The sequence below is a fragment of the Nicotiana sylvestris genome, chromosome 7 (assembly GCF_000393655.2).
Source record: "Nicotiana sylvestris chromosome 7, ASM39365v2, whole genome shotgun sequence".
In the NCBI taxonomy this organism is placed as follows: Eukaryota; Viridiplantae; Streptophyta; class Magnoliopsida; order Solanales; family Solanaceae; genus Nicotiana; species Nicotiana sylvestris.
In genome coordinates this window covers 143968107-144040195 of record NC_091063.1, presented here as the reverse complement: position 1 = coordinate 144040195, position 72089 = coordinate 143968107, and the positions used below count along the sequence as shown (strand labels likewise).

Sequence of the window (72089 nt, the reverse complement as noted above, 5' to 3'; positions counted from 1 at the left end):
TTTGGTGTCGATCCGAGTAGTATAAGTACATTTCGGCACGTTGGAAGTAAATTGAAGAAATTGAAGTTCATAAGTTTGAATCAATTGGTTTTAGGGTGTGATTCCTAGTTTTAATATTGTTTCCGGTGTTCCGAGGGGTCGAGCGAGTCCATTTTATCATTTCAAACTTGTCGGTATATTCGGGCGGGGCCTTGGGGGCCCCGAGCACCACTCGGACGAGGCTTGAGTGGAGTTAGAAAATTTTAAAAGGAGCTGAAGCTCCAGTTCTGTCATAACCACTCCTGTGGTTGGCCAGCCGTAGGTGCGAGACCGCAGAAGCGGCCTATCCATCGCAGGTGCGGCCCAAGGGGAGGAGCCCAGGAATTGCATATGCGGCCCCTCTTCCGCAGAAGCAGTCCCCAGATCGCAGAAGCGGCCCCAGCTAACCCGGCCTAGTTCCGCAGATGCGGACTTCCCCTCGTCGAAGCGAGACCGCAGATGCGGTCCCCTAACTGCAGGTGCAATAATCGGTAAAGGCAGTGCCTTCATTTAATACGGGAAATGTGTTATTTTTGACACATTTCATTCATTTCTTGGGCGATTTGGGAGCTTTCAAGGAGGGGATTTCAACCTAGCTTTGTGAGGTAAGTTACTTCTACTTAATGTGGAGTTTAATACTTAGTTTTTGGATAGATTAACACATAGAGATTAGTAAAAATTATAGGATTAGAGTAAAACCTAGGGTTTTAATAAAAATAAGATCTAACCACGAAAGTTGTTATGGAATGGAGTAAAAATCATATATTTTTTATCCTTAGGTTATGGGTAACAACTTTTTTCAAAAATTTCTAGAATCCGGGCACGTGGGCCCGGGGATGAATTTTAGGAACCTTGCATTTAGGGTTGGAAAAGTAGTTTAATTTTTAGAATATGAACTCTTTAGCATGTATTGACTAGTTCTTACCCCATTTGAATAGTTTTTGGATCGTTCGTGTAATGACCCGACCAGTCGTTTTGAGCTCTGGCATGTCGTTCAGCAGTCTGAGGCCATGAGCAGCTTCATTACAAGTATTATGACTTGTACGCGTGGTCGGAATTGAATTTTGGGAAGTTCGAAGTTGATTTGGAAAGAGAATTCTCATTTCGAAAGCTTTAAGTTGAAAGAATTAACTAGGATCGGAATTTGGAGTAAACGACCTCGGAATTTGGATTCGAAGGTTCCAACAGGTTCGTATGAAGATTTTGGACTTGGGCGTATGCCCGGACCGGGTTTTCAAAAACTTCCCGAACTACATTGACCTGATTCCTGTTTAGCCCAGGATATGTAGGAAACCTTTGAAGCAAAGGTTCGGTCAAATCTTTTTCAAAAAATGCTTCACACGGAGTACTCGGATGGGCAAAAATCGCTCGCTTTATCTTTGCACGAAAACCCTTCGTGTCTTCGGGCAAAGAGGGGCAGCTGTAAGCACGTGATTTTTGCCCTATATGAGAATTACTCCCAAAAAATTCAAAAATAAAATGATTTTTCTTTGGTGTGCAATTTTGTGATATTTTGTGATATTTTGAATAATTATTTGTATTTGTCTGTGCGTGTTTATTTGCTAAATTAATAAAAAATACAAAAATATGTCGCATTTTGCATGTAGGATTTAATTCTACAATTGTTAGTAATTAAATTTGTTTTACAAAAATTAAAAATTACAAAAATAGGCATCGTTTGCATTTTTAGCATTTAATGTCCAAATATACAATTTTATGCTTAATTAATACTTAATTGTGCGTTAATTGTTATTGGGAATTAATTTGCGCTTTTATAACTTAATTTAGTTCTTAATAATAGTTTAAGTATTTTTATAATTTAGTTTTAAAAAAATAAAAGAAGAAAAGAGAGCGAAAATATAAAGAAAGTCGGAATTAGGCCTCTTCTTCAACTTCAAGCCACATGCCCAAAAAATGGCCCAATTTTCCCTACGACCCAGTCCATTTCGAACTGGGTCGACCCAGTCCATAACCCAAAAGACCCAATACCCCTATCTTGCATTTCAAAGACACAAAACAAAACAAAAAATAAAAGAAAAGCCCTAAAAAAAGAGCTAAGCATCCGCCCCCCCCATTTCTCCTTCTTCTTCCTCAAAACTCCAAAGCACAACCATGGCTGCCCTCACCAACATCGACCACCCTCCACCATGAACACCCCGTCACACTCACACACACACGCACATCACCCTCACGACCCCGGCTCGACTAAACGACCCCAGCCCTATTCGCCATTAATGAAGCTCGTCGAGCTCAAGTTTGAGCTAAGATTGCCATGGCTGCCTGCTTCTCCACCATGCTGCTGTTGCGACTGTTTCTTCCAAGCTTCGTCGACACTGCTATCGCGGCTGTTCTGCCAGTCTCGTCGAGTTGCCCGTCGTTGCTGCATCCTCGTCATTACTGCTGCGTTCGGCTCCCAGCTGCTACTGCTTCATGCAGTTTCTTCTTCCTCCGTCGCGCTGCTGCCAGGGCGTCTACTTCTGCTGCTTCTCGACGGACTGCTGCTCGTCGCAGCAGTTGCTATTGTTTCATTGTTGCTTCGTCTTCTTCGATTTGTCAAAGGTCGAGGGTTTTTCGTTGAGTCGAAGCCCGGACGGATTTGTTTACAATCGTTGTTCGTCGTTTCATTTCCGGTTAGTTGATTTTTGAATCTCATTTATCGTCCATATTTTTGTTTGGTATTTTCCAGATCCAAAATCGTTAAAGAATTCAATTCTTGTTTTGTTCGTTGTTCATCGTTAAAATCATTTTTCTAGTTTGTTCATGTTCATGTGCTTTGTTAAAATTAATTTTCAGATTTCAAAATAGAAGTTTAATTAATTGTTTTCATATTCATTTCATGTTTGTATTATTGTTTAAGTGAATATTTGTTAGTTTGATGTTTGTTAGATTCAAATTGAAATTTAATCAACTATTTCTTCAATTTGTTTCATGTGTTTATGTATTGTTAGAAATTGTTAATATTGTTAAGTTCAAGTTTAAGTTCATAATTGTTTCTTCGTCGATCTTGTTATTTGTTTAAAGAATTTAGTTGTATTAAAGGAATATATTGTTTTAATCGTTTAATCCGTCATGTTTGTTGTCTTAAAATAGATTCATTCATGTTCATACTTTGTTTGGATGATCTTGAATCCGAATTTTGTATAGTTTGATTTCTTGTTTACCATTTATGATTATTGCTTGAATTGTTCTCATAATCTTGTTTTAAGTTTAATATAAGAATTGTTTGTTGTAATGTTGTTAGAGTTGATTTTTAAGTTCAATATGATTGAATTTAGAAATCTTCATATTTTGTTTGTTGTTGTTTGTTGAATCCGAAAATAGGATTGTTTGTTGCTAAATATTGTTCAATCAAATTTTAGTTGTTCTTGGTTGTTCAATTTGTGTTCATGTGATTTGTTGTTGAAATGTTGTTAAAATCATGTTCATGTGATATTGTTGTTATGATGTTCATCCGTGTTCATATTGTTGTTTGAACATTGTTAGAAATTGATCATATTGTCTATATTTTGGTTAAGTTTGATTAATTGATGTGTTATAGCTGATGGGTAGTTTGGTAAATTTGTAATACGTTCAGGGGTAGTTTGGTAATTTCAGTAAGGTCGGAAGGGGTAGTTTAGGAATTGTACATTTTGAAATTGTTTATTTGAAGCATGGGGGACAAAATGAAATGGGGTGGGTTGTGATATGATTATTTAATATAAAGGGGGGACAAGATTTAAATTAAAGGGGAATCTTGCATTATTTTAAATAAAGCATGGGGGACAAAATATAATGGGGTGGTGTGATATGTTTATTTAATGTAATGGGGATGAGTGGAAAGATAATGGGTTGGGTAGAGAAAAAGTATTGATTTAATTGATTAAAGGGTGGGGATTATATATAGAGGTCTGAAAAATGATAGAAGAGAAATAGACAGACAGAAAAAAAAAACGGGAGAGAGAAACAAATCTAAAAATAAGAGAGAAAATGGCTGAACATTTAAGAGATAGAAAATTCCGAAAAATATTTAAGCTTTCAAATATAAAAAAAAACTAAAAAAAATATTCTGTTTTCTTTTGTTGTTTGAAATCAGAATTAATTGTTGTTTCATAAAAGCTGGAAGCTTTTGTTTTTTTTGGATTACTACTCCACCGGTCTGTTACTGGGTTGTTACTGTTGCTGGGCTATTGTTGCTGTGTTGTACTGATTTTACTGCTGTTGCTGATTCTCATATTCATTTTCTTTTGCTTCCAATATCAGGTACACAACTGAAAAGCTGTTTATTGTAATCCGAAATATGAAGCGTGAATACATATGAAGAATGAAAATTTGAAGTTTTAATTTCGTTTTTATTTCTTTGTTCCTTTTGTTGATTGTATTTAAGCTATTTCATGAATTACTAAATAATAACTGGAATAAGAAAATAATATCATAAGTTAGTCTGTAATAAATCAGTTCGGCAAAATAGGTTAATTCACTAGTTATGAAGGCTTCAAGATTATAGGTTGATCATGAACAAGTAGCTAAATTTAGCTAAGACACGAATTTAAATTAAACATCGTAAATTAGGCATTAAGGCATGACTTGAGCTTAAGCAAGATTAAGAGAACGTTTAAGTCTAATAAACTTTCTAATAAGCTTTAGTAATTATGGTTAAATCTAGTTTCAAATGATTGTGAATAATTAATCTCAATAATTTTTTTTTAAAAAAAAATAACAATGCTGAGTTTTAATCTAGCTATATTTGTTTATTTTGAATATTAGTTGTTGAATTTTTATTTTATTTATAATTTCGAAATTAAGAGTGAAATTCCTTTTTCATCAATATTTGTATTAATCAAGCAATTAGCATGTCATGTCTTCTTAAAATAATAAAAGCTAGTAATAAATTAGGATTTTCTTTCTTTATTTTAGAGACTCATTTTTATAGAAAAATGTAGTCGTTTTAAGATTTGTCCAAATAAATGAGATGAGCCTCGCTTAATGAAATGTATAGATTGCGGGGCCCTCAATAAATGTACATTTAATCGCTTAGAATTAGGGAGGAGCCGTTTTAGCAAATTTCACGGCCCTACCCAAAATAATGATACGCTAGACTCTTTAGGCGCGATTTAATTAATTTTACCTTCTTAAACTCGGATGCGCATTTCATGCGACCCAAATCTAAATCCTAAAACATTGAATAAAAATGTGTTCCGGATTGCGGGTGCATTTCATGTGACGTAATCCAAAGACATGTTTTAAACGATGTTCACAATTTTTTTTAAAAAAATAATAATAATAATAAAGTGGTAAAGAGTTAAAATTGGCACATCGGTTCATAATTGTATTAAAATCAGATAAATAAGCCAAATATGACAATTGAGCGACCGTGCTAGAACCACGGAACTCGGGAATGCCTAACACCTTCTCCCGGGTTAACAGAATTCCTTATCCGGATTTCTGGTTCGCGGACTGTAATATGGAGTCATTCTTTTCCTCGATTCGGGATTAAACTGGTGACTTGGGACACCCTAAATCTCCCAAGTGGCGACTCTGAAATAAATAAACAAATCCCGTTTCGACTGTCCTTTAATTGGAAAAAACTCCTTGTACCCTCGCGGGGGCGGAAAAAGGAGGTGTGACAGCTCTGGCGACTCTGCTGGGGACTTAACCCAGAACCAGTGGTTCAGGGTTAGAAATTCGAGCTCATATAAATTGTTATATTTGGTTTTATCTGATTTTTACATGTTTGAGCCTAATGTGCTAAATGCTGCTTTTACCGCTTTGATATTACGTGAACTGTGTATAAACTGTGCCGAAACCCATCTCCTCTCTGAGTCTTCTAAATCATGAAGAAGGGTGTACTTCGTACGACTTCTTTTCTGTATAGTGTAAAATCCCAATTTAGAACGAGGTTCGGACAAGTTGCTAAGCCGGTGAAGCTTCTGTATTCCCGGTACGCTACCCCCCCTCGGCTCGAGCTGTCCGCTCGGGTAAGCCAGGTCTAGAACAAACACCCAGGTTCTGAACCTAGTATAACAAAGCCACATGCCGGATCCCTAGTAGGAACGTTTGTTTGCATCACGTGCATCTGACTTTGGAGGCTCAACACAGGGGTTGGGTCTGTCTAGGACAGGTGCACCAAAAATGAAAATGACCATCCTGATGCATCTTACTTGTTACTACTTGCGCATTAATTTGATACGGACTTGTGTGTTGACTGACTTGTGAATATCAGGAATAATATTTTGAAAAAAAAAAGAAATAGCGGTTAGGGAATTGATTGTTTATTTTGAAAAGAAAACAAATGCCCAAATACTGTCAAAACTCTGCCGAAATTTTGAGAAAATGAAAAAAAAATGTCTTATTAGTTTGTTTTATTAAAAGCTAAGAAAAGAAAAAAAAAGAGTCGTTGTTCTGTTTTGTTTTTCAAAAAATAAAAATAGAAAAAATATATAGTTTGTCTTGCCATGAAAATGAAAATGAAAAAGAGTCTTATTTTTAAAATGGTTTTTATATTATTTATTTGCTTATGAAAATGCAAAAAAATAAAAAAAAATAAAAAAAATTAAAAAATCTTTCATTATTTGTCGCAAATATATATATAAATCTGAAAAGTTTTTTTTTATTTCCAAAAAATATATATATCTTTATTTGTTGCAAAGAGTATTTGTCTTGCCAAGAAAATTCAAAGTAAAATTCCAAAAAAGATATGTCTTGCAAAAAATAATATAAATATCTTTATTTTCCATTGTTGATAAAACAAAAATAATAAAAATGTTTTTTTTTAAAAAAAAAACCGAAAATATTTTGATACTTCTTTCAAAATTGAAAAGAAAATTCAAAATTCAAAAAATATTTTTTAGAAGCATTTCTTTTATCAAAAGTAAAATTCCAAAAATATTTTCTTTTTTTTTCTTTAGAATAAGAAAAAAAAACAAATGGAAATTCAAAAAAAAAAACTTCCTTTTACTTTTGAAATTCTCAAAGTTCAAATCAAAAGAAAAGGAATTTTTACAAGTTTTTCTTTCAAAAAGAAATCAATCAAAAAAAATATATATACTTCCTTTGAGCAGTTCTTTCACAGTTCCAATAAAAAAAAATATATTAGTTCATTTACTTATTCACGAGGCCCGAACTACGCGGGTTTGATTCTCACCGGATGTGAGATACGTAGGCAACCCTCATCGGGTCCAACCCCCTTTTTGCTAAAATAGTCAAAAACCAAAAAAATAAATAAAAAACGTGTCAAAATTTTTTATTTTGTCATAAATAAGTCTAGTGGTGTCCAACCTTCCCTTTTGCTAAAATAGCCAAAAAAAAAAAAAACATGTCAAAATTTTAATTTTGTCATAGAGAAGTCGGGTGACGCTGTTTTATGAAGACATAGCCGAATGTTCCCGAAAGGGACGCCGGGAGGCTGACTTTGCATAAACAGCCACCTTTGGGTCATTTTTAAGATTTTGACCAGTTGACCCACACAGCCTTAAAAATCTTCGTCCCCGAGGCGTTGAAAGGCCGTGTTTGCAATATTGACTTTTCTAATTCGAAAAATGATAAAAAGAGTCATAAATAAGTCGGGTGATGCTGTTTTGTCAAAAATAGCCGAATGTTCCCGAGAGGGACGCCGGAAGGCTGACTTTGCATAAACAGCCACTTTTTTTGGGTCCTGTTTAGGATTTTGGTCTAGTTGACCCACACAGCCCTATAAATCTTCGTCCCCGAGGCGCTGAAGGGCCGTGTTTGCAACATCAGGTTTTTATTGTAATTTGAAAAAAAAAAGAGTCAGCGGTCAGGTGAATACCGTTTGGATTTTTTTTTAGTCAAAATAACCCGAGCCAACTTCGGCCGCGTCTTGAACCGTTCTTGCCGAAATAACCTTAGAGTATCTGTCAGTTGTCGAAAGGTTATTTTCGTAAAAGAATGGACAAGTGTGTAAAGTGTCATAAAATAATCCTCCCCGGCCTCAAATTCATGTGAAAGTTGGAAGGGGCCACATTTGCAAAAATAACCGTTTGGTTGCATTTGTCAAACGGGGAAAGAAATTGGCCATTTGTAAATCTTTTAATTAGAATATGTGGGTTGTTTGATTTTCCAGCTTGTAGGTCATCTTCAAACCTTTGAAACTCAGTTTGTTTTAACATGAAAATTGAAAAAAAAATGTTTAGCATTGTTTATCTTTTATTGGGTCCGAACTACGCTCGGTCTGATTCATGCGGGGTCATGATACGTAGGCAATCTCCATAAGATTCGACCACCACTAAAATAAAAAAAATATAATAATAAATAAATAAAAGAGAGTGTGGAAGATTTTCAGGGGGCACAATTGTCTAACTGCTTAGGTACATTGTATCTCTGATACATGATTGTCTGTCCAATGCCCTAACACTAACGTGATGGCTTCCCTTTGATGTGTCCATGTATAGAAAGTGGTTGGTTGTGGTAACTCCTCCCTGCAAAGCAAAATCAAAGGACAATGGCTCAGAACCGCAGAACCGAGTGGATCGGTACTAATGACCGACAACAATTGGTCGAACAGAACAACAGGTTGGTAGAAGAAGTGAAAATGCTGAGACAGCATGTGGCAGACATGTATCAGGCATGGATAACGGGAAAAGCACCACCCCCTCCACCGCCAAGCCTCTTGAACTCGGTCATTTCCCAAGCACCCAACACCATAATGGAAGATTCTCCATACTCTCCATCCCAACCCATTTATGGCAGCTTTCCCAGCTATCCGAGTAGCTCCATCACTCTTCAATGTTTCTCCGCTCCCCAACACCACTTCTTTCCCCGTGACCTCAAAAGCCATACCTCACTTCCCAGGTACCCGACTCCACGAAATGCTTACCCACCCATACAAGCCTACCAAAAGCCATCTGGATCAGGTTTCCGGCCCTGTCAACATGCAAGAATGAAGAGGTTGCTGAAACGAGAAAAGGCTCTCACCCCTATCGGGGTATCTTATGCCAGTCTGTTTGAAAGGCTAAGGCATGCTGGCTCGATTGAACCACTCCCCGCATGTACTCCAAATCCACTTGCAAGGAGCTTTGATCCGGCAGCGCGATGCGCCTACCACTCCAATGTCATAGGGCACAACATTGAGAGCTGTCATAGTTGGAGAAGGGAAGTAGAGAAAATGATCCGAGAAGGGCGGGTTGTGATTAATAACAGTGACATGGAGCACTCGAACCCCCTCGAGAACTTGCCGACGGAGGTTGATGAGATTGAAGCTGGTAATGGTCTCGGCAGTATTGATGCAAAGCTCAGTGGCTAAAATGCCAATTTTGATAAAGTGGGAGGACGTTTCGTTCCTTGGTCAGCAAGAGAGAAGCTTGTGGTGGCTCATTTTGTTGTCATTTCTGTTGTTCGGATTATTAGGGTTATAAGTCGGATGTTGTCTTGTCCAGTTTGTTTTAGGATTTTGTTCTGGATTGTTTTGTTTGTTTTGTTATTTAAACCATTTCACCGGTAGTCTAATACAAAATCCGGTCTTTTATTATTTCCAGTCATCTTTTTGTTTAGTCCTTTTATCATTTTTGTTCAATGCCGATTCTAGGGACATGACATGCGCACCCAGTTTGGGCCTAGTCTTAAAAGTTAATCATAAAACCCTGAGAAGGTGATCAAAGCATTTAAAGGAAATAAGAACGGTTTGAGATTATTTGGAGCCCGAGTCATGTGGAACTGGGGCAAACACAAAGAAAACCGTTAAATAAAGATTCGCCTAAATTGGCATGAGGGTCGTTCATAATAAAAGAGAATGAGAGTGTCGCCCAACGGTGCTTTAGAAGTGACAAATGAACAAACATATGTTTAACATAATTGTCAAGCCCAGCACCGTCGGAAGAGACTATAAATCTATTGTTTGTTGTGTTGTTTGCATTTGGCATGTTTTGAAGACTGGAATGACGAAGGCATTTTGTTCTGCTACCTAAACACTTTATCCTTCGTTACCCCTTTTTGAGCCTTACTTATTTTTCTTTCATACCCCTCGTTCGGAATCAGTAAAAACGACTAGAAAACGCGAGCATGGCATGAAAACATGAAAAAAAAAAAGACAAATGAAAAAAGAGGAATTGGGAACTACGTTTGACCTGATTCCTCAAAGAGGATACGTAGGCGCTTCACGGCTCGGTCATAGTTTTGAAAAAAATATAAATCAATCAAGTAAAATATCCCCAAGCAAGAAACTGGGGCAAAAGTTGCGTTTGTGGTAAATAAATCTAGTTCCGAAAGTTGTAACTAATAACCCAGAATTAATGCATTTTTGAGCCTTTAATACCCTTTTTTTTTCTAGCCCTATCCAAAACCCACATTACGGTCCAAAGAAAGACCTTCTGACCAGTCTTCAAAAGATGCCAAGTCAGACAAATGAGAGTCTTACCGGCGAACATAACATTCTGTTCCACAGCAGAAAGGACTCTAATCTCCAGCAGAGAGAGTCATACCGGCAACACTCCAAATCCCCAGCTGGAAAGTGATACAAATGAGAGAGTCATATCGGTGAAAACCTTCACAGGCACCATAAGGCGATGAAAGCTGAGAGAAGAACAAAAAATGAGAGAGACTTGATAGTGAAAACCCTTTGGGCACTACAAGTCGAATAAGATTAAGAATCCAATGGGGAATCGCCAATTGAAGATCTTGAAAGATGATTGACGGTAGAGGATAGGCCACATACGCATGTCATGGCCATTAGAGTCGGTATCTGCGTTTGATAGGTTTTTATTTATAGTTTCTTTTGTAAAAGAGTCATCATTTCCTTTGTCTTTTGTTTTGTATCTTTTATCTTTCTCCTTTCATAAAAAATTTTCCCCAATAGAGTCTGTCCGGTCAGAACAAGTATGAAATGACTTCAAAATATGTCATCAGCTTCCCAATTATACAAAATGAGATCTGACTAGTGCATCCAAATGGTGTAGTCAGCGAGGAACAAGCGCGAGGCCAGTGTCAAGAAAATATCCCCAGCAAAAGGGAATTGACAAAAGGATTGACGAGTGTCAAAAGGGATATCCTTGCCAAAACCAAAGTTATAAACCTCAAGGCCAAAGCCCGTGGGCAAATCAAGGAGAGCAATGAGCATGATTTGGGAAATTCATACTAGGACTAAAAGGTCGGGGAAATGCCAGCTTCCGAGCTATGTCACAAAAGAAGACGGATATCCCCAGCAGGAAGGGATTATCCCCAGCACATAATATCATCCCCAACAAGCTGTGGAACGCAGAGCAAGGAAGGAGAAAGGGAAAAGCCATCCCAGTAGGGGTATCACAACCAACCACCATGTTTTAAACTAACAAATTTTGTTTGATTTGAAACAGGTAAAGGAAATGGCATTGATGCCAGAAATGCATGCCGCAAGGGATATTATCAAACTGGGGCAGAAAATTTTCCTTCCGCTTAGAAAATTTTCTGGAAGTCAGGTACCCATGCGGGAAAGAATAAAGATAACGCCAGTCTCAAGGGAAGTGGTCTTAGAACCAGTGTTGCCCCCAACATAATAAGTTCTATGGAGGAAGTTGTTCCCCAGCAAAGGGATGAAACTTGAGCTCAGTGAAGCACTAGTTCTGAAAGAATCAGAATCCCCCAACAGTGTTATCCTCGACAGCGTTATCCCCAGCTGATAACATTTTACCCCCCCAACAGGTAAGTAAATAATTCCCCAACAGTGTTATCCCCAACAAGTATTCGAGGTAAGACATTTTCAAGTCTTAAGGATATTTTGGGTTCATCCGCCCTCAAATAGGATATTTTGGGTTCATCCGCCCTCGAATAGGATATTTTGGGTTCATCCGCCCTCGAATAGGATTTTATTTTCAAAGTTGTTGTTGAAGCCAGACGCCCACCTGAATAACGAGAGGAATACTTTTCTTGTTTGTCCATTGCATATTTTAGGCGCTCACCTGTATAACAAGGGATTTTAGGCGCCCACCTGTATAACAAGGGAATACATTCCACGCCTTTACCCATAGGAGACGCATTTCCTCCTAAGTTTAGTTTACCCATAGGAGACGCATTTCCTCCTAAGTTTAGTTTACCCATAGGAGACGCATTTCCTCCTAAGTTTAGTTTACCCATAGGAGACGCATTTCCTCCTAAGTTTACTTTTACCCATAGGAGACGCATTTCCTCCTAAGTTAGCATTGAAGTTGGGAGCCCGCCCATATAATAGAGGCATACATTTCTGTCCTTTTACTTTATGTTCTAGGTCGCCCACCAGTAGAATGCGGGAATACATTTCAGTTCTAGGTCGCCCACCAGTAGAATGCGGGAATACATTTCAGTTCTAGGTCGCCCACCAGTATAATGCGGGAATACATTTCAGTTCTAGGTCGCCCACCAGTAAAATGCGGGAATACATTTCAGTTCTAGGTCGCCCACCAGTAAAATGCGGGAATACTTTCTGTTCTAGGTCGCCCACCAGTAAAATGCGGGAATACTTTCTGTTCTAGGTCGCCCACCAGTAAAATGCGGGAATACATTTCAGTTCTAGGTCGCCCACCAGTAAAATGCGGGAATACATTTCAGTTCTAGGTCGCCCACCAGTAGAATGCGGGAATACTTTTAAGTTCTAGGTCGCCCACCAGTATAATGCGGGAATACATTTCAGTTCTAGGTCGCCCACCAGTAAAATGCGGGAATACTTTCTGTTCTAGGTCGCCCACCAGTAAAATGCGGGAATACATTTCAGTTCTAGGTCGCCCACCAGTAAAATGCGGGAATACTTTCTGTTCTAGGTCGCCCACCAGTAAAATGCGGGAATACATTTCAGTTCTAGGTCGCCCACCAGTAGAATGCGGGAATACTTTCTGTTCTAGGTCGCCCACCAGTAAAATGCGGGAATACATTTCAGTTCTAGGTCGCCCACTAGTAAAATGCGGGAATACTTTCTGTTCTAGGTCGCCCACCAGTAAAATGCAGGAATACATTTCAGTTCTAGGTCGCCCACCAGTAAAATGCGGGAATACATTCATGTTCTAGGTCGCCCACCAGTAAAATGCGGGAATACTTTCAGCTCTAGGTCGCCCACCAGTATAATGCAGGCATACATTTCATAATTTTGCATTGAAGCAACTTTTTAGTCTTGTATTACAGATTTTGGAATCAGTAACCCCACCAGAAGGCGGAAGGTTACAACAGCAATCCCCAGCAATAAACAATAAAATCCCCAGCACCGGGAAGCGGAAGGTTGCAACAAGAGGTCCCAGCATAAACTCAAGTCCATGTGTCAAAAGGAAGAAAAGCATTGGGAGAAAAGCACCGAAAGAAATTCAAGCAGACAAGGAAGCAAGGCAACAAAAACAAATTGTACTCTAGCCTAGCTTCTTGTTTTTTTAAGCACGGTGTAACAAGGAGATCGGTAAGCAATAATAATAGCATGCAACAACAGTAACATTGCAGTCCAACGGTAGTCCCAGCTACCAAAATTTCTCGAACTACATTGACCTGATTCCTGTTTAGCCCAGGATATGTAGGAAACCTTTGAAGCAAAGGTTCGGTCAAATCTTTTTCAAAAAATGCTTCAACGGAGTACTCGGATGGGCAAAAATCGCTCGCTTTATCTTTGCACGAAAACCCTTCGTGTCTTCGGGCAAAGAGGGGCAGCTGTAAGCACGTGATTTTTGCCCTATATGAGAATTACTCCCAAAAAATTCAAAAATAAAATGATTTTTCTTTGGTGTGCAATTTTGTGATATTTTGTGATATTTTGAATAATTATTTGTATTTGTCTGTGCGTGTTTATTTGCTAAATTAATAAAAAATACAAAAATATGTCGCATTTTGCATGTAGGATTTAATTCTACAATTGTTAGTAATTAAATTTGTTTTACAAAAATTAAAAATTACAAAAATAGGCATCGTTTGCATTTTTAGCATTTAATGTCCAAATATACAATTTTATGCTTAATTAATACTTAATTGTGCGTTAATTGTTATTGGGAATTAATTTGCGCTTTTATAACTTAATTTAGTTCTTAATAATAGTTTAAGTATTTTTATAATTTAGTTTTAAAAAAAATAAAAGAAGAAAAGAGAGCGAAAATATAAAGAAAGTCGGAATTAGGCCTCTTCTTCAACTTCAAGCCACAGGCCCAAAAAATGGCCCAATTTTCCCTACGACCCAGTCCATTTCGAACTGGGTCGACCCAGTCCATAACCCAAAAGACCCAATACCCCTATCTTGCATTTCAAAGACACAAAACAAAACAAAAAATAAAAGAAAAACCCTAAAAAAAGAGCTAAGCATCCGCCCCCCCCATTTCTCCTTCTTCTTCCTCAAAACTCCAAAGCACAACCATGGCTGCCCTCACCAACATCGACCACCCTCCACCATGAACACCCCGTCACACTCACACACACACGCACATCACCCTCACGACCCCGGCTCGACTAAACGACCCCAGCCCTATTCGCCATTAATGAAGCTCGTCGAGCTCAAGTTTGAGCTAAGATTGCCATGGCTGCCTGCTTCTCCACCATGCTGCTGTTGCGACTGTTTCTTCCAAGCTTCGTCGACACTGCTATCGCGGCTGTTCTGCCAGTCTCGTCGAGTTGCCCGTCGTTGCTGCATCCTCGTCATTACTGCTGCGTTCGGCTCCCAGCTGCTACTGCTTCATGCAGTTTCTTCTTCCTCCGTCGCGCTGCTGCCAGGGCGTCTGCTTCTGCTGCTTCTCGACGGACTGCTGCTCTCGCAGCAGTTGCTATTGTTTCATTGTTGCTTCGTCTTCTTCGATTTGTCAAAGGTCGAGGGTTTTTCGTTGAGTCGAAGCCCGGACGGATTTGTTTACAATCGTTGTTCGTCGTTTCATTTCCGGTTAGTTGATTTTTGAATCTCATTTATCGTCCATATTTTTGTTTGGTATTTTCCAGATCCAAAATCGTTAAAGAATTCAATTCTTGTTTTGTTCGTTGTTCATCGTTAAAATCATTTTTCTAGTTTGTTCATGTTCATGTGCTTTGTTAAAATTAATTTTCAGATTTCAAAATAGAAGTTTAATTAATTGTTTTTCATATTCATTTCATGTTTGTATTATTGTTTAAGTGAATATTTGTTAGTTTGATGTTTGTTAGATTCAAATTGAAATTTAATTAAATATTTCTTCAATTTGTTTCATGTGTTTATGTATTGTTAGAAATTGTTAATATTGTTAAGTTCAAGTTTAAGTTCATAATTGTTTCTTCGTCGATCTTGTTATTTGTTTAAAGAATTTAGTTGTATTAAAGGAATATATTGTTTTAATCGTTTAATCCGTCATGTTTGTTGTCTTAAAATAGATTCATTCATGTTCATACTTTGTTTGGATGATCTTGAATCCGAATTTTGTATAGTTTGATTTCTTGTTTACCATTTATGATTATTGCTTGAATTGTTCTCATAATCTTGTTTTAAGTTTAATATAAGAATTGTTTGTTGTAATGTTGTTAGAGTTGATTTTTAAGTTCAATATGATTGAATTTAGAAATCTTCATATTTTGTTTGTTGTTGTTTGTTGAATCCGAAAATAGGATTGTTTGTTGCTAAATATTGTTCAATCAAATTTTAGTTGTTCTTGGTTGTTCAATTTGTGTTCATGTGATTTGTTGTTGAAATGTTGTTAAAATCATGTTCATGTGATATTGTTGTTATGATGTTCATCCGTGTTCATATTGTTGTTTGAACATTGTTAGAAATTGATCATATTGTCTATATTTTGGTTAAGTTTGATTAATTGATGTGTTATAGCTGATGGGTAGTTTGGTAAATTTGTAATACGTTCAGGGGTAGTTTGGTAATTTCAGTAAGGTCGGAAGGGGTAGTTTAGGAATTGTACATTTTGTAATTGTTTATTTGAAGCATGGGGGACAAAATGAAATGGGGTGGGTTGTGATATGATTATTTAATATAAAGGGGGGACAAGATTTAAATTAAAGGGGAATCTTGCATTATTTTAAATAAAGCATGGGAGACAAAATATAATGGGGTGGTGTGATATATTTATTTAATGTAATGGGGATGAGTGGGAAGATAATGGGTTTGGTAGAGAAAGGGATTGATTTTAATTGATTAAAGGGTGAGGATTATATATAGAGGTCTGAAAAATGATAGAAGAGAAATAGACAGACAGAAAAAAAAACGGGAGAGAGAAACAAATCTAAAAATAAGAGAGAGAAAATGGCTGAACATTTAAGAGATAGAAAATTCCGAAAAATATTTAAGCTTTCAAATATAAAAAAAAAACTAAAAAAATATTCTGTTTTCTTTTGTTGTTTGAAATCAGAATTAATTGTTGTTTCATAAAAGCTGGAAGCTTTTGTTTTTTTTGGATTACTACTCCACCGGTCTGTTACTGGGTTGTTACTGTTGCTGGGCTATTGTTGCTGTGTTGTACTGATTTTACTGCTGTTGCTGATTCTCATATTCATTTTCTTTTGCTTCCAATATCAGGTACACAACTGAAAAGCTGTTTATTGTAATCCGAAATATGAAGCGTGAATACATATGAAGAATGAAAATTTGAAGTTTTAATTTCGTTTTTATTTCTTTGTTCCTTTTGTTGATTGTATTTAAGCTATTTCATGAATTACTAAATAATAACTGGAATAAGAAAATAATATCATAAGTTAGTCTGTAATAAATCAGTTCGGCAAAATAGGTTAATTCACTAGTTATGAAGGCTTCAAGATTATAGGTTGATCATGAACAAGTAGCTAAATTTAGCTAAGACACGAATTTAAATTAAACATCGTAAATTAGGCATTAAGGCATGACTTGAGCTTAAGCAAGATTAAGAGAACGTTTAAGTCTAATAAACTTTCTAATAAGCTTTAGTAATTATGGTTAAATCTAGTTTCAAATGATTGTGAATAATTAATCTCAATAAATTTTTTTAAAAAAAATAACAATGCTGAGTTTTAATCTAGCTATATTTGTTTATTTTGAATATTAGTTGTTGAATTTTTATTTTATTTATAATTTCGAAATTAAGAGTGAAATTCCTTTTTCATCAATATTTGTATTAATCAAGCAATTAGCATGTCATGTCTTCTTAAAATAATAAAAGCTAGTAATAAATTAGGATTTTCTTTCTTTATTTTAGAGACTCATTTTTATAGAAAAATGTAGTCGTTTTAAGATTTGTCCAAATAAATGAGATGAGCCTCGCTTAATGAAATGTATAGATTGCGGGGCCCTCAATAAATGTACATTTAATCGCTTAGAATTAGGGAGGAGCCGTTTTAGCAAATTTCACGGCCCTACCCAAAATAATGATACGCTAGACTCTTTAGGCGCGATTTAATTAATTTTACCTTCTTAAACTCGGATGCGCATTTCATGCGACCCAAATCTAAATCCTAAAACATTGAATAAAAATGTGTTCCGGATTGCGGGTGCATTTCATGTGACGTAATCCAAAGACATGTTTTAAACGATGTTCACAATTTTTTTTAAAAAAAATAATAATAATAATAAAGTGGTAAAGAGTTAAAATTGGCACATCGGTTCATAATTGTATTAAAATCAGATAAATAAGCCAAATATGACAATTGAGCGACCGTGCTAGAACCACGGAACTCGGGAATGCCTAACACCTTCTCCCGGGTTAACAGAATTCCTTATCCGGATTTCTGGTTCGCGGACTGTAATATGGAGTCATTCTTTTCCTCGATTCGGGATTAAACTGGTGACTTGGGACACCCTAAATCTCCCAAGTGGCGACTCTGAAATAAATAAACAAATCCCGTTTCGACTGTCCTTTAATTGGAAAAAACTCCTTGTACCCTCGCGGGGGCGGAAAAAGGAGGTGTGACAGAAGGTTTTTGAGAAGTTTGACCGGAAGTGGACTTTCTGATATTGGGGTCAGAATCCAATTCCGAAAGTTGGAGTAGGTCCGTAATTTCAAATATAACTTGTGTGCAAAATTTGAAGTCAATTGGACGTGATTTGATAGGTTTAAACATCGAGAGTAGAAGTTTGAAGTTCTAAAGTTCATAAAGCTTGGATTGGAGGTCGATTCGTGGTTTTAGCATTGTTTGCTATGATTTGAGGCCTTGAGCAAGTCCGTAATGTGTTTTGGGACTGGTTGATATGATTGGTTGGGGTCCCGAGGGCCTCGGGTGGATTCCGGGTGGTTAACGGATCGAAAATGAGATTTTTGAAAGGGCTGAAGTTGCTGGTTGCTGATATAACCGCACCTGCAAAATTTGGGCCGCATGTACGGAGCCACGGAAGCGGTCAGAAGAGCCGCAGATGCGGTTTTGGCCAGAAGTGAAGAGATCGCAGATGCGGTCATGGAGCCGCAGAAGCGGGACCGCGCCTGCGGTGGACGAGGCATAGAAGCAGAAAAGGGGAGCCTGGAGGAAACCACAAAAGCGATAGAGTGGCTCGCACCTGCGGAACCACAGAAGTGGTCACGGGATCGCAGGTGCGGAAATGCTGGAGGCAGTGAGGTTCTTTTAAATCGGGGGTTGGGTTCATTTCAACCACATTCTCTTCCATTGGAGCCGATTTTGGAGCAGCTTTGAGGTGCCATTTTCACCATCAAGCATGAGGTTAGTAATTTATGCTAGTTTTGATTTAAATACATGATTATATATGGATTTGGACATGGAAATTTGTAGAAAACTTGGGGTTTGAGGAAAAACTTAGAAAATTGATATTCTTGGATTTTTTACCACGATTTTGGGTATGAAATTAAGAGAAAATCATATATTTGAGTTCGTGAGTACAGGTAAACTTTATCTTCGAAATTTTTTGGAATCCGGGCACGTGGGCCCAGGAGCAATTTTGTCAACTTTTTGATCGGGGTTAGGAATTGCTATAAATTGGATTGTAATGAGCAATTGAACATATATTAATGGATTTGCATAATTATTGGCTAGTTTTGGAGCATTGTGCATCGATTCGAGTCTTCGGAAGGGCGTGGAATGCCGGTTATGGATCTTCGGGGAGAGGTGAGTCTCCTTTCTAACCTTGTAAGAGAGAATTGTCCCCATAGGTGAGTTAATTGGTTATGTGTTCCTATTTGTGGGGGCTACGTACGCACGAGGTGACGAGAGTCCGTGCGTAGCTACTATTATGCGTAAGTCCGGGTAGTCTAGGACCCAAAAGCATGCTATACTTGGAATATCTGTAATCTTGTTGGCAGTTGAATTGCTTAAATCTTATCGAATTGGTAAATGAATTTCTAAAAGGATTAAACTTCATTTTCTTAAATTGCTAAAAGAGAATTGGCTTTTTTTGGATAAACGTTCCCCGATAAATTCTTAATTTGCTGTTTGAGCATGTATTTCTATGTGTACCTGTGTCGCATGTATGATTCGTGAGCAGGGTGTTTGTTTATTTAATTTGATCGTGCCGCATGTATGATTCGCGAGCGGGGTAATAGATGCATCTATGGTTCGCACCGTTCGACCCTCGGCAGTGTACATTTTACATTTATGTTGGATCGGGCCGTACGACCTCGGCATGATTTGTGCATGCTTGTATTAAAAAGAATTTTTTACTTGTTAGTGATTTATTTGAAATTACTACCGTTATTAATAACCCATGATTACTCGCATTAATAATATATTACTATTGGACCACTAGTAAGTGTCGAAGTTGACCTCTCGTCTCTACTTCTTCGAGATTAGACGGGATACTTATTGGGTACACGTTGTTTTCGTACTCATACTACACTTGCTGTGCATTTTTGTTGCACAGGTTTATGTGTGGCTAGGGGCATAGCGGCATGGTTGATACGTAGACTTAGGTGAGTTGCATTTATCGAGACGACCATAGCCAGCAAAGTCTCTTTTAGAGTATTGTACTGTATTTTCATTTCTGTCCACTTATATTTCGGACACTTACTGTATTTTATTTCATTCCTAGTAAATGCTCATGCACATGTGACACCGGGTTCTGGGATGATTATGGGGTATCTTGTACTAACTTAATTTAATTAAGTACTTTGGTTGGCTTGCTTGACAGTGGTGTCCGGCGCCATCACGGCCCTTAGTGGATTTTGGGTCGTGACAGCATGGTATCAGAGCACTAGGTTCCCTTAGGTCTCACGAGTTATGAGCAAGCATAGTAGAGTCTCGCGAATCAGTACGGAGACATCTGTACTTATCTTCGGGAGGTTACAAGGTTGTTAGGGGTACTTCCCTTCTTGATTCCTTATCGTGCTGTTTGATTCCTTTGAGTCTTATGCCTTTGTTTATTTCCTACTCAGTCTTATGCAATGTGAAGTGCTTGCTATATCGATCGAGAATTGAAAAATTGTAATGGTACTACAGATATGGTGCGGGATGTTCCTCCTAACGTATTTGATCGGCTATTGTCGTCGCCTTGCGGAAGGTCATTCTGTCGTTTCTAATCAGTATTAGTATTACCTAAGGTTTTGAGATTTGGCATTAATTGTTATGACGATTCGTGCGTTGCTATCGCACAGTATTAGTGTAATGGTAGGATGCTTGTCTATGCGTCGAAGCAGTGAATGACTTGGAAGGATGTTTACTCAGTGCATGATTTAGAGATTCGGTATTTTATTGTCGACGGGGGAAAAGCAGTCGGGCTGAGAATGTTCATATTTGTGTTGATGGAGTAACGAGGCTTGGTTTTTGCGAGCGTGGTGGAATTTTCATCCTCGCCGGTGTTAAGACCTTCTACGATTCGCCTTTAGGGCAGGATATTGTAAGATAGTATTGGAAAAGCGACTATCAGAGATCGCAGGGTGCGGTAGTTTAGGATTGAATGCGTATTTCTAATGTCGGCGGCTCGAGAGAGACGATTTTTTAGAAAGGTTTAAAAGCTAGTAGCGGTCTATTAGTTCAAGTGCTACCGAGATAGATTTTGATCTAAGGCATTAGCTAGCAGCAAAGGATAAGGAAGGACGTATGGGAAGTGTCACACGATGGTTAAACTTCTAGAAGGCCAGGTGTAAGAAGTGGAGGTCGAGTAGTTTCTTAAAGAGGCGAGTCTTCCCAAAGTGGGAGAGTGACAGAGTAGTATGTGGATTCAGTGATAGGATAATTACACCCTTGAGGAAAGTTTGGAGTGATTTGGGGAGTTTTAGTGGACAGTGGCTGGGTCTACGGACTTAATTTGAAATATCGGCTATTATTCGGCAGGAGATTTGATATGACAGAAAGGAGCTGCTTGATATGAAGGAGGATACAACATAAATTTGAATTGGAAGATATTGTCGCACATTTAGTTGTTGTCCACGAGGAGTAAATGGACTTGTGCAACTGGTGAATGAGCATGGGCTTAGGTGGGTTATCTCTTGGGAGCAGGTCAGCGGTCGCATGGTTGGTGAAGCTCTAGCGAAAGATTTTACTGGCTATCCAGTAAGAGGTCTAATATGTGAATGTTGCTATAGATTCAGAGTGTTCATAAAATGCTAACAGAAGGATTTCGAGGAATTTGGCGGTTTAATTGCGCAAGGTTATGTCTATAAGAGATAAAGAATCTTAGTGGGTTCCAAAGTTGTGTAATAGTGGCTTCAAGCTAAATGAGAGAGTCCACTGCCTACAGTTGGATTGCATGGTCATCTATTTATAAAGTTTCCAATTATTAGCATATTGATGGGTTATTTCAGTCAAGGAAAAAAGAACATAAGAGCTAATTTGAGTAAAGGAATTGTTAAAGGTGTGCTAGGGTTGGCCTTATTGGCTCATGTTCGGAGTTGGAGAAGGATCCAGAATTTATGCCTTGTATAGATGTGGGTTTCAAGGGAAGTGGTTCTGCTGGGTGCTTCGTCAAGAGAGTATTCATGTGCTAGGAGATCCATGGAGTTGATTATATTCGGGGCCAAGTCTGAGCGGGTGGCTCTCAACAACGGTCCTAGTGGATTCAAAGGTTAAAGTGTGGTGCCTAATGATTTTGAGCCTATAGGTACGGTTAAGAATCAAGCTTTCATAGCAGCTTATGAGAAGAGGCCCAGAATGTTCTATGATGTTCTGACTTGCAATGTAGCATTTGGGAGGAAAATGAGAAAAGACTTCGGATTCGTAGAGGGATTATCAGAATGGGCATGCCAGTTGAGGATGCGAATGTTCACGCAAGGGAGGTATGAAATGGTTCGTGGAATTTTGAGACAGCATGGTCTCGTGATTCAAGGTCACTCGAGAAGAGTGCGGATGGGGTGTGTTATGTGTTGAATGGAGTTATTATTATTTCTAAGGCAATCAAGGATAAATTGGAAGAAGATAGATTGATTAGCCAAAGTTGAATTGGCATATTGGTGGTAGTGATCAGTTCCTGCAGCGGGACTAAGTTATGCAAGTGATTTGTAACGGTACGTGTGAGGCCGGTCGGCCGCCATAATTGATGTTATTCAAAAATATTCTACGGTTATGGCCTGTTATGTGTAGGCGGATCCTGGAAAGGCTATGGTGGCTTAGACCACTACTTAGTGATTTGCATATTTCACGGTTATGAGAATTCACCTATGTGTTGCTACGGTTCTCCTGAAGTGAGTTAAGTGAAAAGTTTTTATATGATGAAGTGTTAATCTATTAGTGGTTCCGAAGTTATGATGAAAAACATGTTCTATCATATATTGGCATGTTGGGTGCAGTGAGTGGTATGGGATTTGAAGTGAGGATCAAGGTTGCAGTTCGGTGTTGATAGGGATGTCACGAACTCGGATGAGCAGGAAAGAAGTTTTGATGTTTAAGGTAAGTTGGTATTGTCTTCAGCGTCACCTGAGATCGGTGTTTTGTGAAAGAGGCCTTGCATCCTGGTTAAGGATTCTTGATCGCTTTTCAGCGTTAATGCGTCCGGTGGTTTGGATGTATGGACCTGTTATTGGTTATGGAAGGTTGTGGGAGCATGTCTCACGGGAAGGTTGTACAAGTGTGGCGTGTAGTCACTTGATTGATTGAAGAGTTAAACCAAGTATGAAGATTGTGGTGATGACGTTAAATTGAGAATTGATGCATGAAGGGCACTCGGTCTATAGGGTTGTGGACTGTGGAGGATTACTCAGGTTATGATGGTTGTTCCTGTATGTTATGAGAGAAGGGGAGTTATTATGGACCTTTGTATTAGCTTAGTTCAATGCGATCAGAATCAACTTAAGGTCAGTGGATGGATCTAAATGTGAATGTAGGATCTATATCAGGCCAAATGTGTTCATTTCAGCAATGCGCTCCTTATGAAAGAGTAGTCGGGGTGTTATTTCGTTGTTAGCTATTTCATGTAATGATGTATTGCGCCATGTGAGTCGTGAGAAGGCTTGGTGAATTTCTTATGTGTTGAGGTTCTGTGTAGAGATGATGTTATATGAGCAGAATGGTTCTTGAGATTCAGACCGTATATCGCACCTCAGTTGTGCGTGAGTTTGTAGCTTATATTGCTATATGCCTCCCTAGGGATGGTATTATGCACTTGACGTGCTGGTGACTGACATTCGATATTTTGATGTGATGAGCAATCTAGCTCGGTGTGTATCTCCTTATGTGAATTTTATGTGTGGATCGGGTGGTACGCCGCCATGGGTATGTTGTTTGGATCGGGTTGCACGCCACAACAGTGTGATGGTGAATACAGTTCCCCATATTTGTTTTTATGTGTTTGTTTCCTATTTTTCTGAGGAAAACTCATATTAGCTGTGTGCCCGTGTCACATGTATGATTCGCGAGCGGGGTGTCTGCTCAATTATGTTGACCGCGTCGCATGTATGATTCGCGAGCGGGGTAATTGGATTTCCTTTTCAGAGTTCATTTCCTTTATGTATCATGTTCGAGTTGGTAGCCTATTGGAACATGGTGGCATCATATGAGACTTTTGATCATGTCCGGGGTGGCTTAGTGCCTAAGCAGTTTGTACTGGGTGAGCCGAGATCATTGGATTCGGGATCAGTGCAATCTGATTATATGAAGTATATTAAGGAGCTAAGACCATTATTTGGTCTAGGATGAGTTGATGGTTCTTGTCAGGAGTATCGACCCAATATTTGTTGATTCGGCGGTAGGTTATGGATTTCTACACATCTCTTCCGTCGTGGCGGTATTGTCAGAGTTAGAGCAAGACCTATGTATGTCATGAAGTGCAATGGGAGCATCAGAGTCATGGAATTTTGACTAAACTGATCAGAGAAGGTTATTGTGGTCTTGTGAGTAAAATGGTGCAAGGTGTGAATTCAGCTAAGGTATGCAATCATGTCTTGGTGCTGTGTGTAATTATTGATATGGTGAGCGTATGTTGGAAACAGGCCTGGCATAGAATTCCAGATGTTGGAATTGGGCTCTAAGGCTTATTTGCATGAACAAAAGGGAATATCTTCAGAATTGATCGAGCTAATGTGCTCAACTAAGTTGTGGTAGCACGGGTAGGTGCATGAGGTGTTAAACAGTGATTTCAGACTACTCCAGTGTTGTTCTTAGCACGTTCGAGGACGAACGTATGTTTAAGTGGGAGAGAATGTAACGACCCGACCGGCCATTTTGGAACTCTAGCGCATCGTTCAATAGTCTGAGGCCATGACCAGCTTTATTTCAGGTATTATGACTTGTACGCATGGTCGGAATTGAATTTCGGGAAGTTCGAAGTTGATTTGGAAAGAGAATTCTCATTTCGGAAGCTTTAAGTTGAAAAAATTAACTAGGATCGGAATTTGGAGTAAACAACCTCGGAATTTGGATTCGAAGGTTCTAGTAGGTTGGTATGATGATTTTGGATTTGGACGTATGCCCGGACCGGGTTTTGGAAGACCCAGGAATGTTTTGGCGCCTATTGTGGAAGTTAGCATTTTGGAAGAAATTTCATAAGTTTGGCTTGAAGTGCATTTTAGTATTATCGATGTCCGTTAGGATTCCGAGTTTGGGAGTAGCTCCGTATGGTGATTGTGGAGTTGGGAGCGCGATCGGAAGTGAATTCAGAGGTCCGTAGGTCATTTTGAAGTCATTTGGCTAAAGATAGAAATTTGAAGGTTTTTGAGAAGTTTGACCAGAAGTGGACTTTCTGATATCGGGGTCGAAATCCGATTTCAAAAGTTGGAGTAGGTCCGTAAGGTCGAATATGACTTGTGTGCAAAATTTGAAGTCAATCGGACGTGATTTGATAGGTTTAAACATCGATAGTAGAAGTTTGAAGTTCTAAAGTTCATAACGCTTGGATTGGAGGTCGATTCATGGTTTTAGCATTGTTTGCTATGATTTGAGGCCTCGAGCAAGTCCATAATAAGATTTGGGACTGGTTAATATGATTGATTGGGGTCCCGAGGGCCTCGGGTGGATTCCGAGTGGTTAAAGGATCGAAAATGGGATTTTTGAAAGGGCTGAAGTTGCTGGTTGCTGATATAACCGCATCTACGAAATTTGGGCTGCAGGTGCGGAGCCGCAAATGCGGTTTTGGCCAGAAGTGAAGAGACCGCAGATGCGGTGATGGAGCCGCAGAAGCGGGACCGCACCTGCGGTGGACGAGGCGCAGAAGCGGAAAAGGGGAGCCTTAAGGAAACCATAGAAGCGGTAGAGTGGCTCGCACCTGCAGAACCACAGAAGCGGTCAAGGGATCGCAAGTGCGAAAATGCTGGAGGCAGTGAGGTTCTTTTAAATCGGGGGTTGGGTTCATTGCAACTCAATTCTCTTCCATTGGAGCCAATTTTGGAGCAGCTTTGAGGTGCCATTTTCACCACCAAGCATGAGGTTATTAATTTACGCTAGTTTTGAGTTAAATACATGATTATATACGGATTTGGACATGGAGATTATTAGAAAACTTGGGGTTTGAGGAAAAACCTAGAAAACTGATATTCTTGGATTTTGACCACGATTTTGGGTATGAAATTAAGAGAAAATCATATATTTGAGTTCGTGAGTTCATGGGTAAACTTTATCTTCGAAAAATTTCAAAATCCGGGCACGTGGGCCCGAGGGCAATTTTGTCAACTTTTTGATCGGGGTTAGGAATTGCTATAAATTGGATTGTTATTGAACATATATTAATGGATTTGCATAATTATTGGCTATTTTTGGAGCATTGTGCATCGATTCGAATATTCGTAAGGGCGTAGAATGCCGGTTATGGATCTTCGGGGCGAGGTGAGTCTCCTTTCTAACCTTGTAAGAGGGAATTGTCCTCATAGGTGAGTTAATTGGTTATGTGATCCTATTTGTGGGGGCTACGTACGCACGAGGTGACGAGAGGCCGTGCGTAGTTACTATTATGCGTAAGTCCGGGTAGTCTAGGACCCAAAACATGCTATACTTGGAATATCTGTAATCTTGTTGGCAGTTGAATTGCTTAAATCTTATCGAATTGGTAAATAAATTTTTAAAAGGATTAAACTTCATTTTCTTAAATTGCTAAAAGAGAATTGGCTTTTATTTGGATAAACGTTCCCCGATAAATTCTTAATTTGCTGTTTGAGAATGTATTTCTATGTGTACCTGCATCGCATGTATGATTCGCAAGTAGGGTAATAGATGTATCTATGGTTCGCGTCGTTCGACCCTCGGCAGTGCACATTTTATATTTATGTTGGATCGGTCCGTACGACCTCGACATGATTTGCGCATGCTTGTATTGCTTGCCTTGAGATTTATCGATATTGATGTTTGCCCTCCCTGGCTTGAGATAATTGAAAATTAATAGATTATGAATCCGGAGATTTTTAATATAAAAAGAAATTTTTACTTGTTAGTGACTTATTTGAAATTACTGTCGTTCTTAATAACCCCATGATTACTCGCATTAATAATATATTACTATTGGACCACTAGTAAGTGTCGAAGTCGACCTCTCGTCTCTACTTCTTCGAGATTAGACGGGATACTCATTGGGTACATGTTGTTTTCGTACTCATACTACACTTGCTGTGCATTTTTGTTGCACAGATTTATGTGTGGCTAGGGGCATAGCGGCATGGTTGATACGGAGACTTAGGTGAGTTGCATTTATCGAGATGACCGTAGTCAGCAAAGTCTCCTTCAGAGTATTGTACTGTATTTTTATTTCTGTCCACTTGTATTCCGGACACTTACTGTATTTTATTTCATTCCTAGTAAATGCTCATGCACATGTGACACCGGGTTCTGGGATGATTATGGGGTATCTTGTACTAACTTCCTAACATTCTATTTGATTTGAAACGATTATCTTTTACTGGTAAAATTGAAGGAAAATCATAGTTTTCAAAATTATTAAAACGAGAATTTAATTTAAGTATTTTGGTTGGCTTGCTTGACAGTGGTGTCCGGCGCCATCACGATCCTTAGTGGATTTTGGGTCGTGACAGTTCGACTCCAATTTGAGGGTTTGATCGCATTGTTGAGATTTGAAGTAAGCTTTGGGATGACGTAAGTTTTCTTTCTAACCTTGTAAGAGAGAATTAACCACATAGATGAATTAAATAAGTGTATGTAACTATCTGTAGGGACTACGTGCGTACGTGGTGATGAGAGTCCGCGTAGCAACTATTATGCTAATTATCTGGGTAGTTTAGGACCTGTATCATGCTATACTTGCAAATGCTTGCGTCTTTTCTTACTATTAAGATCAGTTAGGACATGCTAGATATTGACAAACAAATATAAACAGTTGTACTCACTTACTTGAGACCTTGTATGAATTATTTGACTATAAATGAGCAATGTGTGCTTACTTGATAATAAGTTGTTATTTGTGGATCGGGTTGATCGCCTCGGTAGTAAATAAATGCATCTATGCTTCACGCCATTCGGCCTTCTAGCAGTGCACAGTTTAATATTAAGTTGGACCGGGCCATATGACCTCGGCATAATGTGCGCATGTTATATGTTTGGAATTCTTCCATGATTTACACTGCTTAAATGTTTGAAATGTAAATGTTACATGATATGACTGAACTTGACATGTTATTTATGAAAGAATATCTTACTTCTCCATGATCTTAAACTGTTATTATTATTCATGCTATCCATGCTTAGTGTAACACTTAAATTTTTTTATTGTTGACCCTAAAAAATGCCAAGTCAACCCCTCGTCACTACTTCTTTGAGGTTAGACGGGATACTTATTAAGTACATATTGTTTATGTACTCATACTACGCTTTTGTACTTAACTGTGCAGGATCTGAGGCAGGTGCATCTAGCTACCCGTCTGGTGCGCATTCCTGATTATTGATCGAGATCTCACGGCGAGCTGCCCCTTCTGAGCCATCCAGCAACATGCCAAAGTCTCTTCTTTTGTTTATAATTATGTACTATCTATTCTATTCCAGGCAGTAGGATAGTGATATTTTTGTACATTCTACTAGTTGCCCTAGTACTTGTGACACTAATTCCTGGCACACACATTGTAGACTATTATTTTGGGGATGTATTTCTATTATAATAAACTTGTTAATTATAGATAGTTTAAAAGTTCAAGATTTAAAAAAATATTGGGATTGTTTTGGTAAAATAAATGAGAACTCACTAGTTGATTAGGGTTAGCTTGCCTAACAACGGTGTTGGGTGCCATCACGACCTATAATGAAATTTGGGTCGTTTGTTTTGGTAAAATAAATGAGAACTCACTAGTTGATTAGGGTTGGTTTGCCCAACAACGATGTTGGGCGCCATCACGACCTATAATAAAATTTGGGTCGTGACATCTTTTATGCTAGATCCTACACTTAGCATATCATCAATGTACAATAGTAAAAAGATACAAGATTCATCAAGATCTTTGATATAACAATAATAATCCATCTCACATCGTGTGAAACCATTGTTATGCATGAATCCATCAAATTTCTTGTACCATTGCCGGGGAGATTGTTTCAAATTGTACAAACTCTTCTTCAACTTACACACAAGGTTTTCTTTACCAGAAGGAGACCTTTAGGTTTATTCATGTAGATGTCTTTTTCAAGGTCACCATGCAAGAAAGAAATTTTAACATCTAGCTGCGCCAAATGCAAATGTTCTGTAGCTACGATACTTATCACCAACATACTAGTAGTTAATTTGACTACAGGAGAGAAGATTTCGATGTAGTCAATTCCTTCCTTTTGCTGAAATCCTTTTACTACTAATCGTGCTTTGTATCTCTTCTTTCCGTCATGCTCTTGACCATGCACATCCACTTGTTTTGCAATACCTTCTTTCCTTTTGGTAACTCTGTAAGTATCCATGTTTTATTCTTTCGAAGAGAATCATCTCTTCTTTCATGGCTAGCTTCCACTTATTAGAGTTTATCACCTGTATTGATTCAACAAAATGCTATAGTTCTCCAGCATCAGTCAAAAATAAATAGTGAAGAGATAGAGTTAACCTATCTAGAGCATTCATGACTCTTTTAGATCTCCTTAATGTATGTTCAGGAGTAAATGATCCTGAATTTGATTCAAGTCCTGACTTCATATTTGATTATGCATCTGATTCTATCTCTTGTTCTAGTTCTGGTTCTGATTCTGATATAGATTCAGCTTCTGGTTATGCATCTTCAATTTTAGAATTAGTTGTAATCCCTCTGAACACTCCATTTTATGAGATTTCTTTTAACTCAACTGTTTTGGAAATCTGTATGCTAGTGCTGGTTGATTCTACTCCAAGCTTGTCCTTGTATATCACATTTTCATTGAATGTGACATTCATGTGTCTTAAGATCTTTCTATCTGATTATCCCAAAATCGATAACCAAAATTATCATCATCATAGCCAATAAAGAAGTATTTCTTGGCTTTAGGATCAAGCTTATCTCTATCATTAGAGTTTACATGCACATAAGCAACACAATCAAAGATTTTCAGATGTGAGAGAGTTGCCTCCTTTCTTGTCCATACCTCCCCAGAAATTTCAAAATTGAGCGGTATAGAGGGTCCCCTGTTTATGAAGTAAGATGTTGTGTGAACAGCCTCGGCCCAAAAATACTTCGGCAACCCAAAATGTATTCTCATACTTCTGGCTCGTTAATTCAGGTTTTTGTTCATCCTCTCAGCAACGTCATTTTGTTCCGGCATTCCAAGAACTGTCTTGATCATTCTGATCCCATTATCCGAGCAGAATGCTTTGAACTCTTGACTATCATACTCTCCTCCATTTTCAGACTTCAGACATTTTAACTTTAGGCTTGTCTGATTTTCAACTTGAGCTTTCCATCTTTTTAAAGATAATGTAAGCACGTAATTTTTGACGCGCACAACTTTTATAAGTAGTATTTTAAAATATTATCACTTTTTAGTATGTAAATATTTGAGTTTATTTTACATATTTTATCTTTTGTTTTACCTTTTGTAGATTTTTCTTAGGAAACTAAAACTCACAAGAAGTTCAGATTTTTTAATTACTAGGTTTATTTTAATTTGCAAAAAAAAGAAATTCACAAAAATATATTTTTTTCTTCTAATTTTGGTAAGGCTACCAATTTTATAACTTTTTTCTTAATAGTTCTTATATTTTATTTAGTTTTAAATTTTAGTGGTGATGGGTTTACAATGCTTTAGCTTTATGTTTTGAAGATCTAAAAAACTTACTATCAAAGAACCAGATAAGGAACCTAACATACTTGGTACACATCACAAATCAACGGACTCCAGCTAATGTAAAGTGCTACAACTTCAGAAGATAGAGAATCAATACAGAGACTTGGTACCCTTGTGTTTCCCTGACAACAGTACGAAGTCAACTGTCTACAGCTGGAAAGTGACTGCCTGCACTGTACATAGAAACAATGCAGCACAGTTCTGCAGTCATTTCTCATTTGACCTACCAAGTGATTACATCATTCAAGTGATGTCATCTATGTTGTATTAACATTATACATTGCAACAAAACAACACTTGAACACTTGAGAATTCATTCAAGCATTCAAGCATTCAATTCTCAAGTGCATCAAGAACAAAGTTTAACACTACTACGGACCACTTCTTAGAGCTAGTATTTTGTATGTCCTTAGTTGAGTTGTAACTTTGTAATTGTTATTCATTGTAATTCCTACTTTGCTTATCTAGAAGCGTTACTTAGGAACCTCCTGTAAAACCATAAACTCTTAATGTTTGTGTCGTGACTAGAGTTAGTCATGAGTTGAAGATTTTGTAATAGGTGTATTACAAGTTAGTGAAGGATTAAGAGTTTAATTCCTAGATTGAATAGGTTGTAATCTAAAGTTGCTTATAGTGAAGTTGAAATCCTACCAGTGTAGGTCATAGTTTTTTATCCCCTTGTGCAGGGATTTTTTCACGTAAAAACTTCCTGTCTTATTTGTTTACTGTTTTATTAGCATTCTTAGTAGAAACTCATAGAGGACCTGATCTCTATATAGTTTGGTGGACTTATATATTCTATCAAGTATAATATCTTTAATTTTGATTATCTTTAATAAAAAAAATAAAAAAATAAAAAAACAGAACCAATGCAAAAGGCCACCTAGCAATTCCATATCTTTTGTAACAAACCCATATGTTCTCACTCAAAACTTACATGCACATACACGCTTATTTTCTTGGCCACCAATTAATCCTTATATCCTACACCTATATATCTTTTGTATTGGAAAAAAATTGAGTTTATATTAAAGATGACGTGGCATGACACGTGGTTTGGTTAAATGGTCAAAGTGCAACAATTGACTAAGAGGCACGGATGGAGACAGCCACGGGAAGAGGTATTTAAATAGGCACGAGACGAAGTGCAGATACGAGTCTCGTACCAATTCAAGTCATTTAAAGCCAACGGATTAGAAGGCATTAAAGACAAAGATCTGATGACAGAAAGGAGTCCAAATTCATTATTAAATACCTGATACGTTAGAAAATTGGTATTTAATAGGAATGATTGTATAATGGCTTATTTAATATCATTTATTACTCATAATTATATCATTAAAGCTGAGGCTTCATTCCTTTACCTAGAATTATCTATAAAAGGAAGAAGTATCATCATTTGTAAGGACACGAAATATTATTGGAAACTTACTGAAATACAAAACTATTTACTGTTTTACCATCATTCTCAAAAATATTTTATTTTCGTCTCCTGATTATCAGTAACCCGAATTTTTTTTTAGCTTTGACCAAAGACTCAGATTTTTGGTTAAACAAATTGGTTCCGTTATCGGGAATCTGATAATCTTTTCTTTTTAGCTATATCTTGTCTATTGTCGTCACCATGTCAAACAACAACACCGACAATAACAATAATAACACATTGGGAAACCATGAAAATCAAATTCATCAAAATCAAGATGACATGGTTCCCTCCCCTCCAGATTCACCACGTCAATCTCGTGAAGGCACTCCTGTTACTGAATCCCGTGCTGATCAACAAGAACAATCTGAACACTTTGAAGGAGTTACAACTGAAGCTTTATAAAAGCTAATTGATGCACAGGTCGGCAAAGCTCTTCAGGCACTTGTTAGTCGATTGCCTGCTGCACCACCCACACCAACTCCCAATAATAATACATTGGAGAATCCCCCTTCTGGTCTTGATAATTCTGTAAACGGAGCAACCCCCAGTGAACCACAGGAAGGGGGACCAGGTAATTCAAATAATTCATATTTGCAAAATTTAGTACTAACCTTGCAGAAACAGATTAAGTAACAAAATGAGCGTATTGAACAAATCCCTGGAGTTCCGCCTGTAATAAAAGGAGTAGACATGGACAAATACTCACAACAACCATGGAAGCCTAGTGCTGCTCCCCTTCCAATTCCGAAAAAGTTCAAAATGCCTGACATCCCGAAATATGATGGTACTACAGACCCACGTGACCACGTGACTGCATTTACAACCGGCGTAAAAGGCAACGACTTGACCAAACAAGAAATTGAATCAGTATTGGTCAAGAAATTTGGAGAAACACTCACCAAGGGTGCATTAACCTGGTATTCTCTTTTATCTGAAAATTCTATTAATTCTTTTGCTGAGCTTGCAGATTCTTTTATTAAAGCACATTCGGGAGCACAAAAGGTTGAGAAAAGAATGGAAGATATTTTCAAAATCAAACAAGGGGATTCGGAGTTGCTTAGAAATTTTGTTGATAGATTCCAGCGTGAAAGAATGACTCTACCTCGTATGCCTGACAATTGGGCTGCAATAGCCTTTGCAAGTAATTTAAATGACAAAAGTTCTGAAGCCACGAGACGACTCAAAGAAAGCCTTCGAGAATTTCTTGCAACCACGTGGAATGATGTTTACAACAGGTATAGTACAAAGCTGCGAATTGAAGAAGATACCGTACCTAAGTTTCATCATGAAGAAAGGGGTGGCTCCCAAAGATCAGAAACCGAAAAAAGATCAGGTAAAAACAGGTACGATCCATATATGGGACCTGCAGGAAAAGACCCACGGTCGAAACAAGATAGCTAGCAATATGATCAAAAATCGAGGAACAGGAACTGGTTCTTCTTCAAAGCTCAGGAATGATCGGAACAGACAAGAATAACGAGATGATGACAGAAGTTTAAAGGCACGATTCGGCGAATATAATTTTAATGTCTCTACCTCCGAGCTCGTAGCTGTTTTAAGAAGCATGGGAGATAAGGTACGGTGGCCAAAAGAGATGCGGTCAAATCCAAATAGACGCAATCCAGATCATTGGTACGAATTCCATAATGATCACAGGCACAAAACTTCAGAATGTAGATTCTTGCAAAGTGAAGTGGATTATCTATTGAAGCAAGGGTACCTCACTGAGTTATTTAGCGAGAAAGGAAAACAAGCTTATATGAAAAACAGGCAAGAGCCACCATAACCTCCTTCACCCAAGAGGACAATGAATGTGATAAGCGGGGGTGAAGATATTCACGGCATAACCTACACAGCCTCCAACAAGGTTTCTAAGGTAACAATTACACACAGGAAATGGGTGCGGCAGGTCCTAGAAAATGAAAGTATTTCGTTCGATGACGCAGATACCGAAGGAGTGACAACTCCACATAATGACGCACTGGTAATATCTTTACTTGTACATGATACTAATGTAAAACGAGTTTTGATTGATCCAGGGAGTTCTGTAAATATTATATTACTAAGGGTACTACGTGAAATGCAAGCTGAAGACAAAATGATACCCAAGGCGCACACCTTGTCAGGCTTCGACAATTCAAGTGTAGTAACAAAAGGAGAGGTAATTCTAACAACTTTTGCTACGGGTGTTGTTAAAGAAACTAAATTTCAGGTAGTTGATATGGAAATGGCCTACAATATGATCATGGGGAGACCATGGATACACGATATGGATGTTGTCCCATCAACTCTACATCAAGTTATTAAATTCCCATCACCATGGGGAATTTTCCAAATTCGCGGGGATCAACAGATGGCTAGAAGTGTCAACGCTGTAACAAGTACGAGCACCGTAAATAAAGAAAAATAGCAATTACAGGAAACAGTTGAAGGTAAAAAAGATCAAACTTTAGCTGAACAAGAAAAGACAGATTTGGACTCAAGGTCTAACACAATACAGGAACTTGAAGAAAATGAAAGCATCAAAACGACAATTGAAGAGCTCGAGGCAGTGATATTATTTGAGCAATGGCCTGAACGGAAGGTTTATGTCGGGGCCAATTTAAGCTTAAACATGCGAGGTATGATAATCGAATTTTTAAAAGCTAACTTAGACTGCTTTGCTTGGTCCCACGCTGATATGACAGGGATACCACCGAATGTGATGACTCAAAAACTCAATGAGGACCCTTCTTTCACACCAATAAAGCAAAAGAAAAGAAAGCAAGGTGTTTTCAAGAACCAGGTGATTCAGGATAAGGTCCAAAAATTATTAAAAATCGGATCGATCCGTGAGGTAAAGTATCCTAATTGGCTAGCTAACACGGTGGTCGTACCCAAGAAAAATGGTAAGTGGCGTGTTTGTGTGGATTAGACCGATTTAAACAAAGCCTGTCCAAAAGATTCCTTTCCCTTACCGCATATAGACTAACTAATTGATGCAACCGCAAGTCATGAACTTTTAAGCTTTTTAGATGCATATTCGGGATATAATCAAATTAAAATGGATCCTAGTGATGAAGAAAAAACTTCTTTCATCACAGATAAGGGGACTTACTGTTATAAAGTAATGCCCTTTGGTCTCAAAAATGCTGGGGCAACCTATCAAAGGTTGGTCACCAAAATGTTCCAAGAACATTTAGGGAAGACAATGGAGGTATATATAGACGATATGCTCGTCAAAACCCAGCAGTCTCATGATCATATTTCTCATCTATTTGTTACATTTGATATTTTGCGAAAATTTAATATGAAACTCAACCCAGAAAAATGTGCTTTTGGAGTTGCATCAGGTAAGTTTTTGGGTTTTCTTGTTTCTAACCGTGGTATTGAGGTAAATCCTTCTTAGATCAAAGTGATAGAGGAAATACCTGATATCCTTACTAATAAAAAGGAAGTCCAAAGATTAACGGGAAGAATTGCAGCTTTGGGGAGATTTATTTCCAAATCCTCAGAAAAGTGTTTTAAGTTTTTCTCTGCACTCAAAAAGCAAGATAATTTTGAATGGAATGAAGATTGTCAACAATCCCTTAAAAATTTTAAAGCTTATTTGTCAAAACCACCGTTATTGGCAAAACCAAAGGTGGGGGAAAAACTTCTCATCTATCTGGATGTATCTGAAGTTGCGGTAAGTGTTGTTTTAGTCCGAGAGGACCAAGGTAAACAATCTCCTATTTATTATATAAGTAAGTCCTTATTAGATGCTGAGACACGATACCCACAACTAGAAAAGTTAGCATTAGCTTTGATCATGACATCTAGAAAATTAAGGCCTTATTTTCAATGTCATCCCATTAATGTAGTTACTGCTTTTCCGCTTCGAAATATTTTGCATAAACACGAACTTTCAGGAAGATTAGCAAAATGGGCTATAGAACTAAGTGAATATGAAGTTGTTTATCAACCCAGGACCGCTATAAAATCTCAAGTACTAGCTGATTTCGTGGCTGATTTTAGCCAGGGGATGCATTTAGAAGCAGAAAAAGAATTACTAGTTTTTAATGGTGCAAACCCGGGGACTTAGGTTTTATTCACTGATGGTTCATCTAATGTAAAAGGGGCAGGCCTAGGAATAGTCCTCGTACCACCTGCGGGTGAGACTATTAGACAGGCTATAAAATGTCATTCTATAACTAACAATGAAGCAGAGTATGAGGCTGTAATTGCAGGTTTAGAATTGGCACGAGAACTCGGCATAACACAGATTATAATCAAGAGTGATTCTCAACTCGTGGTCAATCAAATGCTGGGGATTTATACAGCCAGAGAGACACGAATGCAAGAATACCTCGCAAAGGTACGAGAGTTAATAAAGCAATTCCAAACTTGGAAAGTAGTGCAGATCCCAAGAGATGAGAATGTAGAGGCAGATGCTTTAGCAAATCTCGCATCTGCAGCAGACGTAGCAAAGAATACAAATGCTTCAGTCATACATCTATTTCTTTCCGTTCTCGAATCTGATAAAAACGAGGTAAATTATAACCATTTAACATGGGATTGGAGAAACGAAATTGTTGCCTTTTTACAGCACGGTACCGTGCCTAATGACAAAGGAAAGGCTTACGCGCTTCGCAAAAAAGCTGCTCGATATTGTTTATATCAAGGAAATCTTTATCGAAAGATGTTCGGTGGACCACTAGCAAGGTGTCTCGGACCCTCTCAAACAGAATATGTGATGAGAGAAGTGCACGAAGGACATTGTGGGAATCACGCAGGGGAACAGTCACTGGTAAGAACATTAATTCGCATAGGATATTATTGGCATAAGATGGAAGAAGAAGCAACCAATTTCGTGTCCAAATGTGATAAATGTCAAAGGTATGGTAACAATATGCACAGACCAGCTGAGTTATTACATCCAGTTATAGCCCCGTGGCCCTTTATGAAATGGGGAATGGATATCGTAGGTCCACTTCCACAAGCAAAAGGTCAGGTAAAGTTTCTACTTGTACTTATAGATTATTTCACTAAATGGGTAGAAGCAGGGGCATTTAAATAGGTACGAGAGAAGGAAGTTAAAGACTTCATATGGCGAAATATAATATGCCACTTTGGGGCACCAAAGGAGATCGTGTGTGACAATGGACCACAATTCATTGGAGCTCAAATCACAGAATTTCTTCGAAGTTGGCAGATCAAAAGGATAATGTCTACGCCATACCATCCAGTAGGTAATGGACAAGCGGAATCTACTAACAAAGTCATTATCAACAACTTGAAGAAGAGGTTACAAGATTCAAAAGGTAATTGGCCTGAGGTATTACCTGGGGTATTATGGGCTTATCGTACAACGACCAAAACAGGCACTGGAGAAACACCATTTTCAATGGTTTACGGTGCGGAATCCTTAATTCCAGTTGAAATAGGTGAGTCAAGCACACGGTACGATCAGGCAACGGAGGAATCTAATGATGAAGAGATGCGGGTCAACCTTGATTTACTTGAAGGAAGAAGAGAAGCTGCATTGATAAGGATGACAACACAAAAGCAAGTAATTGAACGATATTACAATAGGAAAGCACGCCTCATATTTTTCAAAATTGGGGACTTTGTGCTTAAAAAGGTGTTTCAATCTGCAAAGGCTGCTAACTCAGGAAAGCTAAGTCCAACGTGGGAAGGACCGTACAAAGTCCGTGACATTGCGGGAAAAGGAGCATACCAGTTGGAGACAATGGATGGTAAAGTTTTACCCTCACATTGGAATGCCGTCCACTTAAAAAGATATTACTTTTGAGAAAGTACTTACGGTCAGGTATCACCATGTTAAAATTTCTCTCTTGGATTATTAATATTTTACTAACGATTTTAGATGCTAGGCAAAACACCCTAACTCGTGCCAAATGATGAGTCACAACCTGCAAGGCAAAATGGAGTATTCTTAAATTCCCAGCCCAGGGTTACAATTAATCTGATGGAAATACACACGAGTTAGGCAGTCTTCATCTATAATCGCATCTCCGGTCCCCGTACATCTTTCTGTTTCAGGAAAAGGGCCAAAGTAAAAGAAATAAACAAGTGCTCAAGGCTTCATACTTCACCGCTCAAACACTTGGGGGACTACATATTGTACACAGATATGTGTAGAGAAACAGATACGAATATCGAACAAAAGTCGGCCACAAAGAGACAAGTGTTGAGTAAAAGTTACGAAGTCTTCAGCATTCATGAGAATAATAGAGTCATCTCTCAAAACTCATAAACAAAGTCACCTCTCAAACCCTTCTTAATATATAAAGATAGGGTCATGACTATGTACTGAAACAGGTTATGAAGAAAAACCTTGTTTATTCTATGTTATGTACAAATCTGTTACAAGAAAAACAGTTACGAGAAAGTTGTAGATGTATTGTAATACATGTAATAGTCAAACACTTGTTAAAGTTTATGAATAAAAACTTGCCAAAGTTGTTTCATACAAAACGTGTGTATTCCTATTTCTTTCATCGTATTATAACACCATTATGAAGATGAGACGTCTTCTTTATTAAGTGTAGATAAAATAAAAGGGCCCTCTTTTATAAGACTCATGTTGATAATCCATGAGAAGAATCATAAAGCATTTTAAAAGGATAAAAATGCTAAGCTATTCTATAAGTCCTAGATAAATGGGCAAGAATAAAATATACAGAAGTACCAACAAAAACTTCTTAATATAAAAGACCAAGTACGAACTTAGTCAGCGAAATATTTGTTTTTTTACAAATTCCCCATTATGATAACTGGGGACTTCATCAAAAGATCCCTTAAAGTTGCCAAGGGATAACACCACCAAGTAATAAAAACAAAAACAACAATTTCATTTTCAGCTAGTCACTGAAGGGTTTGGAACATCAGAAGTTTCACCCTCGGGAGCAGGAATTGCAACCCCAATTGCTGCAGTAGCCACTTCTTCATTTAAAAGCTCTTCCGTTCTAGGAGTTTCAAGTACAGGAGAAGGAGTATCAGTAGATTGTTGACTTTTCTCGATGGTATCTACGACTTTGGCCAGTTCAGACTGCAAGTCAAAGCCTTCCTGAGCAGCTTCCATCAAAGCATCACGGCGAGATTTTAGGAAAGCCCAACTCACCTCTATGTTGAAGTTCTCCTCCAGAAGTCCATATTCCTTTTCCCACATAGCAAGATCGTTTTTCAAGATTTGGTGCTCAGCTAAATGGGAATCAAGGGAAGCTTCAAGAGAGGCATGAGAACTCTTCAAAGCATGAATCTCGTCAGAGGAGGTCTGTAAGTCAGCTTGAGCTTGAGTCAAGCTTTGCGCTAACTCTCCTGCAAACTCTTCTTTCTTAGCCAAAAGTGCCTTAAGCTCCCTAACTTCTTCACTAGCCTTTGATAATTGTTCTGACAAAGAGCATTCCAAAAGCTCTTTGTCTCTTTTAAATTGGCTTGAAGAAGCCTTGGCAGTTGCCAGTTCAGAAGTCAAACCACGGTTTTGCTGCTCCAGGAGGTTTTTATTTTCTTGCAACTCCTCTATGGTCCCTTGAGCATTCTCAAACTGTTCTTTCCAATTGGCTGCTTCAAGCTGGGCTCCCCTGGCTATTTTTTCGGCCTCGTGGACAGTTTTTTCAGACTCACGGGCTTTTCTTTCCAGAAGGGAAATTCTTCCCATTAATTCCGTACCAATGAGGTTAGCCTACAGAGACAACTCATAGAAATGAGGGATTGAAGATAATAAAAAAAACTTGTTAGTAAGAAGAGGAAAAATACCTTCAAAGTAGAATGAACTATGCCATTCATCAGAGTCAAGCAGCTATGGCTCTCCATCTTCTTCTTCTTCTCAATATCTCCAATTAGGGGATCGAGCCAAACATCGGCTCTACCAGTCTTTCTCAAGAGGCTATGGTTGGCAGGAACTTCAAGAGTAACACTTCTCATAGTCATACTTCCACTGCTAGAACTCGTCTCTGTATGATGAACAGAGTGAAGAAGAGCAATGGAAGGAATGGAAGGAGAAGATGTAGAAACAGGAATGGAAGGAGAAGATGTAGAAACCAATGCAGGAAAGGAAGCAAGTACAGTAGAAACTACCAAGGGAACGGACATAGGAGCGGTAGAAACTGGCAAAAGAACGGAAGTCGTCAAAATTGGTAAAGAAATACTTACGGTTGGCAGTGGAATGGAGGAAATAGGAACAAATGAGGAAAGAGGAGCTTCATCAAAAATAGGGACGAGCTCGCCACTCTCGAAACCACTATCAAAAAGATGCTGAATTGACTCATTATTATCTCTTGGTTCGGTGTCCTCGTCAGAATGAATCAAAACAGGCTCGGTGGTTGAGGTTCGAGCAGGAGTGTCTTCAATTTCATCATCAATGATTATTCGCCTCCTGACCCTTGGCCTGGTAATTAGAGAGGTACCCTCCTCTTCCTCAGAACTTTCTTTTATAGCCTTCCTTTTTGGCAGCAAGGTTCGAGCCTTATCCAAATCAAGAGCAGCATTAGCAGACATGCGAATGGCCATAGCTACTTCAGTCGTCATTCCTCTAACGCCAAATCCTGATTAAAGGAAGGATATACATGATCAAAATTGAGGAAAAAATGCTTAACATGTAAAAAAAACATATAAAAAGGGGCATACCATGTGTTTTCACCTTCCAGCCATGTAAGGAAGAAATCGATTTCCAAGTTCTTTGCTCCCTAGAAGCAATCTTCAAAATTGAGTCTACCCAACCACGGAAGTTGGGAATAGGTTCCACATCTCCCATGGTTGCTATAAAAAACCAAGAAGAGACGAGGTTAAAAACAAATTTCTTTTGAAATTCTCAAAAGTAGGTACGGTAAGTCAAAGGAAACCTACGTGCAAAATTCCACTTCTCAGGGAAGGGAGTATTTGTTTCGCCAATCAAGTCCACCGTACGAACAACAACGTAACGGATATACCATCCACGATCTTTGTCATCTTCAGGATTTACCAGAACTTTTTTGCTCCTTGCAGTTAAGGTAAAAACCCCATGGCGTATTAAGTTAGGGTGGTATAAATGAATGAGGTGAGAGAAGGTGAAATTGACATTGGCTTTGGAAGATAAGTATCTCAAACAAGCCACTGTTCTCCACACTTGGGGACCGATTTGGGCCAAACAAATTGTAAAGAAACGGCAAAAATCAAGAATAACTGGGTCAATCAGAGGATTAAAACCTAAAGTGAAGGGGTAAGTATAAACAAAAGAATACCCACTTCTAAAGGAGGAAATTCTCTGATTTGGGGAAGGAATTGACATTCGAAGACTATCCTTCCAGTTACAATCTCTTCTTATGGTGGGGATTGTAAGCTCGGTTACTATTGTAGGATAAGTATCGGCTTTTTCCAAATTTGCAATTTGCTTTTGAAGAGACGTTTTGTCACTTTCAAAAGACAAATCGCTGGGTACTATCTCATCGACTAAGGGTTCTTGAGAAGAATCAAGAATTTCTCTACTTCTAGAAGAGGGGGCCTTTGGGATAGAACTCTTTGAAGAAGAACCAGAGGAGCCGCCTCGAGTAGATTCTAACCCTGTTCGAAGCCTACCTCCTCCGCCTCTTCTGTGTCTAACAGGGGCGTTGGGGAATTGGTCTAGAATCGGAACTTTTTACGGTTAGGGTTTGAAGATGACATTGTTAGGAAGGATAAGTCGAAAGAAAGTAGAAATAAAGAAGAAAATGTTTGCTGAAGATTTGTGAAGAAGACAAAGGAAGAAAAAGTTATGTATATAATGGGAACCGTCAAACTTAGAAGTGTAATGATGGAAAGCCTATAATAAAGGCAACTATCACTTCGTGAATAGTGAGAATGAAGAAGTTTTGAAAAAGGGTGTAAATAGCAGAATCAATCAGAAAATGACACATGGGCAGAACATTAAATGGAAAAGACGACTGAGGCGTTAATACTGTCATAAGCATTAATTGTGGCGAAAATTCCGTTTTTATGAAGATCCACTTCCCAATTATTTAATTGATAAATAAATGGAAAGTGGGGGGACTATCAGTATTGGGAAAAAACTGAGTTTATATTAAAGATGACGTGGCATGACACGTGGTTTGGTTAAATGGTCAAAGTGCAACAATTGACTAAGAGGCACGGATGGAGACAGCCACGGGAAGAGGAATTTAAATAGGCACGAGACGAAGTGCAGATACGAGTCTCGTACCAATTCAAGTCATTTAAAGCCAATGGATTAGAAGGCATTAAAGACAAAGATCTGATGACAGAAAAGAGTCCAAATTCATTATTAAATACCTGATATGTTAGAAAATTGGTATTTAATAGGAATGATTGTATAACGGCTTATTTAATATCATTTATTACTCATAATTATATCATTAAAGCTGAGGCTTCATTCCTTTACCTAGAATTATCTATAAAAGGAAGAAGTATCATCATTTGTAAGGACACAAAATATTATTGGAAACTTACTGAAATACAAAACTATTTACCGCTTTACCATCATTCTCAAAAGTATTTTATTTTCGTCTCCTGATTATCAGTAACCCGATTTTCTTTTTAGCTTTGACCAAAGACTCAGATTTTTTGGTTAAACATCTTTCACTCACTCACCCAATTAAGGAACACATACACACAAATAACAAAGAGGGATACAGAACATCTCTACAAAAGCAAAGGAAATATAGAACAAAAACAAAGGCGTAAAAAGAAAGGAGAATGGATGAATACATAAAACAGAAAAGAGGAGTTTGGAAATGGCAGAAATAGAGGGGGAGAGAGAACGAATCTGGGAAGCAAAAAACAGAGGTAAAAGGAAGGCACAAAGAGCTCCCCAAAACAGTCCAGCTCCATCACCAACCTTCAATAGCTTTTCTCCACTGAAACCAGCTCTCAAAACTCTTCAAACCCACCCGAAAACACCAAAAATCAGCCACGTAGGAGCTCTAAAAACGTAGCCAAAGCGCAGTTGGAAAACAGCCACAAAAGCAGCTTCGAATTCCCTGAAAAATGCAGCCGAAAACTGTCCAAAACACCATGGGAACGCTTTCATGTAAACCCAGCTTCAAAACACCATAAAATCTCTCAACTTTAGATACCATTTACGTCACCCCGAGCTCCATTTTTACAGCAAAGAAACTCTAAAACCTGCAGTAAGCAAGGTCGTCGTTTGAGTCGCTTGAGGTTCAAGATTTCCGTCGTGGTCTCCGGCTTACGGTTTGTTCGTGTTCAACTACAATGTAGCATTCTTCTTGTAAACCAATTGGAAAATTTTTAATATATTGAAAGGTTTCAAAGGTCCATTGTTTTCTTCTTTACCATTTTGCTCGGAAGATCATGCTTGGTTAAATTTCTAAAATCTGTTATGGCTGTGTCGTTTGAATTTTCCGTGTTAGTAAATTTCGTTGTATTGTGTGGTGGAATTTTTTGTCTTCTGTTAACTTTGTTGTTAGGATGTAAGTGCTTAATTTTGATTTTTTAACCCCAAACTATAAAAATGAAGAATGCTAAATGTTTTGCCGTGGAAATCCTTTTCGTTTGGTTTATTTCATGTTCGTGTGTATCGTTAAAGCTTTGTTTAGTTAATAGGATCTTTGCATCTGTTCTTTTAAGCAGTAAATCATTTCTCATGCTAAAAGTTTATATTAGAATATGTGTTTTGCTTTAACAATGATATTTTAATTAGTAAAAAGATATAGGCATGAATTGTTGGGTTGTAACGATAACTTCAGTTTTAAGTATCTTTTAAAATAAATTCATAATAGCTAAAATCACTCATTTCTTCCATTATACATCATAATCTTACAATAATCTCAAATTAATTTAGGAAAATAACCCATAAATATCGCTAGTATGCTTTAGGCGTGCAGTAATAAATCAATTATCGTGATTATGTATACGTTCGCGTGACATAATTATGATTTCCAAAGTTAAAGGCAAAGTATGCGTTCGCGCAACTTTGGATGAAACAATCTTAATAATAATAAAAGTATTATCAATTGTGCACACACACGCGAGTCATGGTTTTTAATGCGCCAAATAAAATGAGTACACGTATGCGTGACTCGTTTCAAAATAATTCCATAATTATAAATAATCAAGCAATTAAAAGCGATTTAAGGCAAAAGTGCACAAATTCCCCTAGAATATAAATTATCCAAAATTAGTAAATCCAGGTATGATTAAGAGCGATCGTGCTGAAATCACGAAACCCGAGAATGCCTAACACCTTCTCCTGGGTTTACAGAATTCCTTACCCGATTTTTTATATTTTGCGGACTGTAAAACATAGCCAAATTTCCTCGATTTGGGATTTAAAATAAACTAGTGACTTGGGAAACCATAAATTATCCAAAATGGCGACTCTGAATTAAATAAATAATTTCATTTTAAATAATGTCACTTTAATTGGATAAACTCCCTAATCCCTCAGAAAAAAGGATGTGTGACAGATAACAAACACATCAGATTTATTTTTCAAAAAAATAAATCCATACCTTTCTCGTGAAATCATCGATGAAGGTGACATAGTAGCATGAGCCTCCCTGAGAAGTTACAAGAGTTGGTCCTCACATATCCGTACGCACTAGTTCCAGCTTTTCTTTCTTTAGCGTCCTTCCCGCCTTTGAGAAACTAACTCCCTTTTGTTTCCCGTAAATGCAATCTTCGCATAAACCTAATTCAACATGCTTGATGTTTGACAATTTTTTCTTGGATGCCAACAATTACATTCTTTCTCACTCATATTTTCGAGCATTTGGTGCCACAATATTGTGTCACGATCATGGTCAATTACTGCTATAGTATCTCTCATTGCGGTTGCATACAATGTTCCTTTCTTGAAGCCTCGTGCCACAACTAAATTTTCTTTGGTTATTTTTCATGATATGTTACCGAATATTGTTGTGTATCCTTCATTGTCAATCTGATCCATGGATATCAAATTTTTCTTGAGTCCAGGAACATGTCAGACATTTTTGTAATCTCCATAGTGTGTCTTATGAAGTCTTTATGTGGACTTCACCTTTTCCAACAATATATAAAGCTTTGTCGTCTGCTAGATAAACCTTTCAGAATTTTTCAGTAATATAATTATGCAATAATTCTTTGCATGAGGTAGAGTGGAAGGATGCACCTGAGTCTAGAATCCAAGATTCGACAAGACTTTCTGCACAATAAATTAGTGCATCACCAACTTGTTCAGCAATTGCATTTGCTAAATCCTTGTATTGATCGTTCTTCTTCTTCTTTGGCTATCTACACTGACTATTGTTGTGACCCTTTTTATCGCAATTTCAACAAGTAATGTCTTTGCGATTCTTGGATTACCCTCTTCTCCTTGAATTTGATCTGCCACGACCATGACTTTGTCCTCTTTGGTTGCTTTCCCCCCCTCCTTTCAGTATTAAAAACAGATCCCGGAGAATTATTTTATTCTCTCCGGCGAATATCTTTACTTAGAACCAAGTCTCTAATATCATCCAATTTAAGTTTGGTACTATCCGATGAACTGCTAACTGCAATTACTATTGTAGACCAACTTTTCGGTAGAGATGATAGTAGAATCAACGCCCTGACTTTGTCATCAAATATTAACAGAACTCAACTGAGTTAATATTACATTAAACTTATTGATATGCTCCATAATAAATCCACCTTATGTCATCTTTAGGTTGAACAATTGACGCATCAAATAGACTTTATTTGAAGCAGATGATTTCTCGTACATATTTAATAATGGCTTCATCAAGGCTGCATCGGTCTTCTCATTAATGATGTTAAATGCTACATTTCGTGTTAGCATCAAACGAATCACACCAAGAGCTTGACAATCTAATAGATCCCAATCTGCTTTGGCCATATTCTCTGGTTTTACCAAGTCAGAGGTAAGTGCAATTTTTTCTGGTACAAATAATCCTCTATTTGTACTTTTTGGAATCCAAAATCTTTGCCATTGAACTTGTCAATCTTAACATTCCCTTCTTCCGATGTCATTTTTCACAAAAAAATTTATGTGAATAGTGCCTATGAATAGTAATCGCAAATACTAGTTTGTAAAATGTCCCAACCGTATAAGGTAGACAACAATCACTATTGGTGAACAATACTATCACTATTAATGAATAGTACTTCACTATTGTGAATAGTATTAATATTGATGATCAATAGTGTCGCACTCTGCACCAATACTATACTTTTCTACCAAATTACACTGTTGTGCTCTGATACCAATTTTTGGAAAGTGTGTCCGGCTAATAGAAAAGAAAAAATATATTTAAAAGAGAAAAATAATAAATCACAAGATAAGACAAAACAAGAATTACGTGGTTCAGTAATTTTTGTCTACTCCACGGTCACATAGAGAACAACTCTTTATTAATTGAAGAGAAAGAACAAGATGAGGGATGAATTACAACTGAGAAGGGGATGTTTATTCATAACACCGCGATTATAAACCAATTTAATTCATTCATATTTTGTAGCCTTTTCACTATGACTTCCTTTCTTTATTTGTCTTTTTTCACACATCTTTTTCTTCTCTTTTCATTTATTTCTTCACTTTTTCACTTTTGTTTCGTCTTCTCTTTTCTTTCTTTTACAAACAACAGAGTTTGCTCCCATAAGTAAAGTCCTTAAAGATTAAGAAAATATTTTGAACTGTAATAAGAAGGGACCAAAGTTACACTGTAGCTCAGAGAACATTGTTTAACATTTACTCTTTGGATAGACAAATTTGGGAAAGAAAAAAAATGTGTCATTTGATAAGTTTAGATCCTGATTTACTAAGTCCATAATATTTTACTTTTAAAATCTTGAATAATTGAGATGAAATCACTTTATAATTAAAATCTCTCCAAAAGGATGAAATGACATTTACTTCTAGAAAAAGGTATATTAAATCATATGGGAAACTAACAAAAAGTCTTAGGACCCGTTTGTTCATAAAAAAATTCTTTCCGATTTTTTTTTTCAAAAATATGTTTGTCCAAAAAAAATTGCAACTTTGAAAAAATTTCGAAAATAAGTTTTTCAAAATTTTTAATTTTTTTTCTCTCTCACAAAGCTGCAACATTTTTTCAAATAAAATATATGTCCAAATATAATTACAGATTTTAAATACTCCATTTTTCAACTTAACTCCAAATACTACTTTTTTAAAAAAATTACAATTTTTATGTCGAAACGCCTACTTAGAATGTTGTGTATGAGAAATGAGGATTTACAATTGGATTGCAGGTTGAACTGTGTTAACTATTTATAATAAAGTTTTAAATAAGTACTTTTAAAGTCAGTTTGGTTTGATTTTTTCAATTATCTTTTTTACTTAAAACCAAAACCAAACCAAATTTGGTCGGTTTCTAAAATTTAAAACCAAAATTAAATCAAACCAAAATATTATCGTTTTTTTTTGTGTCGATTTGATTCGGTTTTCGGGACACCGAATATATAAAACCAAAAATATCCTCAGAAATTCTTGAATTTATGCTAGGTAAACCATGCATGTACTCTACAAACTAAGTACAAATGGATCTATTTAGTGCACAGATAACTGCAAATGGAACTCCAAGCTGGAATTCAATCTAAATCTTGAACTAGTTTTCTCAACTTCAGATTCATTTAGAACTCCTCTTACTTGTTTGTTTGTTATTAACCCCACTTCTCAAAAATCAAACAAGAACTGGGCATAAAGAAAATGCAGGAATCAACTACCTAAATTTGTATCAAAAGGGGTTCAGTTTAAACTTGGAACATAACAAACTAAAACAACTGCTGGCATTTTCATGAGATCGAAGGGCAATATAGTAAATAAATCGACGATGACACACTTACAAATTGATTTCTAAATCTAGGTGCAGACAGATGAAATATTGCCCTGCAGGTAGATATATTGCCAAAGCTAGTCGTAAAAACGTGTTAAACATTTCTTATTACCACCATAAGCCTTCACTTGCCTTTACTGCCTTGGAATTTCATGGGGCACATGAACTTTTTACTATACTATCTATGATGGGATGTTAAAATGGAAGAGCCAAGAGATGACAAACGCGAATACCATACAAGCTAAGAGGAAATTCAAGAACCGATGGCCATTCAAACAAGTTCGAGTTTCTGAAGTGGCTGAGGATACTGGTGCAGATGCTGCATTTGTAGCCAACGCATTGGATTCATTTGTTTGCTGTGCTGACTCAACATCATTTGGACCAACAACATTGCGCGCAATAGAACAGCATATTTCACAAGTCCTGAGCAAACAACTTCAAATGTTTAAAAAGAGCCAGAACATAACTAGTAGTATTACAAATTCAATAAAAGAGGATATACTTATCAAAAGGAACCAGTAGAATAATAGTAAAAATTGTTTGATCGAGTTATCACACTGAGGAAAAAATGAAACCGAGTCGGAATATCTCAAAGAACAAAAGTGATAAGGATTCTAGTGTCACGCAGAAGAATAAAGATGCAAGCACATAAATAAGGGCTATGCCCGAATTGAATGAATGCCGAGCTATTTTGTCAGAAGACACCAATCTGTTAGAACATAAAAGAACTAAATTTGAAAACCTAGGACTATGACAAGATAATGGTGTCCTGTCCAAGTTTGTAGGACTTCTACGTTTTCAACTGGACATCTGTTAGTATAACTGAGATACATTTGCGTCCTAACCTAGCTATTTTGGCAGGAGCAGAAGTTTAAGGCTTAAGCTGTCATTTCTCATGATGGTGGAATTACCTATCAAGTTCCTTGTGTGACTTAGTTTCCTTAGACTACTGAAAGTTGAGAGTTAGTACCTTCTGCCAAAAGACATAATCTACATGTGGTTTACATGAACCAGTCAAAAAGTTGATCAGATAGATTACTGGGATGCATTTATCAGACAATTCATTTTTGCCACTGAAAGAAAAAAACTATAACAAACAGGTCGAGAGTCAAATACAGATTAGTAATATGCAACCATACTGAGGGGTGACAAGAAAAACAACACTATAAGAACAAAACAAATTAACCCTTATGAAAAAGAGTGTCTATCGGTCATAAGAGAAGGCAATGGTGCTATCATGTGGAATTGGACAGATCTCCAGAGATATTCTCTGTAACTTGATCTCTTCTTTTTTTTTTTTTTTGGTGGGGGGGGGGGGGAGTGCGCTTGAGGTTTTATATAGAGACATTTCTGACTTATGCAAGTTGTGGTACAAATTACAAGGTAAGGAAACATAATGCAGCTCCTCCAGTGTCAATCAGCAGTAGAGAATACTAAATATCAATATACTACATATGTAGATTTCACATAGGACGAATATTTATGTATGTTAGTATGTACATACATACTTAAATGCACCTATGACCCCTTCAGAAATATCATATTGCCGTCAGATCTCACTGCACAGATCTATCAGTAATTAATCAACAACAACAGCAAGAAGCCCAGTAATTAATCAGCCGTATGAAATGAGAAAATTACAAAAGCTACAAGGAAACCATGAAATGAAGTCACTAGACTGTGGTGGGGCAATTGAATGTATGACAGATTTTACATTTGTGGTTTTGGTGATTGGTACTACCACAGCAGTCTATAGGAATAATGAACATTGGATTCCTGGCTTCATAGTTGAATAATGATCAAACATAAAACAGAAAATTATTCAAGAGAAGCATTGCAAGAAACAGAACAGATCGTAATGAGATTCTTTACTTTTTTCCTCCTTTGCTTCAATACTAGGACAGGAGGAGAATTAGATCATTATCCTTATCTTCAAAAGTAGCATCTCTCCAGGGGAAAGCAAACAAGCTATTCATTATGCACGAAAGGGGTCAGCTATTCCTAATTGGAGACGAAAAGCATGGATTATTGTGTTTAACATGAGTGCTACTTCTCTGTCAGTTGTTCAGATCCTCCAACTCCCCTTCCCAGCGCGCGCACACACACAGAGCTTCTAACTTTTAATAACACCTTACTATTTTCTGTTATAGATTGCATATGAATCTGGATTCTTCAGGAAGCAAATCAAAATTCAGTTTTATAGATTCCAACAATAAAATTTCAATCTTGTAAATGTGCTATCTGAATTTGGACAACGAACTGCTACGTTGTTGTGGACATCCTTTCAATTACTTGGTAGTTATCAGAGCAAAAGGACGAATTTAAGTAGGAAAGAGGCCTAGACTGCATTTGAATCAAGCAAGCGTTAGATATGCATCTGGTGCATCTTTTGTAATCCATTGGTCTGTCATCTACTGGTATTACTTTGGGATAGCCGCATAAATTCAATATTCTTTATTTTTATTTTTAAAAACAATCTATAAAAATACAATTCTCTTGACATTCACCACATGATGTTACAATACTCCTTTCCACTATTTTTTCATAGAATTTCCAGTTTCTAAATTTCTCTGTCTTCTTTAAACCTTGAAACTTTGGCAGCTATAATTTTCAAATCATTTCCTTTCCAATGAGATCACACATTTGTTCAGTGAGTACCAATAACGCGTATCGCTAGTATGCACATCTTAAAACATCAAACGACTCATTGATGAAAGCTTCTATATGAAAATGACACTAGAATCTTGACTGTGTACGCATTACAAGTCACTATCAGAGACTCGATAATCAAAGTAAAGATCTGCTGTCTAAGTAATAGAATATGCAGAGTGGAGGACAGCAAAATATTATCTTTTGAGGGGGAAAAATTAGAAGTAATTACTTTATCCACTAAGGTCAAATCTCCACTTTGCTAAAGAAAAGTGACTGTTAAATATCAGGAAGAGCTTAGAGACTAAAGATTAATTAAAAGCCATGGTAGTATGATGAATTGTCGGTGTAATTAGATAGCCTAATTCTTTTCAAAAAGTAATTAAAGAGCTTAATTATACTTGTCAAGCTACCATTGCTTTAGTCTCTCACTATTCATTTTATTTATTCCCTTCAGATTCTTTAATTAACCTTTTTTTTCCTTTTCCAATAAAATACATCATGCTATCTCTTTCCCAAGAGAACAAATATCACAAAAACCAAACTTTTACGTTACCCTACCAAAAAAAGGTTATTCTGACAGATCATGTACTGTCCATTTTAAATAAAAAATCAAACAAACAGAAGTATCACCAAATCATTTCCACTCCAAAGTGCTAAGGAATCTAGCACAAAGCCAAGCCATAGAAGGAAATATGCAGAGTAATTACACTTAGAAAACCAGTAAATTAAACAATAATTTGTTTCCAGATGGTAACATTACTACTTAATCATCCAGATTAATCACATAGGCAATCTAGAACAACAATAACAAATTCTCACAAGTGGGGTCGAGAAGGGTGGTATATACGGTATGTACGTAGTCTTTACCCTTAACTTATGAATGTAAAGTAATAGACTACCCTTAACTTATGAATGTAAAGTAATGTTTCCGGAAGACACTCAATAAAACAAAATCACAACAACCGTTATGACAAAAAACTACGGAAAACATCAAAATTAAAGGGAAAACTAAATAGTAACAACAACCAGAAAAATTAAAACGAAGCAAAGGAAACATCAAAATTCAAAGACCATGGCATTAAATTAAAGGGAAAAATACTTACTTATTTCCTTTGATTTTGAACCAAGCCTCAGCACAATGCTTATGTGCAGCAGCCAAATCATCTTTACAAGAACATCCTAATTCTATAGCAACACCAGACTCAGGACCAGAACTCAACAAACTCAAATGACAAATCCTACAATCTCTTTCAATTTTCCCCACATGCAACTTGGTTTCACCAACTCCATTTTCTAAGTCCACTGAACAATCATCAGACTCAGCCACAGATGATACTCTCCTTGACTCAGGACCTATCTCAGACTCAGTAGCACAAGCAAAGCTATAATCATCATAATTTGAACCATCAGCTGTTGAATAAAACTGAGAATAACACGAACCGTCATCAGCATCGGAGAAACAGACACTACCCTCTTCACTACTACCACTGCCGGAGCACCGGCGACTGTGTCCACCGGCGCGGGCACCGGCCTCTAAATCCACATTACACATATCTACTCTTGCCATTTCAACAACCCCACAATCAAGAAAATAGTTTATTCAGGTAAAAGATACCATGAACACTTTCAAAATTGAAACTTTGGATGATTTCAACTACCAAGATTCAATTTTTAACTACCCATTAACAAGAAAATGCTTTTCCAAGCAAAAAGATAGCTTTAAAACCATCAAAATTGAAACTTTGGAGGATTTCAACTTCCAAGATTCAATTTTCTCCCCATTTTAACAAGAAAATACTTTTCTCAGAAAAAAAAATTGCATTACAACTTTCAAAATGGGAACTTTGGAAGATTTAACCACCAAGATTCAATTCTTTAGCCATTTTAACAACCCATAAACAAGAAATACTTTTCTCAGCAAAAAGATAGCATTAAAACATTAAAAATTGAAACTTTGGAGGATTTCAACTTCCAAAATTCAAAAAAAAAGAAAAAAAAATTAACACACACTAGTGGTGCATGAGTTAAGTGGCCGAATTCTGGCTCTATTAATATGAAAGTTTTAAGGAAGTGGGGTGATGGATTAGGTGACCCATTTAACACCCCATTTCTAAAATTTAGCACCAAAGCAAAAGAAAGGAGAGAGAGAGTTACTAAATTTTGTTTTTTAAGTGTATGGAAAGAGAGAGACAGCAGGGTTTAAGGAGGAAAAGAACAAGAACGTAAAAGCGAGAGAGGGGCTCATGGTTCTGTTAGAGTAGCTGTGTGACAGACTTTGGAAGGCAGGGCCCACCTTTTTCTTTTTTTTTAAAAGTTTAAGTTATATATTCTGTTTTGTGCCCAAAAAGACAAAATTAAAGTTTTACACCACCCAAAAAAATCTAATATGTAATTTTTCCTTAAAATATAGGATTTATAATTAAAACTAAGATCAATTATGTAATACTCCCTCCTTCTCAATTTATGTGAGCATATTTGACTGGACACGAAATTTAAAAATAAAAAGAGAAGACTTTTGAATTTATGGTATAAAATGAGACGCATATATTTTGTATGACTATAAATCATTGCATAAAGGTAAATTATTTCTAAATAGGTAAAGAGTTGGCATGAACTAAAAATGAAATAAATTCACATAAATTGAAACAGAGGAAGTATAACATATAAGAAAAACTTGATGTTGAATTTTTTTAACATTAACAAAGCATATAATTTAAATTTATTTTTTATAACCATTTTGCATCGGGTATTTATCGACTAAATCAATTCAAATTCGTTTTATATAAAGTGTTTTCTACTCGAAATTTCTTTATTTACAAAATCAGAAATCACTAATTATTGGTGAAAGAATATCATACATTTTTACATTCCTATCTCATACAGTAAAATGTATTACCCTCCATGCGTAACTTTTAATATAATTACCTTCTATATATCTTATTACCATTTATGTTCCATTTTTAAGATTTTAATGGTATTAATTAGTCTCTTAATTTTACTCAACTGTATATTCTCATTCCCCCAAGTTTCTCTCTCCAAATCCCACCACCTCACTCACGTATCCAACCACACCCCACGATTTCCTCTTCAATCACCCACGATTTTCTCTTTTAAAACCATCGAAAATTTGTAACCCCTCCATCATTGACAACCATTAAAAAGCTTTGAAGCTTTGAATTCGAATTTGGGTTTTCAAAAGACATTGTTTGTTTGGATATTGGATGTTGTTGCAAAGAAATGAGAATTCTCCCTACGTCTCTCTCTATCTCTTAATCCCAAATTTCAGTAATATAAGAGGAGAGGAAAAAAGAGCAGCAATTCCACCATTGACAGCTATTAAAAAGCTTTGAAGCTTTGAATTCGAATTTGGGTTTTCAAAAATTATTATTTATTTGGATTGGGTGTTGTTGCAAATAATTGAGAATATGATTTGGAGTTTATATCTCAATTTTAAGGGATTTTGGTGAAGATTAGACTTGGTTTTGGCTGAATTTCAGACTGAAACTCGAAGATGAAGAAGAAGAAGACGTGACATACATTATATTAAAGAAATTGTAGAAAAATTGTATTCTGTTGTTTATTTTTTTTCTTTTATTCATTTAACTATTGTATGAAAGTTGAACAACATTGTAAAAAAGTTGTATTTAAGTGGTATTATATTGTAGTTGTATATAACTTAGTAGAAATAATGTACGAAAATTATAGATAATTTGTAGATAAGTTGTATAATATATAATTAGTTGTATGAAATTTATTTTTACTATGTATAAATCAAATACAAAATATACAAAAGACCTATTGTATAATTTTTGTATAAAATTTGTATTTAAGTTGTATGTTATTGTAGTTGTATTTAACTGGGTGGAATAATGTGTGAAAGTTGTAGAAAATTGTCGATAAGTTGTATTCCTCTATAACAGGAGATGTTAGCATATCAAGTAACTTTAGTGTTCCAGACGAACATGCATGAAAATAAAGATAAATTCTGTTATGAACAGTTTGTAGAAATTTTGTAGATAATTTGTAGAAACATTGAAATTCTGTATTTTCATATTAATTTTTCAAATAATATGTAGTTTTATTGTAGAATAAATGTAGAAATTTTGTAGATATTGTGAAAATCCATACTGATATATATATATATATTTATATATTTACTCTGACATGTAGTTTATTTATAGATAAAATGTAGATAAAGTGTAGGACATTTATATACAACCAGAATTTGATATAAAATGTAACAGCACAAACATGCAACTGTGTTCTCATTGGTGATATTCAATTCCATATTGAAATCGTGAACAGTTATACACAACGGATATGATCCTAAGTTTTTGTTTTCCTTTTTCGTCTCTATGTATACACGAACACCTATATCGTTCCTAATTTTCATTGGCGGACAATGCTCGTTGATAATGTATTTGATTTCTATAATTTTTTCGGATATATACAACTATAATATAATACCACTTAAATACAATTTTTTTACAATGTTGTTCAACTTTCGTACAATAGTTAAATGAATAAAAGAAAAATAAATAAACAACAGAATATAATTTTTCTACAATTTCTGCAATATAATGTATGTCATGTCTTCTTCTTCTTCTTCTTCTTCTTCTTCTTCTTCTTCTTCTTCTTCATCTTCGAGTTTCATTCAGCCAAAACCAAGTCTAATCTTCACCAAAACCCCTCAAAATTGAGATATAAACTCCAAACTATATTCCCAATTATTTGCAACAACACCCAATCCAAACAAATAATAATTTTTAAAAACCCAAATTCGAATTCAAAGTTTCAAAGCTTTTAATGGCTTTCAATGGTGGAATTGCTGCTCTCTTTTCCTTTCCTCTTATATTACTGAAATTTGGGATTGAGAGATAGAGAGAGACGTAGAGAGAATTCTCAATTCTTTGCAACAACATCCAATCCAAACAAACAAGGTCTTTTGAAAACTCAAATTCGAATTCAAAGCTTCAAAGCTTTTTAATGGTTGTCAATGATGGAGGGGTTACAGATTTTCACTGATTTTAGAAGAGAAAATCGTGGGTGATTGAAGAGGAAATCGTGGGTGATTGAAGAGGAAATCGTGGGGTGTGGTTTGATACGTGAGTGAGGTGGTGGGATTTGGAGAGAGAAACTTGGGGGAGTGGGAATATTTAATTCCCCAATATTAGTGCGCCTAAATAAGGAAGCATACAGCTACAATGATTCCTTATTTAATAAATTGTCTATATTTTGTAGAAATATTATTAGTATGGCGGGTAATATGCAAATTATGAATATATTTGGTAATATAGTTTCGTATATGCTATGTAAACTAAAATTTTCCTTCTACCTTTGATGTGTGGCCCACATTTAAGATATGATATGATTGTACTGTAGTGGGTGAAGTAAGAAGTATCTTGCTGTTTCAAGGAGTACCTTCACCAAATGATCTGAACCGTTCATTCCAGGCTTGGACAAAGGTCTCTGTTTTTCTTTTTTAACTTTTTTTTTTTTGTGGAGAAAAATTGAAAATTGAAAATAAAAATCTATGATGGATTCTTTGGTTTTCTTTTTTTCTTCCTTTTTTTTTACTTTTCTAGTTTTTCGCTCCTATATTTTGTGCCCGTGGTGAAAATGATTGTGGTTGGTGTAATCGTGTAAGCAAAATTATAAGCATTCGAGTATTGGTTCCTTTCCCCTCTTTTTTACTTTTTTTTTTCTCCATATCTCTTTGGAGTTGGTGAATGGAGCAAATGGCAATGATAATTTGACAAAATGATGGCCACTTTTTATGTGTTATTTGTTGAAATTGATATGAAACCAAGGAAAAAAAAAATCTACCCCATCTTTTTTCTTCCCTCTCACTGTATTTGTAGAGTAACTTTTACCTAAAAAGATGGTTAAAGAGAAGTTTGTTAAGCGTCTGTAATTTTCCTTTTATTATCATTGAATTGAATATATCTTAGTTTGATATTACTTGGAAGTTCACCTTTTCCAGGTATTGTATTGTCTTATTTGCAATCTTTAATATTTACAAAAACAAATTATAGACTAATATTTAACGTCCGTGTTCTTCATTAATCTGACAATAGGGTCATTATTTTATCTCTTGTAGTATTCTTTAATTTATTATGTTTTACGTTTGGGAAGTATTGGCTTGTCATTTACCACAGAAGAGAAGTAAACAACAATTAGTTTATTAGTACTAATTAAGAAAGTAAGTGCCGCTTATATGGCAAGTTTCTAATTTTGTGGTGGAGTTGCTTTTCCATTAGTTTATTTAGTTACAATAGCATAGACTTGTAAAGTCTTCAAAGACTCAACTGACGACTCCCAAACCAAAATTTACGTCAAAGTTTTGTCTGATAAAGTAAGAGAATGAAATTTCCACTGAAAACAGGAGTTATTTTTCCAACTAATATAACACATTATGTTGCCAACCTTAACAAATATTCTGTTAATAATCTTAATTGTCCTTTTGCTTCCACCTAATTGTCTTGTTATAGTTCTTGGCATTTGATATCTATTGCACTAAGGGGTTCATTCGAATCCTCATTGACAGAAAATTACATTTTCTATACAAGGTTAAAATTAATTTTTTATGAATATATAATAAATATTGATTCCCTTTAACTTTTCGTACGTTTATTTCTTTATATTTTTATTTTTCTTTGTAAATTTTTTGGCTCCGCCACTTATTGTTTGTTCAAATATGGGTCAAAAGGAGAAGAGTGTGTTGAATGGAACCTTAACCCTAGAAACAAGTTAAGAACTCTATTGATGAACTCTCACTTAATCTTGAAGCTTTTAAATTTTTATAAATTATATTTTTTTTCCTTTTTGCTTTAATTAAAGTAGGAAACAAGTTTGGATTCCTCACTCTTAACTACTAAAGGTCTTTCGAGTCCAGTTTGAAAATGAAATGTTTTATTTTTTTAGAGGCTTATCTCTATTGCGAAAACTTGAATTAATTGCATCAACATGAATGCCTAAAAACATGCTCTAACAAAAATGAAGGACCGTTTGTCTATAAATTTTTTTTTGAAAATGTTTGATTGTTTTTTCCAAAACCGTGTCTGTTCATGAAATTTTGAATTTTTTTCGAAAATGAGTTTTTTTTCAAAATTTTCAGAATTTTTTGTTTCCCCACTCACAAAAATACAATATTTTTTAAAGCGTATCTAAATATAATTTCAAATTCTAAATACCATTTTCAACTTAGCTTCAAATACTATTTTTTTTTTCCATTAAAAAAATTAAAATTTTTATGTCCAAACGCCGGCTAAGGAAAAGGCACTAAGAAAATTACAGGACAAATAAGAAGAGGAAAAAAAGGATGTGTAGAGAGGAGTAGCAGCAGAGAAAAAAACAGTGAAATAAGAGAGGAGAAAAGGGAGCAGGGTCTTCGGATTGACGTTTGTTTGTTTGTTTGTTCGCATATGGCCTTTGCGTGATAAGTAGGAAAAGCTGAAACTACTCTCAATTCCACGCCTCTTGGTTTCCACCAAAACTTGAATCATAGTAATAGAATTGTTATTTTTCCTCATTCTCCCTAACGATAAGGGAAAGAAATTTGTCACTATGAAATTTCTACTACATTATTTAGAGAAATGGTTTGGGAGTAAATTATTTTCTTTATTGTTTTTGTTTTTCATTCGGTGTTTGATACTTTTGGGTCTAACTAATGCAAATTTGCGCCGAAAAATTCCACTTTGGAGGTTAAACAATCTCTACTAAAGGCGACTCTATTTCCAATGAGGCTTGATTAAAGATGAAATCGTATTTATCATCGGATTTTACTTTCCACTTTTGCTGTTGATAGTTGTTGAACTACTAAAGTTGCCAAAAATTGTTTACTTGACTAACCATTTCATTTAAGAATTTTCTTCAGTTCAGCTCCAAAATAAATTCATGAAGAAGTATTAGGAAATTCGCATGAAATATCATAGGTGTTTAACCAAAAATTACTTGTTTACCTGGTGTCCCTTTGTCTAGGAGGATCCACTGTTTTGATGCCGGGTTTATTTGAATTCAATACTTCGTTTAATTTATCAGTAAAAATAACTAACATTGCAACAAAAAGGAGTAGTAGATATGAACACATATTTTTAAAAACTATAATGAATTTATGCGAAGAATCTTAAAGGTTGAAATTGTACGGTTTAAATGTTGGATCCATCTCTATCCTTCCGGGGTTCATGACCAATTTGTTGTTGGTATTGTTTGCTATGAAGTTAAAAATGGATCTCAAAATTATGCATGCAGAGGCCAATTCCACCAAGACAGGTTCAAAATCTCTAGTCATCGAACTCAGAATGTATGTGGATATTAGTAGTTTTCTATATATATATATATATATATATATATATACACTTTTTATCTTCTTAAATTTATATGTATTTCGAGTCAAAAGCAGTGAATACGGCATAGTGACAATAATTTAGATGCATCAGTGCCAGTTGATGACTTACTCCGGGGGATATATGAAGATGAAATCTAGCATGGTACCCAGTCTATAGCCGTTATCCATCACTTTCACATATCCAAATGTGAGTCAAAAGGCAAAAAATGATAGGATCTGGAGAAAGAATAATACAGCAGAGAGATTTCTTTTGCTTTCATGGTACCAGTAGATCTCTGTGTTTCTGTGGTGGTTAAAGAGGAGCCAGTACACCAGATTCTTCCAATCCTTTTCATCTCTCTCTCTCTTTTTTAGTTCTGCTTTTCTTCTGTCTCTAATCTTTTATTGCTTTCACAATGGCTGTCTGCTACCAACTACTAATATTTCTCCTACACAAAGTACCTCCTTTCACAAGGGCTGTCTAGCTACTCTCTTTTTTCTCCTTTGCCTAGTGCTTTTGTTAGTCTTTGCAATAAAGAATTATCACTTGTGCTCGGACTCTCTGAAAATATCGATGGCCAAAAATAGTATTCTTTTTAGGATCCAATAAGCAGCAGCTGTCTTGGAAAATCCGCACAATATAGCTTTCTCAGACCTATTCTGGCTTAATTCACATAATACTTGGATAACCAATTCTATCATTGTATTGAGATCTCCTTTTTGCAATAATAATTGCATTAACATTAAATTTTAAGTGCTAATGCAGCAAGTTTCCAGCAACAAGAATCTATAATCTACATAAAATGGCACTCTGAAGTTCCAATAATTGGAAGACCAATGTCCCTACAGGACTAGCTACAAAAGCAGAAATGTACAAACAAAAGAAACTAATCAGAATTCCGGAGAGGAAGTAGCCATTTTCCAAAAGTGAGAAGATTCACTCATTTCTGAGATTTGAAGTTCATACAAAATCACCCCATAAAGTAAAACAATGTAGAGGACATGATGTTTAAGATGCTTTACCAGAAGCTGATGAAATACAAGAATTTACTATCTGGCTCTTTTGTTATGCCATCCCAACCAGGCATACAAGGAATAAGGAACCATACACTCCTAAGATCTTTTCAATCATTGTTGTTAACTTACAACATATTACTTTCAAATAATACTATTCAAGAAATTGAGTTCATCGAACTAGGTTAAGAAAACGTCTCCAACACCTCTCATAAATGAAGGCCTAAGGGAAAATAAATCATATACACCCTTTTCAACCAGAGTTCACTTTCTAAACTAACTCAATCAGACATCCAGCTTCTTCTCTTTATCCTAGACTTCAAATAAGAATTCACTTAAATCAACTCAGCCTCAAAATCTTTTTTATTCACGGTAGCTGTCCCCTACTTGTCTCTGACACAAGATATATCATCATTTCCATAATAAATTTGTATGGTTACTCATTTGAAAGATTAGAATGGTCTGCTTGTCAAGTGAGAGGTACCACACGTTCCCCTGGTTGCTGGATTGAATATAACCTCGATGCTGCTGTTTTCCAACCCACTTTTACACCAAGCAACATTACTTATCTCTGTGGCTAATGTGGCCAACTCATGGCTTGAGAAGGATGGAGCCTCAGTGTAGTCAATAAACTCAGGTCCCAACAGTGAACTTCTGTTATTTTCCAGACTGGCATTGCCACAACAGCCATGGCCACACTGGTGAGGCACTAATCTGTCAGTGAAAGCTCCTTCAAGCAACTTGCTTACCCCAAGATCCGGCACTTGGATAGGAGTTAGTCTTGGAGTTTGCAGTTGGGTTTCTGGGACATTCATAGAACCATATACGCTAAAAGCACTTATACGAGCTACAGGACGGAAGATAGTAGGAGGATCATGTGCTACATCACTCCGTTGAACTTCTTCGTGACTCTTAGCCTCATAGTGATTATCTTCTTGGTTTTCCTGAGAGCTAACATCTTTTCCTTCTATAGCTTTCGAAGAATTCACATCACCGCATGATTGGGTTTCCTCAGAGGATGCTTTTGATTTTTCTGCACTAACGTCTTCCGGAACATTGCTGGAGTCACTTCTCAACTTACCAAGTTCGGCACAGCGGCGCCTCAAGGTTGAATTCCAATGATTTTTAATTGCATTATCTGTTCTACCTGGCAAAAGCCTTGCAATTGACGCCCATTTGTTCCCATGAACAGCATGGGCCTGAAGGATAATCCGATCTTCTTCATCTGTCAAGAGTCGCAGAATTGTTAGTTCCATTCACCAGCTAGTTGTATTGTATAAACTTGAACAACGATAGTTGCTTCTTAGGATCAGAAGCTATGGGTGAAACAACTGGAAACTAAGAAGTATATCTAGTTTGATGTAGCACATAACCAAATCTTCACATATATGCAGAACTCCACATTTCACAGTAGGTATTTTAGATGCTAAGAGGTTAATTTGTTAACCACGGGAAAGGACCAAGTCCTCAACGCAGCGAAGATGCAACCTCAACACTTCTGCTTTCCCTCCTTTACTTCTCAAACAAATAGGAAAGTAGTCCATGCACTCCCTCTTTTACTTCCCAACCCAACTTAGCATAGGAGAAGTTGTCAATAACCAGCATGTCTCTGTTGGTCGGTATTATTAGCTTCTTGGTAACCCAACATATAATCTTCTAAACTGCAAAATAATCTGATATTTCACAGAGCTATGCTTTCTAGTTAAGAGTCAAAAGAAACACCAATAATTCTTCCATCCAATTTGTGTGACACCATTCGGTTGGGACTAAGGTAGAAAACATTAGAATGATTATTGAAAAGTTAGTTTGCTGAAAAACATCATCTCAAAATTTTAAATGTTAACAGATTAAGTTAAAATCTTAAAATTTGTGAAATTTCCACAGAAAAAGAGTATCAACAGAGGAAGGTTGTCATAAGTAATAGAGGCTGAGAAGAACCAGCAAAGGCATCATAACCTTGTTCACTAATTTGCTGCAACCTATCTGTAGTCAACTTTTAGTCAGTATTATTAGATGTGATCATTTCGATGCTTAGAGCAATAAAGAGATGCGAAGTGAGCGGTCCTCGCTTTGCATGGATGACACAAAGAAATTTTGAAGAAGTGTACGCTTCGGACAATAAGGCGCAAAGCGATACAAGAAGAAATGACCGGTTAATTGAAAATGAAGGCCTTCTGCTATCTCCGTACGAGGATTTCTGAAAGGTGACCTATTCTTAACGATCAGTTGTCTACTTCTCGAGAATGGGAGAAACAGGGTCACGTGGCCAGTCACAGTGGCAAAGATACTTGGACTTGAGTGCAGTCCGATCTGCTAAAACCCCTTGATATATGTCTTACGTGATGAGTATTTTCAGGTTAATAGAGTTTTAAATACATTGAGAGTTGCAATGAGCGCAAACTTTATAATTATCAAGACACAAGGACTAGCTGGGGGTGGAAATACTAGTGCAAGTTCAACCATTTTTTGAGGTTGCACTTTTGCACTTCAGACTATGTCATCATCATTCAGATTTTTCATCATCCTGTCTTTTGATTCAAGATTTGGCTGGCTGGGTCACCAAACACACCCTTGCTTTTCTACTTTAAATTTACAACAGTGCCACTGTTAAAAAGCACCCTGAACTCTTGTGCAAGGAAAAATAGATTACAAGTTAGGATTTTGAGAAGATTTAGACTCGTACTGTTCATATTTAACCACACTAAGTAAAGTTCTAGTTTGTTTACCTTTTAATCACAAAATAATACTGGGTCTTTTATTTTTTCTCGCACTGTAAATATGTTTTTCTTTTTTCCCGCCCTATAAATATGTTGTTGGCTCTATTTCCTTTCTTCTTTGTCCAAAACGTAATCCTGTATAGGAAAAGGATCCAAAAGAATGGAAATAACAGTCTGATTTACATGTCAAAAATGTTTGTGGTGTAGATGATCGCTTGAATGATCCGTGATTTACATGTCAAAAATGTTTGTGGTGTAGATGATCGCTTGAATGATCCATGACTTAAACCTGAAGGCATTTGGACATCGTTAACTTCATCAAGCCCTGAGCCAATCTTCCCTTCAAGGTTGTTCAGCTTATGACTATATAATTTCCCAACCTAAAGGTCATCAGAATATCGAGTGCAGTTAATACCTTCTGTTCAGGATTTTATTGACCTTAAGTTGAAAATTACTTAAATCTTGACACAAATTAAAAATCCGAACTTATTTGAACCAAACATCAATACACTACAAAATCAAAAGGGGAAACTACATTTCACCTAAATACACAACCATGGCCAATACCTTCTCTTCAAGAATCCATTAACATCAGGTCGAAAATCCTAACTTTGCTTGAACTACATTTCGCCAGAACAGTCAACTATGCTTACTATCTTCTGCTCAAGATTCTTCTGACCTCAGATTGAAAGTCCAAAGATTAAGTTTGACCTCCCCCTACAAATCTGAACGACACTCGCACTAAAACCAGTACACTAGAAAATCATAAGTCCAAACAACATTTTACCAGAATACTCAGCTATGGTTAATAACTTCTGTTCAAGACTTTATGTTCAGTATTTTAATTCTATCAGCTTAAAGAATCCAAACTTCCTGACCCAGATTTAAAAAAAAAACACTTTCCTAAGCTTAAGCATCAATGCTGTACCAAAACACATTAGTAGAAACAAGGGAATCAGAAATAAAACCTTTTTACCAAATGATCACAAAAAAACAAACAAACAAAAAAAACAGAAGAACACCAAGTAGAAACTACATTTCACCATAATAACCAACTATGGTGAATATCTTCTGTTCAGTATTTTAATGCCCTCGGGTTAAAAGTCCAAACTTTTCTTGAACTAAACATCAATACACTACTAAACCACAAATGAAAACCACATTTCACCAGATTACCTAACTATACTCAATACCTTCTGTCATAATTTTATCTTGACCACAGATTAAAAATCCAAATTTTGCTTGAACTAAACATCAATGCTGTACAAAAGTCACAAGTAGAAACTAAATTTCCATATAAAAAACAAAACCCTTTTACCAAATGGTTAAACACACAACAAAAGGTTTTTAAAAAAAAAGAAAAACGTGGCAGTTGAAAGTTACCGGAGAAGGGTTTGCGTTTAACAGCAGGGTCAAGCTGATTACACCATCTTAAGCGACACGATTTACCCGATCTACCGGGAATTCCTCGAGCGATCAAACTCCAATTCCTTGCCCCAAAATTACTTACTAAACGACTAAGTATAGCATCTTCTTCAGGTGACCACGGTCCTTTTACGCGGTCTGCTGTTTTCTTTCTATCACTGCTTCCACTTCCATCTTCCAGCATCAACGCTTCCTCGTCGTCTCCGCCAACGCTATCGCCGGCGTCGCCACTTCCGCCGCCGTAATACCCCTCAAGATTTTCCGGGATATTGTTTTCCATTTTTGAAATTTTTTTAGTAGGCAATTTTTTTTTTTTGGTTGAAGGGTGTTTTAAATTTGATGTTTGTTTAGTTTTGAGTACCCGCCTAGTGCAACTGCAAACAGCAGAAAGGTAGGTATAGCGAGCGAGTGAGGACAGCTTGCAGTTTCTCAAGACAAGTTTTTGGGTAACTTCTATTTTTCCTTTTTTATCCTTGTAGTCTAAGGGGTCGTTTGACTCGGTGTATATAAGAATAAATGAATAATACTAAAAGCTTCTAAATTCAACTTATTTTGGGAAGTATTTTTCTCAAAAGTACTAAGGTAGTTTTGGTGAGAACTAGCTTGGTTATTTAATTTGAAAAGTACTTTTGAGTAGCAATTAATGTTTGGCTAAGCTTGTAAAAAGGTGAGAACTAGTTTGTGTTTAACTATTTAATTTGAAAAGTACTTTTGAATAACAATTAATGTTTGGCTAAGCTTGTAAAAAGTTCTTCTAAGCGTATTTTGCTCAAAAGTGCTTTTCAAAAAAGTATTTTTGGAGAGAAGCTAATTTTTTGTGCTTCTTAGAAACTATTTTCGCTTCTCCTCAAAAACACTTTTTTTTCCTTTTAGGATGTGTTTGGTATGACGAAAAATATTTTTCGGAAAATATTTTCCCATTTTTCACTGTTTGGTTGCAAAAAATAGTTCGAAAAAGGTTTTTTTAGATGTTACATTTTCCTGAAATTGGAGGAAAATGACTTCCCTAGAAAAAGTTAGGAAAATATTTTCCAAAAACTCCACTTATCCACACATCTAACCCCAACCCCCGCCCCCTTCTCTCCCCTACCTCACCTCTCCTACCCCCTCTCTCCAAAAATGCTTTTGTTTCAAATTTTATTTTTTTTCCCGTCACCACCCACCCTGCTAACACTCCTACACAATTTTTTTTTATTTTTTTACTTTTTTTTTTGTATTTTCAAATTTCTATTTTTTCGTTTTTCTGCAGCCCCTGCCCCTTCTCCCTACAAAAAAAAATATTTTTTGCTTTTTTTATATCTTCAAATTTTTATTTTTTTTGCACCTCACCACCCACCGTGCACCCTCCACCCCACAAAAAAAGTTTTACTTTATAATTTTAAATTTTGATTTTTTTCATTTTTCTACACACCCTCTCCCCTCTTTTTTTTTTTTTTTATATTACCCAGAAAAAAATTTAACATATATTTTAAGTTTTAGTTTTTTCATCTTTCGTTTTACAGGTTCGAAATTTTACAAGTTCCAAAGTTATGAGTTCAGAGGTTTATGTATTTGGAAGTTTACGGATATTTAGAAATTATAAAGTTTACGGGTTCGAAAGTTCGCGATTTCGAAAGTTTAGTGGTTCAGAAGTTTATGAAATTTATGGGTTCGGAAGGTTGTTGGTTCGAAAGTTTATGACTTCATGTTTATTGTATCTAAATTATTTATGAATACTCTTGAGAAGTTTTTTCCCTTAAATTGCGTACCAAACACCGAAAAATGAGTAAGATTACTACTTATTTTCTAAGAAAATATTTTCTTGGAAAATATTTTTCGTTATACCAAACACATCCTTAAAAGCTTGGTCAAACACTTTAATTTTAGAAAGAAAAAAAAAGCACTTTTGCCTCAAAAGAAGCTTGGCCAAATAGGTTAGTTAAGCTGAGATCAATTATGTTGGGATTAGTTATGCTAAGATTATTTCTTATCGACTATTTGGTTTGGTATACTAAGGGGTCGTTTGGTAGGGTGTATAAAAATAATGCGGAATAAGGTTAGATAGATATTATTTCTTATCTACTATTTGGTGTGATGTATTAAAATTATAATGCATTGCATAATTTTTAAGACAAATAGTTGTTTACAAAAATGTCCTTCATATTCTCTAGCTTTAAGGGACTTTAAGGACAATTTTGTCTTTACCATACTAATACATGCATTAATTGCCTTGGTATTATTAATGCCATGGTTTTCTATGCATTACTTATACATAGGAAAATACCAAGTATGATGTATAACTAATACTTGTATTAGTTATACAAGTATTGTATTAGTTATACACAGGTTGATAAAAATGTACCGAACAAGGTATTAGTAATGCATAGAGCTAATGCTTGCATTATTTTTTCTAATACCTCATACCAAACGACCCCTAAAGGTTTTGAAAGGACAGTTATATCATTATATATGCTTATTTATGTATTCAAAATCATGGTTTTGCTAATGCTATATTTTGCTATCTATAAAAATAGTACTGAATACGTGTATAATTAATACATGGTTGAAAAATACTACTAAACAATAGATTAATAATATCAAAACTAATTCATGTAGTATTATTTTCCCTAATACATCAAGTGCCATTGTTCCTTGGTCAAATCCGTATTTTAGTAGGTGTTTGAACAATATTTGATTGAATCGACAGAAAAAAAAGAGATTGTAGTTGATTTGGATATAAATTTCATTGGGGGAAGATTGAAATTTTGTGAGTTTGTTATTCAATAAATGTTATATATGTACATTAACAATGAACAAATAGATTCTACAGTTTTGTACACCCTACACCCATGTGCACAAATAGCCACTAATAACATGTGTCTTTATTTTAAAGTCAGTGTTTTAAATGTCTTTAGGCTTTAGCCATTGGTTTAATAAACTTATACCTGACTGGACGAAAATACCCTTCTACTATAACTTATACCTACGCTTTTATTAACGATCATCACCATCAGCAGCAGCAACGCACGTAACTACTTCACTGTGATCGTCGAAATTGCAGAAGATTCTCTTCCGATTTCAAACTATAGAATTCAACCTTCTCGTCCAAAAATCGACATAAATTTACCATAAGTTATACTTTTATGTATTTCTATTGATTTTAATTTCGACATAGTTATACTTTTTCCTATTGATTTTTATATAGTAAGTAGAAATTTGATTTTTTTTTTAATTTCTGGATTGATAAGGTTAAGGACATCGCGTCCTGTGATAATTCTATAAAAATTGAGCACATAATATTAAAGACACAGTGTCCTGATTTTGCAAATTGAATTGAAAAAGTTAAGGACACAATGTCCTTAACTTTGTTGCTGTTCTTCTGTATATTAAGGACATACTGTCATAGTTTTGCAAATTGTTTTGAAAAAATTAAGGACACTTGGTCCTGAAGTTTGAGTTTCAAGTTGAAAAGTTTGCTCCTTAACTTACAATTATAAGTTAAAAAGTTAAGGATAGGTAGTCATTAACTTCAAGTTTCAAGTTCAATTGTTAAGGACACTTCGCTCTGAACTTTGACTTGCATGTTGAATAGTTAAGGACACTTGGTCCTTAACTTAGAGTTCCAAGTTAAAAAGTTAAGGACAGAGAGTCCTTAACTTTGAGTTTCAAGTTCAAAAATTAAGGACACTTGGTCCTTAACTTTGAGTTTCAAGTTCAAAAGTTAAGGACAAGAGTCCTTAAGTTTGACTTGCAGGTTCAAAAGTTAGGAACATGCAGTCCTTAAGTTTGAATTATAGGTTCAAAAGTTAAGGACATGTAGTCCTTAACTTTGAATTCCAAGTTCAAAAGCTAAGAACACTTGGTCCTTAACTTGGTCTTGAACTTACAGTACATGTTCTTAATTATACAAGGATTGCTCTATAAAATATGTCCTAGGTTTCCCATTCTCTTGACTTGCAAGATGGAAACAATATGCATTATAGTTGCTTTTAATGGTAGATGGACTGAAGACTATAAGTATCTTGATCATCAAACAAAGCTTGTTCTAGTACCTGAGGTAATTCGGTTTCAAGATTTCATTAAACAGATCTTTGAAGTTATTGAATTGGATAGAAACAAGTTTGAAGCAGTGATATGGTTTGATATCAACCTTGGAACAAGTAAGGGAATGTTTGTATCCAAAGATTTAGATCTTCACACATGTATAGAGTTACTAAAAACTCATTCACTCTTCAAGGGCTGTCGTTTCATTGTTGATATTTCGGAAAGAGTTTTTGGATCAACAAGCAACTTTAAACATGTCAACAGAGAAACTCGACATGACAATCAAAACAAATGCCAACAGATAATGGAAATAGATATGGTTGAAGCTCAACCAATAACTGAAGAGGTGCTTCAAACACATGTCAACAGAGAAACTCAACATGACAATCAAAACAAATGCCAACAGATAATGGAAATAGATATGGTTGAAGCTCAACCAATAACTGAAGAGGTGCTTCAAACACATATCAACAGAGAAACTCAACATGACAATCAAAACAAATGCCAACAGATAATGGAAATAGATATGGTTGAAGCTCAACTAATAACTGAAGAGGTGCTTCAAACATTTGATTCTATTCAAGTAGAAAGACAAAGCATTATAGAGATTAACAACGAACAAGCTTTGGGTATTCAAGTCTTAGAGAGTGCACAGGTAATCGAAGAAGTTGCTAAAAAAACCTCTACTCAACTAACTAGATGAAGATCAAATTTGAAACAAAAAGAATCCCCAACTATGATATTAAGAGAAAATGCTTCGTTGGATGAAATAAAAGTGGGATCAGTATTTGACAACAAGAAGAGTATAATTAACTGTTTTTCGAATATAGCAATTAAAGGACATTTTGAATTCGAGGTTGTTAGATCAAGCTCAACAAGATATTCGTTGAAATTCAGTGATGATAGGTGTGGGTGGTGTGTGCGTGCTTTCAGAATTAAAGATTCAACACTGTTCAAGATAGTAAAAATTGAGAAAAATCATGACTGCTCTGTTAACACTATGAAAGCTGATCAAAGGCATGCAACTTCAAAGTTGATTAGTGGTTACATTATTGACAATCTTCGAGACCCAAGGTTTGAAGTTACACCAGCTTTTGTCATGGCAGAGATGCAAAAATTGCATAGACTAGACACAGGGTATCACAAGGCGTGACGTGCTATTCATCTTGCTTCCGCTTTAATAAGAGGAACTCCTAAAGAGAATTATGAATTATTGTCTTCATACTTGTATATGATGAGAAGTAAAAACTCGGGAACATATACTAACATAAAGATAGACGACAACAACAGGTAAACAATCAAAAAAAAGTTTATTAGTCCGTTTTATAAAATTTAGGATATGTTGTCTTTAACCAGTTAACTTTTGAGCTTGTAACAAGAAGTTCAGGACTGTCTGTCCTTAACTTTTGAACTTGTAAGTCAAAGTTAAGGACTGTCTGTCCTTAACTTTTGAACTTTGAACTCAAAGTTAAGGACTGCATGTCCTTAACTTTATAACTTGTAACTCTAAGTTAAAGACTGACTGTCCTTAACTTTTGACCTTGTAAGTCTAACTACAAGACTACTTGTCCTTAACTTTTGGCCTTGTATTTTCAGGTTTCTTTATATGTTTTATGCATATAGATCATCAATATCTAGTTGGAATCATTGTAGACCAGTGATTTCTGTTGATGCAACTTTTTTGAAGTCAAAATTTCGTGGTGTTTTAATGATTTCAGTTTCAAAGGATGCAAATAACTAAATTTTCCCACTAGCATGTGGAATAGCAGAATCTGAAAATAACAATTCCTATGAGTGGTACTTTAGTCAGCTTCGCAATGCAATTGGGAGCCGTGAGAATTTAATTTTTTTACCAGACAGGCATCAAGCTATTGCATATGGCATTGCAAAGGTATATCCTGAAAGCTATCATGTGATTTGTATCTATCATTTGGAGCAGAACCTAAAGCGAAGGAAAGTGAAAAGTGAGGTCATAAAACTTTTCCAAAGTGCTGCAAGAGTATACAGACGCAAAGAATTTGATCTATACATGTCAGATATAGAAAAAGTAGATATGAAAACTTATGACTGCTTGATGGAAGAACCACCGGAAAGGTGGGCACGTTCTTGTAGTCCACGATGAAGATATGACATGCTCACAACAAACATAGTTGAGTCAATGAATTCTGTCATATTAGAAGCAAGGGAGTTGCCTATATTAAGAATGATGGATTTCATTCAAGTGAACCTACAACGTTGGTTTTATGAAAGAAGAAATGAAGCAAAAGGAACTTTTTATGATGTTTCTTGTTGGGTAGAGGAGGAATTGAAGAAAAAGATAGATTTGGCATTTACTTTGAATGTAAGTATTATGTTCTATGTTTAGCTTATGATTTTAACATAATTTAACATAATGTACTAACTTATAATTTTTCAACATTGACGGTCTTCTCTGTTGATTCATGATATTCTAGAGTTGAAGAAGAAGGAATAACTTTCTTGGTGGACTTAAACAAAAGAACATGTGATTGTTTTCAGTTTCAATTTGATGAATTACCATGCATACATGTAATTGCAGCTATCGAGAAGAGAAATCCAACTTTTGCTCGCACAGGTACTTAAAGGAATCTTGGTTGAAAACATATGAAAGACAAATACATCCTGTAGAACATACTAATTCTTGGATTGTACCAGAGAGAGTTAAGTCACAAATTGTTAAACCTCCAGCTTTCAAAGTGCCACCAGGTAGAAGGCAGAAGAAAAGGCATATTCCAGTTACCGAGTCATCAAAAATAATATTCAAATGTGGTCGTTGCAGAAGAATTGGTCATAATAGAACAACTTGTATATATTCTCCGGCAGTCCATCCATTTTCAAGAAAGCATAGAGAATAGTAGATATATCCACTTATGTTTATCGACTCTTTTAAGTTTTTGCTATAAATTGGATTCATTTAGATTATTCTTATTTGAGCAAATGTCTGAATTTTCAAAATTTCTTTCTGCTTACGTTCTTTTTGTTTCTTTTGAGTTCAAAGTTTAAAAGTTAAGGACATGAGTCCTTAAGTTTGACTTGCAGGTTCAAAAGTTAAGGACTGTCTGTCCTTAACTTTGAGTTTAAAGTTCAAAAGTTAAGGACACACAGTCCTTAACTTTGAGTTTAAAAAATTATGCTATGCAAACAAAATATAAGTGCCTTTTGAGGAATTTACAGAATATTTCAGAATTCATATGAATTCTTTACAGCAATTTTATACAAAAGATCAACCACAACTAACTTTCTTTACATCTAAACTACAACTCCTTCGGACATCAAGTTTCATTTTCACTCTCATTGTCATCGCCAACATTTTTTTGGTGGTGTATCATAACCAGAATTTCTTTTCCACTCACCATGTGCCCAAAGATTTGCGGCAAGTTCTTTTATAAAGTCTTTTATATCTTTAGGTTGGAATTTCTTCACATCCTTTCCAATCATCAACAACTCCACATACTTGATCAGGAATGCACCACAATCAGTCCTAAGAAAAATGTAAGATATGGAGTGAATTAAACAATAAATCTAAAGTACATATAAATTATATAACAAATAACAACATGTACGATCCAGTTTGGTGTGGTGATTTTGCAACTGAATATCAAATTTGTTGAAGGCATTTCCAAAAGACTTGTGATGTTTGTCAAACTGTGAGAACTTTAGCAAGTGGGGGATCATGCGTGCATACATTTCATGTGATTCATTCCTGCCTCATATGGCTCACTATGTATGGAATCATACACATCAATCTTTTTCTGATTCAAGTCCAATACCCCCAAAAGAAAGTGTGTCACAACATTATCATCTTCTGAAGGAAGCCGACATGGAAAAAAGATTTTGTCAGCCTCTGTCCAAGCAATTCCACATCTACGACTGTCCCCCCACACATATGGTGTCAGAAACAATTGATTATCACCACACCACAACTCATCTGTAGCATCTTCATTGAAATCCTTATACACAAGCACCATATAGTTATCAAAAACAATATATGTAGTTGTGCAGCGAAAAGGATGGTCGCGAGGGTGGTAGCATTCCTACTTTCTCAGATAATATAGGGCCAATGTCAATATGCTTCATAAAAAGGCAAAAAATAAAACAAATCCATCAATCATAAAATAATTAAAAAATGATAAATTAAGAATAAAGAAAATAAATGCCTTGCGAATTATCAAACCTTATCATCAAGTACAAAGCTACTATCTGAAAGCTCAAGGAAGAAGATTTTGCTACTGATTTTTTGATGATACAATTGGTATGGATTCTTTTTCACACCATTATCATCAGCATATATATCAGTTTGTCCGTTGAAAATTTTGAAAACA

The 72089-nt window shown here is 36.2% G+C and overlaps 2 protein-coding genes across 2 annotated transcripts; both read right to left on the bottom strand.

Annotated features, from left to right (window-relative positions):
• Positions 1-47466: 47466 nt before the first annotated feature.
• On the bottom strand, positions 47467-52455 carry LOC104232280 (uncharacterized). Its single transcript, XM_009785451.2, has 2 exons — positions 51348-52455; positions 47467-48015 (listed from the first exon to the last, which is right to left on the bottom strand). The coding sequence occupies exons 1-2, from the start codon at positions 51809-51811 to the stop codon at positions 47775-47777; spliced, it is 705 nt and encodes a 234-aa protein (XP_009783753.1). The 5' UTR covers positions 51812-52455; the 3' UTR covers positions 47467-47774.
• A 7112-nt stretch (positions 52456-59567) lies between these two features.
• LOC104232281 (transcription factor MYB1) lies at positions 59568-64143 on the bottom strand. Its single transcript, XM_009785453.2, has 2 exons — positions 63685-64143; positions 59568-60809 (listed from the first exon to the last, which is right to left on the bottom strand). Exons 1-2 carry the CDS (start codon positions 64004-64006, stop codon positions 60037-60039), a joined length of 1095 nt encoding a protein of 364 aa, XP_009783755.1. The 5' UTR covers positions 64007-64143; the 3' UTR covers positions 59568-60036.
• Positions 64144-72089: the final 7946 nt, after the last annotated feature.

Coding starts and splice junctions, on each gene's coding strand:
- LOC104232281 (XM_009785453.2), bottom strand. CDS start 64,006: ATGGAAAACAATATCCCGGAAAATCTTGAGGGGTATTACGGCGGCGGA. Junction 60,810..63,684: donor TAAACGCAAACCCTTCTCCG/GTAACTTTCAAC, acceptor GACTCTTGACAG/ATGAAGAAGATCGGATTATC.
- LOC104232280 (XM_009785451.2), bottom strand. CDS start 51,811: ATGGCAAGAGTAGATATGTGTAATGTGGATTTAGAGGCCGGTGCCCGC. Junction 48,016..51,347: donor TTCAAAATCAAAGGAAATAA/GTAAGTATTTTT, acceptor TTGTTTGCTCAG/GACTTGTGAAATATGCTGTT.